Source organism: Petromyzon marinus, chromosome 66 (genome assembly GCF_048934315.1).
Source record: "Petromyzon marinus isolate PM22_M1 ecotype Great Lakes invasive population chromosome 66, UKy_Petmar_22M1.pri1.0, whole genome shotgun sequence".
Classification (NCBI taxonomy): Eukaryota; Metazoa; Chordata; class Hyperoartia; order Petromyzontiformes; family Petromyzontidae; genus Petromyzon; species Petromyzon marinus.
Genome location: NC_133732.1, coordinates 2590320 through 2662408, shown reverse-complemented (window position 1 = coordinate 2662408; position 72089 = coordinate 2590320). Strand labels below are relative to the sequence as shown.

The following is a 72089-nucleotide window of genomic DNA, read 5'->3' as shown; positions in this document are numbered from 1 at the left end:
ATGGGTCTCTGTATTGAGTCTATGGGTCTCTGTGTTGAGTCTGTGGGTCTCTGTGTTGAGTCTGTGGGTCTCTGTGTTGAGTCTATGGGTCTCTGTGGTGAGTCTATGAGTCTCTGTGTTGAGTCTATGGGTCTCTGTGTTGAGTCTGTGGGTCTCTGTGTTGAGTCTATGGGTCTCTGTGTGAGTCTATGGGTCTCTGTGTTGAGTCTATGGGTCTCTGTGTTGAGTCTGTGGGTCTGTGTGTTGAGTCTGTGGGTCTCTGTGTTGAGTCTATGGGTCTCTGTGTGAGTCTATGGGTCTCTGTGTGAGTCTATGGGTCTCTGTATTGAGTCTATGGGTCTCTGTGTTGAGTCTGTGGGTCTCTGTGTTGAGTCTGTGGGTCTCTGTGTTGAGTCTATGGGTCTCTGTGTGAGTCTATGGGTCTCTGTGGTGAGTCTATGGGTCTCTGTGTTGAGTCTGTGGGTCTGTGTGTTGAGTCTGTGGGTCTCTGTGTTGAGTCTATGGGTCTCTGTGTGAGTCTATGGGTCTCTGTGTGAGTCTATGGGTCTCTGTATTGAGTCTATGGGTCTCTGTGTTGAGTCTGTGGGTCTCTGTGTTGAGTCTGTGGGTCTCTGTGTTGAGTCTATGGGTCTCTGTGTGAGTCTATGGGTCTCTGTGTGAGTCTATGGGTCTGTGTGTGAGTCTATCGGTCTCTGTGTGAGTCTATGGGTCTCTGTGTGCGTCTATGAGTCTCTGTGTTGAGTCTATGGGTCTCTGTGTTGAGTCTATGGGTCTCTGTGTTGAGTCTATGGGTCTCTGTGTGAGTCTATGGGTCTCTGTGTTGAGTCTATGGGTCTCTGTGTTGAGTCTATGGGTCTCTGTGGTGAGTCTATGGGTCTCTGTGGTGAGTCTATGGGTCTCTGTGTTGAGTCTGTGGGTCTCTGTGTTCAGTCTGTGGGTCTCTGTGTTGAGTCTATGGGTCTCTGTGTGAGTTTATGGGTCTCTGTGTGAGTCTATGGGTCTCTGTATTGAGTCTATGGGTCTTTGTGTTGAGTCTGTGGGTCTCTGTGTTGAGTCTATGGATCTCTGTGTTGAGTCTATGGGTCTCTGTGTGAGTCTATGGGTCTCTGTGTGAGTCTATGGGTCTCTGTGTTGAGTCTATGGGTCTCTGTGGTGAGTCTATGGGTCTCTGTGGTGAGTCTATGGATCTCTGTGTTGAGTCTGTGGGTCTCTGTGTTGAGTCTGTGGGTCTCTGTGTTGAGTCTGTGGGTCTCTGTGTGAGTCTATGGGTCTCTGTATTGAGTCTATGGGTCTCTGTGTTGAGTCTGTGGGTCTCTGTGTTGAGTCTGTGGGTCTCTGTGTTGAGTCTGTGGGTCTCTGTGTGTGTCTATGGGTCTCTGTGTTGAGTCTATGGGTCTCTGTGGTGAGTCTATGGGTATCTGTGGTGAGTCTGTGGGTCTCTGTGTTGAGTCTGTGGGTCTCTGTGTTGAGTCTATGGGTCTCTGTGTGAGTCTATGGGTCTCTGTGTGAGTCTATGGGTCTGTGTGTGAGTCTATCGGTCTCTGTGTGAGTCTATGGGTCTCTGTGTGCGTCTATGGGTCTCTGTGTTGAGTCTATGGATCTCTGTGTTGAGTCTATGGGTCTCTGTGTTGAGTCTATGGGTCTCTGTGTGAGTCTATGGGTCTCTGTGTTGAGTCTATGGGTCTCTGTGTTGAGTCTATGGGTCTCTGTGGTGAGTCTATGGGTCTCTGTGGTGAGTCTATGGGTCTCTGTGTTTAGTCTGTGGGTCTCTGTGTTGAGTCTTTGGGTCTCTGTGTTGAGTCTATGGGTCTCTGTGTGAGTTTATGGGTCTCTGTGTGAGTCTATGGGTCTCTGTATTGAGTCTATGGGTCTCTGTGTTGAGTCTGTGGGTCTCTGTGTTGAGTCTATGGATCTCTGTGCTGAGTCTATGGGTCTCTGTGTTGAGTCTATGGGTCTCTGTGTGAGTCTATGGGTCTCTGTGGTGAGTCTGTGGGTCTCTGTGTTGAGTCTGTGGGTCTCTGTTTTGAGTCTATGAGTCTCTGTGTGAGTCTATGGGTCTCTGTGTGAGTCTATGGGTCTGTGTGTGAGTCTATCGGTCTCTGTGTGAGTCTATGGGTCTCTGTGTGCGTCTATGGGTCTCTGTGTTGAGTCTATGGGTCTCTGTGTTGAGTCTATGGGTCTCTGTGTTGAGTCTATGGGTCTCTGTGTGAGTCTATGGGTCTCTGTGTTGAGTCTATGGGTCTCTGTGTTGAGTCTATGGGTCTCTGTGGTGAGTCTATGGGTCTCTGTGGTGAGTCTATGGGTCTCTGTGTTGAGTCTGTGGGTCTCTGTGTTGAGTCTGTGGGTCTCTGTGTTGAGTCTATGGGTCTCTGTGTGAGTTTATGGGTCTCTGTGTGAGTCTATGGGTCTCTGTATTGAGTCTATGGGTCTCTGTGTTGAGTCTGTGGGTCTCTGTGTTGAGTCTATGGATCTCTGTGTTGAGTCTATGGGTCTCTGTGTGAGTCTATGGGTCTCTGTGTGAGTCTATGGGTCTCTGTTTTGAGTCTATGGGTCTCTGTGGTGAGTCTATGGGTCTCTGTGGTGAGTCTATGGATCTCTGTGTTGAGTCTGTGGGTCTCTGTGTTGAGTCTGTGGGTCTCTGTGTTGAGTCTGTGGGTCTCTGTGTGAGTCTATGGGTCTCTGTATTGAGTCTATGGGTCTCTGTGTTGAGTCTGTGGGTCTCTGTGTTGAGTCTGTGGGTCTCTGTGTTGAGTCTGTGGGTCTCTGTGCGTGTCTATGGGTCTCTGTGTTGAGTCTATGGGTCTCTGTGGTGAGTCTATGGGTCTCTGTGGTGAGTTTATGGGTCTCTGTGTTGAGTCTGTGGGTCTCTGTGTTGAGTCTGTGGGTCTCTGTGTTGAGTCTATGGGTCTCTGTGTGAGTTTATGGGTCTCTGTGTGAGTCTATGGGTCTCTGTATTGAGTCTATGGGTCTCTGTGTTGAGTCTGTGGGTCTCTGTGTTGAGTCTATGGATCTCTGTGTTGAGTCTATGGGTCTCTGTGTGAGTCTATGGGTCTCTGTGTGAGTCTATGGGTCTCTGTGTTGAGTCTATGGGTCTCTGTGGTGAGTCTATGGGTCTCTGTGGTGAGTCTATGGGTCTCTGTGTTGAGTCTGTGGGTCTCTGTGTTGAGTCTGTGGGTCTATGTGTTGAGTCTGTGGGTCTCTGTGTGAGTCTATGGGTCTCTGTATTGAGTCTATGGGTCTCTGTGTTGAGTCTGTGGGTCTCTGTGTTGAGTCTGTGGGTCTCTGTGTTGAGTCTGTGGGTCTCTGTGTGTGTCTATGGGTCTCTGTGTGTGTATATGGGTCTCTTCGTGAGTGTGAATCTATCGGTCTGTGTGCGAGTTGTTTTATATATGCCATTTTCGAAAACTTAATGTTAAGTTGGATATCGCCTCTTTTTTACGTGTTAGGATTTTTTTTGGAAATATATGTGGATTCAGCACGTTCTGAGCGTAAAAAAATCAGAAGCCAAACTGATAAGCATTGGAATGAGAAGTCAACCAACAGGCTTGATGGCTGGGGCTGATAACCAGTGACACAGGCCTGTGAACCTCCGAACTTGAGACAACAAAGGCCACAGGAGGTCAAAAGCGCGCACCCCTGCTGCTTCAACTATGCCCTCACACAAGAGCCACTTAGCATCTGGGCAGTTAATTATTCACAAGTCTTGGGCTCGGAAAGGTGAAGAGTAAAAATTTACAACCACCTCATAATATATCCTTAAGCATTACGGTGTTAAACGTTAACTTGGTATACGTAATCATTAACGCATACTGGATGATCATAAAAGTAACAATAGTCAAATCTCACGATCACGTTTTTTAAATAAAAACAATAGACTAATGTCTCATGGCAAAGTGACAATACACTAAATTTCGATTTAAAGCTTTCGTGACTGCAATGATTCATTTTCTTTGGTTCTTTCGGTAAAGTCACGTAGAATGAGAATAAAATAATAAATTGATAAAATAAGATAACACAATAATATTCTCACGACGTTTCGGCCACAACACAAGCGGCCTTCATCAGGTGAAGGGGGCGAGACTGTCTGGTAGGACAGCGCTGGAGTGAGAGAGCCACGTTCAGATCACGGCTTTTAAGCTGTGTGAGAGGAACAAAGAGCCTTGACAAAGGAATTAGCATAAAATTTAGCATTGAAATGGCTGAATGATTAGCTTGTGACTGGTCACAGAAATAGCTATGTTAAAAGTTAAAGCATACACATCCGCAGAGGCACCCATTGTTAAAAGGAATTAGCATAGAATTTAGCATTGAAATAGCTAAGTTAAGGCATACACATCCGCAGAGGCACCCCTTGACAATGGGATTAGCATAGAATTTAGCATTGAAATGGCTGAGTGATTCGCTTGTAACTGCTACAGAAATAGCTACGTTGAAGTCAGAGCATACACATTCACCGAGGCACTTAGTACAAATCAAACAGGAGAATTTAGCATTGAAATAACTAGGCGAATTTAGCATTGAAATAACTGGGTGATTTGCTAGTGACTGGTCACAGAAATGACTACACATCTGAGCTATTCACAGTACTATATAGTGAACCAATAAAAACTAAAATATAAATTACCTTCATGTTATCAATAAACTCTATATTCTCCAATCAGCTAAGCTACCAACCATAAGTCGTTATATATCACAATGCTATATGGCGAAAAAATGGGTGGATTCTTACCCTCAAATTTCCGTACCACGGATAGCTACGGGCCCCGTTCAGACGGACAAGTTCGTCCATGGTCGGAACAGAGGAGGGGGAGAGAGACAGCTGCGAAGCCCTAGTATACTCCATGTTGTAAACCATACCATTAACCGTGGTGTGAGAGGTATTAAGAGGCAATGCTGGCGAAAGAGCTGCGGTCTGAAGGTCATCGTAAAATTACAATTAATTAAGAACAGAAATGATTTAACACATCTTTCCAGTGGTTACTAAGCCTGAATCCATCTTCTCGGTTGAAATTGTCTCCTTGCTTGTATATGTGAATGGCCTCATGAACGAATCTCTCATGGTAGCCGGTTGGTTTGCAAAGAACCTCCGTCTTGGAGAAGTCAATGTCATGTGAGCCCACTGAATTGTAACAGTGATCTGCCACGGCAGAGGAGTTCGTCTTACCGTGTTTCAAGTCTGCTTTATGTTCGCGGATGCGGTCCGAGATATGTCTTTTGGTTTCTCCAATGTAGCTACTACCACAGAGGCACTTTAGTTTGTAAACGCCCGGGTACTGTATGTCTGGAAGAGCATCTTTTACAGATAGAACTAAATCACGGATTTTGTGTACTGTGTTGAATCGGACCTGGATCTTGTGTTTATTCAGGATTTTGGAGATATTTTTAGTGACCCCTGCAATGTAGGGTAAGGTGATGGTTTTGAGTGGCTCCACAAGAGGATCCTTCTTCATGACTGGAGTGATGGCTTTGCGGATTGTGTAGTCGGAGTAGCCATTAGCCCTGAGAGCCTGGTGTATGTGCTTGAGTTCACTGGTAATGTGTTCCTGGTCGGAAATGCATTGGGCTCTATGGTATAGAGTCTTGATGAGGCAGTTCTTCTGGGATGGATGGTGGTGGGAATCCGGTTTCAAGTAAGCATCTGTATGGGTAGCTTTCCTGTAGACAGAGTGGCTCATTGAACCATCATGTCTCCTTTTAATTAAGACATCCAGAAAGGGTAGTTTGCCATCTTTTTCGACCTCCATGGTAAATCTGATGGCTGGGTGTATGGAATTGATGTGGTCGCGGAATTGGTCTAGAGCAGGCTGGCCATGTGGCCAGATGACAAAGGTGTCATCAACGTACCTCTTCCATAAGGTCGGGCGTAGAGTGGCAGTCTGGATGGCGTCAGTTTCAAAATTTTCCATGAATACGTTGGCTACAACCGGAGATAGGGGGGAGCCCATTGGGGTGCCCTCAGTTTGTTTGTAGAAAGTTCCATTCCAAAGCATCATGGTGTTTCTGTGACCAGTCACTAGCAAATCACCCAGTTATTTCAATGCTAAATTCGCCTAGTTATTTCAATGCTAAATTCTCCTGTTTGATTTGTACTAAGTGCCTCGGTGAATGTGTATGCTCTGACTTCAACGTAGCTATTTCTGTAGCAGTTACAAGCGAATCACTCAGCCATTTCAATGCTAAATTCTATGCTAATCCCATTGTCAAGGGGTGCCTCTGCGGATGTGTATGCCTTAACTTAGCTATTTCAATGCTAAATTCTATGCTAATTCCTTTTAACAATGGGTGCCTCTGCGGATGTGTATGCTTTAACTTTTAACATAGCTATTTCTGTGACCAGTCACAAGCTAATCATTCAGCCATTTCAATGCTAAATTTTATGCTAATTCCTTTGTCAAGGCTCTTTGTTCCTCTCACACAGCTTAAAAGCCGTGATCTGAACGTGGCTCTCTCACTCCAGCGCTGTCCTACCAGACAGTCTCGCCCCCTTCACCTGATGAAGGCCGCTTGTGTTGTGGCCGAAACGTCGTGAGAATATTATTGTGTTATTTTATTTTATCAATTTATTATTTTATTCTCATTCTACGTGACTTTTCCGAAAGAACCAAAGAAGATGACAATACACTATCCGTATGTTATGGTGCGTGATGCATGCAAGCTGATATTCTTCTTGGCCCACAACCTGTAGAAGCACAGTTAACAATGATGAGTGAGTGTAAAGTTAACGTTTCATCTTATATTTTCGTTCTTCCCCAACAATACGTCAAGTCCCACATCGATGTGTAGAACGGCAGGCTTGGTCCACAGCTGCAGTGCACTTCTGGCCACATTGATCGCTGCTCGTTCATGGCATTAGTCTAAAGCATCATGGTGTTAAACGTTAACACGCTATAGGATGTACTGTTATGTTGCAATGCAGTTCAGGGTCAAAAGGTTTCAATAGGACTATTTTGCATGACCTCCATTGACAATTACTGCTATGACGTGTGGCCTGGGTTAAGCACGTGAAACACAATGATAATAAAATTATGGAAGCTCAGGTTAAAGCGTTTAAATTAAGGATGATTCGGGACAATGCTTAGATATCTTTAGAGATATATTATTATTGTCTATTCATTGTGACCAATATAATGTAAGGGGTACAACTGTACAACCCCCTGAGAAGCCAATCAAAACCATCACGTTAACATACATAGCAGGTGTTACCAAAAATATTTCCAAAATCTTAAACAAACACAAGATCCAGGTCTGACTCAATACTTTACACAAAATCCGTGATCTAATCCCATCTGTGAAGGATGTCATTCCTGACATGCAATATCCTGGAGTCTACAAACCGAGTTGTATCTGCGGAAGCAGTTACATTGGGGAAACGAGACGACATGTCTCGGACCATGTTCGCGAACACAAGGCAGATCTGTAACACGGCAGAACCAATACCTCTGCCGTGGCTGATCATTGCTATAATGCTGCGGGCTCGCATGATATTGTTTTTTCCGAGATCAAGATACTCTGCAAACCTTAGGGCTACTATCAAAGGTTTGTTCATGAAGCCATCCAGATATATAAACATAGATATAACTTCAACCGAAAAGATGGATAAAAATTGAGTAATCATTGGAAGGATGTTATTAACCAGGTAAAACCTGAACTGTTTATTGTTGTTCCATCATATCTGCCAGGTACTAGTAAATTTTTCCAAGTTAATTCCCCCCCGCATCCCCAGCGTTTGGCATTGTTGCTGCATTGGCACTCATGCACCGCCCGTGCTTCGAGTCTTGTGGATACACTTGGGCTACGCCCATCCCGAAACCCTTATAAACAGTTTGCCTTTAGAGGCTGACTCCTTTGCCTGATGACGACCGCTTGTGTTGTGATCGAAACATTGTGATTTGTTTTATTATATATTATTTCTAACTACGTGACTTTACCGAAAGAACCAAATAGTATGTACAACTGTAATGAGAGAGCACCATCTAATGGGTGGAAAGGGGTCACCGCATGGCCACCACCGGGTAGCGGGTATCCAATCCCAAGCGGGGATATATCTGGGCCAAACGTAAAGGGCGGAGTCAAAGGGGAAGGTCCGGGAACCATCGGGAAGGTTCCACGAGGGGGCATGGCTCGGGGCGGAGCTTAGCTCCGCCAAGAGGGATATAAGCAGGAGCAGCGGAGGACTCAGGGGTCGGTGTGTGAAGCCTCAAGTCCGGACAGCGTCGCTGCACAAGCCTCTCCTCGTCATCGACCACGTGCCGGAACCCAGCGAGGCTCGTCTCTCCTCCCGCATGCTGCCAGCCAGCGGCGGGATCGGGGAGTGGGAGAGAGGCGAACAGAGAGAACGGCTCGTCCCGGGCCATAGAGAGAGAAGGGAAACATTTGGGGAGAGTGGGAGTGAGCTGTGCAATAATTCTATCAATAAAAGACGCCAGTCAAGATCGTCGTGGAGGTCGTTTATTACACAAACAAAGCTGTGCTTGACTGCTGTTGTCTTCGTAGTGGCTATCCTTACATGCCAGACCAGGCATTCATATTAAGGCTGAGTCGACCTAAAAACGGGGGGGGGGGGGGGTAACCAAAGCTGTTTCACACTTAAGCACATGGGCTGCACACACACCCACCACACCAAGGGGCCATTAAGTGGGTCTGTCTCCATACCCGCTAGATGACCTCCGACGGAAGGGAGGATGGCTTTATGACATCTGGTGCCAGGATGTCTGCGGAACCAGAAGTAAAATGGGACCTAATACTGATCAGATGCATGCTCGAGGGGCGTGAAAGTAGGAGGAGCTTTTGACGTACCTTAGGGAATTTATTAAATAATCTAAACTCCTATGCAACATCATTAGACCTCCTTTGCCAGTACCAAAATATAATAATAGGGTTTTCCCCTTTTTTTCTGGCAACAAAACTGAAACCTTTTTACAAGGAATCATGTGTGCATTAACCACAATACTTGTGGTCGAAATACAAACAAAAAACACACTTTGATAATATATACATTGTCCTTGAAACTGATTGGTCCACACCAAAGACGGCTTTCTTTTGAGCCTCGTCTCAATTGGTGCTAGACCAGAGGTCACCAAAAGGCGTACAGCTCAAAGGCAATGCATTGTCAAAGTAATGAGGGCTCAGGGTAATCATCTACATCATTAGACCTCCTTTGTCAGAACCAAAATATAATAAATAGGGTTTTTCCTCTTTTTTCTGACCTTATGGCGTCCTCTGGTCTAACACTGTTTGAGACTAGGCTCTAAAATAGATGTCTCTGGTGTGGACCAATCAGTATAAAAAACAATGCATATACTGTCAGAGCATGTTTTGTGTTGGTATTTTCACCACAAGTATCTGTGGTTAATGCAGACATGATTCCTTGCAAAAGGTTTCAGTTTGGTGTTTTAACATCTTAACACAACTGTTTAGTTGCCGGAAAAAATGGGAAATCCTATTCTTATACATCCCGCCTGTTTAAAGCTGGGACTGGTCGACGCCGTCCATGGATGCGCCACTACACTCAGCAAAGCTCCCACTACACTCACCAAAAACTGGGTTACCACGAACACCTTCAACCCTTCACTCACCTTCATCATCACTGCCGAGGTCGGGGAAGTTACTTGCCGTGATGAACCGACCTCAAGACGGTTTAACACGTAGGCTTTCGCGATCAATATTATTCATAATAAAGGTTTTTTGGGTTAGGTCGTGTTATTTATTAATGTGTCGTAACCCTCCACCACCCGACACGGCCAATCAGCAAAAAAAGTGTCACGTTGACAAAAGATATTAGTTCACTACTTTAGTCCACCGGTGTGTTGAAGAGTGAATCCACAACATTTACAGTTTGAATACGACGTTTCGCTGGTAATTACGAGTTTTATAAATTGTATTCAGTTTCACAGCGAAGAAAACAAAACGAAACAAAGATCGAGGAGCCACCCCCTCCCTCGCATCGCGAAGGCCCCACCCGGCCACCAACCCATCCGCGAGACCGGAATCACCCCCCGACACAGCACCGGGCCACATCTGTGCATGGAGGGGCTATCTCCCCTCCAGCCACGCACGACCTCGCCCCCGGGCGCCAGTAAAGCCCCCCCCCCCCATCCCAGGCCGCCCTAACCCACCCTGGGCAGTGGCCACTTCCACTTTTCCCGTGCGGCTTCGTATCCCAGCCTCACCCGATCCACCTCCACCACCCTCTCCAACAACCTCCTTGCCACGTAGCACGTTTCCAAAGGGGACATCTGGGACCCCCCAAGTTCCTTCTTGCGCGCCTTCCATAAGGCCTCCTTTGTTGCGCCTATTATGGCCCATGCCCAGTCCCTGTCCTCCCCTCCCACTCCCCGCAATTCCCCCCACATAATGTCCCATGTTGTCACCTTCGACAGGGTGAACCGGGCCGACAACGGTTCGCTCCGCCTCCACACCTCCTGGGCAAAGGGGCATGCCACCATCACATGTACTGCGCTCTCGTCCCCATTGCAGCCCCTCGGGCATTTGGGGGTGCGTGCCATTTGGCAGGCGTACATGAAGCCCCTCGTCTCCAGTTTGTCCCGGACTGCCAGCCAGGATAGGTCCCTCTGTTCTTTTGTGAGTGCCGCTGAATACAGGTTTACCAAAAGATATTCCGAAACTTGCTGACTATTGTTTAAATAACACTTACTTCTTATGGAGAGGGGATTTCTTTAAACAAAATGAAGGAGCAGCAATGGGATCTCCTTTATCTCCTGCTATAGCAAATCTGTACATGGAAAACTTTGAAATAAGAGCACTTGCCTCGAGCACATTAAACCATCTTTTTGGTTTAGATATGTGGATGACACTTTGGTTGTCTGGCCACATGGTAAAGATACACTTAATGATTTTCTAAATCATCTCAATACACAAAACCCGGCCATCCAGTTCAACATAGAAATGGAGGTGAATAACACACTCCCGTTCCTAGATATTTTGCATAAACGGTAAAATAACACACAGCCATTACAGAAAGCAAACACACACTGATGCATATCTGAATGCAGAATCGCATCATCATCCAGCTCAGAAATCCTCTCTTATCAAGACGCCCATACATCGGGCTAAAACAGTCTCAGATGGTGAAAGTCTAGTGAGAGAGATCAAACACGTTAAAGAAGCATTACAATAGAATGGCTAAAATAATACTCAAATTAACAGAGCACTGAATGCCAAATCACGATCGCAAAGCAATACTGCTGAAAGCGATTAGATTCTTAAAACAATTAAAATTCCATATATCTCAGGAGTAACTGACAAATTAGCCCGTGTTTTGCAAAAGCAAAACATTACAGTAACATTTGATACAGTACACAAAATTCAAAAACAAGTATCTTGCACTAAAGACAAATTATCTAAATGATCAACAGAAGGTGTATATCGGATTATGTGGCAGATGCTATATTGGACAGACGGGATGTAACATCAGCATAAGACTAAAAGAATACCAAAGAAATATTAAATGATCTCAAACACAACTGTCGGCAGTGGCAGAACATGCTTGTCAACAAGGACACTCAATTGATTTTGATAACGTTGAATTATTGTGTAAAACTAATTATTACTGGCAAAGACTAATTAGATAATCCATTGAAATTGAGAGAAACAGAAATAACTTTAATCGTTCTGATAGCTATAGGCTTAGTGCGGCTTGGAAGCGTATTATTAAATAATACATATTACAGTCCCTTATAGGGGAAACAGATATTAATTAACGGATTACTAATGTAGCATATAATCACAATAACACACATTACAACTAATTACTAACCTACAACTCATTACTAATCATAACCATTGACTGATTACCAATCGATTTTATAATTACAATACCCCCCCCCTCCGACTCAAATCACTGCATCTGATATGAGTTAAATGATGACGTCACCCTGCTGCTGCTCTATTTAAGACCGAGAGAAAATGAGGGCTTTACCATTCTGGAGAATTGCCCGATGATGCTGGATGCAATTACCAGCGAAACGTCGTATTCAAACTGTAAATGTTATGGATTCACTATTCAACACACCGGTGGGCTAAAGTCGTGAACTATTTTTGTCTTTTGTCAACGTGACACTTTTTTTTTGCTGATTGGCCGTGTCGGGTGGTGGAGGGTTACGACACATTTATAAATAACGCGATCTCACCCAACAAAAACCTTTATTATGAACTCAAGACGGTTGCCTTCCTTTTCCCAGGACAGCCCATGACCAAGGAGGTGCAGCAGCATCCGACCAAGCCGCAGCTACACGGCCCTGATACCTGGACACGGACCTACGTGATGCTCCCACAGTGATAAGACAACCACCGCATACAAGATCATAGGACCATGGATAAAAATGCCATTCTTTCATGCCGGAGGTTCTTCGCCAGTTGCTCGCATGTTACGGGGTGGAGGGTACGATTAACTCCTTGGATGTATTGTCTAACGGTTATTCGTTTTTTGCTGGCTTTAATTATGTTCTGTATAAACATGCATTCCACAGCTACACACAAAGTGACAGTACTCCTGTTGAGTTCGAAATTGCTTGTTTATTTACAAACAAAAGTGTTTTTCTTTCTACCGTCAAGGTTACCCCGGATCCCTAGGATTCGACTTACGTGATCTAAGGGTATTAATACTCACATGATCCAAGGGTAGAGTGTCATTGAACCTAGGATCTCAGAGCTCTGATTTACACAGAGGGTGCCATGGTGGCCTGGAGATGTTATCTACCACTCCTGGTTTACAGGAGGTTGTGGGTTCGATCCCGACCCTGATGCCACGGTTGCTCGGAGATGTTAACTACCTCGTTTGGTATACAAAAGGGCGTGAATTCGATCCCGACCCTAACGATGCCTACTGTATATTTGGATTCTGATGATAAGCCACTTCGTTGAGCTATCATTTGCGATGGCCAGGTTGCTTCTGAAAAAAGCACTAAATAGAAGCTCAATATGCCTTTACCTGATGACAAAAAATATAGTTATAGTAAACTCAGAGTGGAAAGAGGGGATGAGGGTTATGTAAAATGTAGGGAGGGTTGATGTGTGTGGTGTGTGAATGTGTAGTGCTGATAGTTACATGATCCGAGGGTAGAAATACTCGCTTGGTTCAAGGTTACAGTGTCAGAATGACGTCACGAGGAAAGGGAGATGACGTCAACGGGAAAGGGAGGGCGATCGAATTGCTTTGGAGACGGAATGGGAGTCGGGTGGATGCGTGCGGCGTGAACTCCCAAGAAATAAAGAAAAGTGTGGACTCTTCATATTCGTCTGATGGACTCTACATATGTATTGTAGGGAGCGGTGGTGCATCTGTTAGCACTACGCTGCGCTACAAACCCGGTCGAGACCGAAGTTCAATTCCCGCTCATGGCCACCAATGCCAGTTGATGATTATCTAAACTGGTGCCCGGCCTCCTCCGGTAGGTCGACTCAGCCTCAAATGAGTAGCTGGTGTGGTGTGTAAACATTTCCACGAGGGAGACAAAGGCGGCCGGGGCGTGGTGCTGGCCACTCACCCCCTCACGTGCCGTGCCGGCCTTCATAGGTGCTCGCTAACAGCACTTGTCCCCAACAATCTGTTAAGGCGCTGATTCATAGCGCTGGATGGCACCACGCTTGGCGTGCAGTGCCAGCCCCTACAGGATAGGGTGTGGGAGTGCCGTCCGTAGGAATGAGGTTACTAAATGCCATGGTACTCTGGTTGAACCGAGAGGACACGTGATCAGTTAAGTCTACAAAGGGGCCTCAAGTGGGGGCTAGGGGTGGTCAAGTGGTCGGGGTCCAGATCCTGCTCGAGGATTCTGGAATGTGGTCGTGGCCAAGGGCGGAGCCAGCCACGCCGCAGAGGATCTAAGCCGGGTCCCCCAGAGGGGCCGCGTTGTTGTTCATCCTGAAGAAACCTTCGTCTATGTTCTACGTCCTACAGATTCTCCAACACGTGGACCTGGACCCGAGCTGTGGTCTCGGTCCATAGTAGCTAGTTACGTTGTAATTAGTGTAGTTACTTGTGTAGTGTAGTAACTACCATAGTGTAGAAAATAGTCTAGTAATTAGTGTACTTAGCCTGGTGGTCACCACTGCAGGTTGTTATCCTGTTAAGGGGCAGTTACCCCGTGTGTTGGTGTTAAATAAATGTGTTGCCTCCAAGTGTACATCTGCGACTCAGTTGAACCCACTACACATACATAGATACTTATACTTACACAGATACCCATAGACTCACAAAGAGACACATAGACTCACAAAGAGAACCATAGACTTAGAGAGACCCACAGACTCACACAAAGACCCATAGACTCACAGAGAGACCCATATAGTCACACCAAGACCCACAAAACTGAAACAGACCCATACCTCGTTGACTATGTACGAAATAAGTTTAACACACATATAATACATACAATCTGTGTGAGTGGATAGTCGGGACGCAGTGGACTGTGCACTTTGCCACAAAACCGGTGACCCGAATTCGATTCCCGCTCATGGCCACTGAGACCAGTGGCGATTATTCAAACCGGTCTTGGGATGCCGCCGATGTTGACTCGGCCTCCGAATGAGTACTTGGTGCAGTGGTGTGCAGGAAACATCGCTCCTGAGGAAACAAAGGCGAGCGGGCGTGGTGCTGGCCACCCACTCCCTCGAGTACCCTGCTGGCTTTAAAATGTGCTCGACAACAGCACTTGCCCAACAGTCTGTTGAAGGTTATATTGAGATCCTTACCTTTGTGTGTCACTATCGGTGATACTCGCTAACAGCACGTGCCCCAAAAGTTTGTTGAGCCTATATGGGGTGTCTTTGTTTTTTTTGTTTGTTAGGATTGAGTCGTTGAGATTATGCAAAAAATTGTGAAGTATTATATTTAACCAAATAACGCCCCACTGATCTATACAGCTTTTAATTAGATGGGACCAGGCTATCACAAACGATAGCTCAACCAAGTGGCGGCTTATCAACATCACGTGGACATTTATAGAAGCTGCCAAATAACTATAAACGCGTGGCGTTTATTATGAATGTGGAGAAGAACTGAAGGACCCGGAGAAAAATCCACGCAATCACGGTGAGAGAGACGCAGAACCAAATATAGAGCAGCTGTCATCAGGGTCGGGATCGAACCAGCGACTTCCTGTATACCAGGCAAGGTAGTTAAGATCTCCTAGCAACCGTGGCGCTCCCAAACAATAAAATAATATAATATATTTTATATATATTTTATATATATTTTATATATATTTTATATATATTTTATTATTTTATTGTTTCCCTTCTACGTGACTTTACCGAAAGAGCTAAGAATAAGATGGGGATAGTTTAGTTTGTATGTGTTTAGGTGATTTGTTTTTCCTGTTGTACTTTGCACTACTATCGCGTTTGTGTGTATTGTGTTTTTTGTTGTAACGTTCTTACCCCGTGCCCCCCTACTGGACTTCTTTTAAAAAGAGCTTTATATTCCTCCTCCAGTGTAAATAAATATTCTGATTATGATTCTAAAACGCAGCAAGTTGGCACAGTATGGGGGGCACAGGTGGTGCATATGTCGGTCATCTCAGTCGGTCAACCTATGCCACCTTACTGGGTTTGGTCCCTGTGACCTCCTGCCCAGCAGCAAGCGTCCGACACTTTATGTGGCACTTGAAAGTGCCCCTGGCCTGGCACCGGCACCGTGGTGACGTCACCGTCACTTCGTGGCGATTGGCAGCTGTTGTTGTTGTTGTTGTCTTTGTATGGCTTTGGGGAGCAGTGGTGTAGCAGTTAGCGTGCCGTGCTATGAACCCGGTGAGCCGAGTTCGATTCCTGCTAACGGCCATATTGTGACAATTATCTTAACCGGGTCTGGGCCTCCACTGGGTCAGCTCGGCCTCAAACAAGTACCTGCTGCGGCGTGTTAACATCGCCACTGGGGAGACAAATGCGAGCAGGCGTGGTGCTGTCCACACAACCCCTCGTGTGCCGCATTGCCGGACTTCATAGGTGCTGTACTCGCTAACAGCACTTGCCCCAACAGTCTGTTGACGCTATATGGGGGACCTTGGTTTTTTGAGTGATGGAGTGGATGAGTGTAATGAGTGAGTATTTTGTTTTGACCTGCAGTATGCTGAGTGGGTGAAAGAGTGAGTGGGTGGGTGAGTGTGTAATCGGATGAATGAGTGGGTAAATGAGTATATAAGTGAGAATGTGGCTGAGTGGGTGACTCAGAAATCGGTGTCGTGAGTTACACGTGCAGCGGGTCAGAAGGTGGGCGAGCCGGTGGGTGAGTTCGCGGGTGAATGTATGAGTGAGTGGGTGAATTAATGTGTGAGTGGGTCGGTGAGTTGGTGAGTGAGTGGGTTGACGAGTGTGTGAGCGGATGAATGAGTGAGTGATTGAGTGTATAAGTGAGTGTGTGGCTGAATGGGTGATTACGTTTAGTGAAACGCGGTCGAACAACTTTGAAATTAATCTTTATTCCTACGAGCAGTACAGAAAAAAAATCACAAACCAAAACGGCGACAATCACTGAATGAAGGTTTTCTAAAAGGGGTACTCCGGTATACTCTCACACGCATGCAACAACAACAAAACTAATAAAGTTAGTCTGAAAACATCTCCATATATATCAAGGCCGTAGCCATGGAGTCAACATAGGGGAGACCAAATCTTTCCAGGGGGTCTGGGGGTCCCAACCCAGAAAAATATCTACATTTGAAAACGAATTTCCTGCCATTTCCTGCCTTAAAAAAATAATCACTAACACATGGGATGGACTTTTTTTTTACCAATAATGTCTTAGTGTATTGTATTACATTCCTCTGTTTTTACTTTTTACCATTTTTTGTTTCATTGTATGCAATGTTTGAGATTAGGGATTAATAAAGTACAACCATAACCACAATCATATGAACAGAAATCCATGTATTGATTTATATGAAGACAAGTCCAGATATTGTGACAAAGGTTTAGCAAATTGTTGTTTTTAATTTACATAGCATAGCAATTATTACTTCTTTTTTTATATGTTTATAGCAATATATTGGGGGGGGACATTTTGAGCATATTTTAATTTTGGGAGGGGATGTGTCCCCCCCAATATATATTATAATTACGGCCTTGACATATATATGACTGCAGAAGCTTGGGCAATTGTTGATAGTCGCTGGCTGCCTCCATCCCATTGGTTTGCAGCTACTCGGCCTGTATTAGACGCAGTTCACCATGGGCAGGTGTCCGGTAATCTGTGCTACGCCGGAGGCATACGCGGTTCTTTAAAGGCACTGGCTTCTGTGATGTTTTGTATCGATGAGCGCCCCCATCTCGTATTCACCAACGTTGCATTTGCGGCCTCTTGAAATATAGAGAACGTTTTTGGTTGTTACCTAATTCGAAAAAATGGGCTTTTCGTGTTAATTTTGGTTGCCGAACCCCTGGTTATGGACGATGCAAATTACATGGAGCTCTGTTTGATAGCCTTCCACCAGTACCTCCGATTAGCACGGCCGTCTCCGTAGGGTGCGAACGATGCAAATTATTTACGGTACCAATTAGTTAACTCATTCAGCACTAACCAGTCGTTGCATTGGAGCATTAACCTACTCTTATCGTAAAATTTTGATTTAAAGCTTTCGTGACTGCAGGGATTCATATTCTTGGTTCTTTCGGTAAAGTCACGTAGAAGGGAAACAATAAAATAATAAAAATATGAAACAATACAATTCTCACGACGTTTCGACTGCAACACAAGCAATCGTCGTGATTTGATTTATTTTATTTCAGATAATCGCTTAATCATAATGATTTTAAATTGCTTATTTTTTGCACATTTGTGCATGACGTTATGTTTTTAGGTGTTGTGTATACGTTGTTTTTAGCGTTTAGAATTTGTCTTATGTGTAAATGGCATAAAATGAACATACAAATGGAGAAAAATATATATCCTACTCTAAAAAGTGGCTGTATTTACTGTACCATACCTAACAATAGGGTTTTTACCCTTTTTTCTGGCAACAAAACTGAAACCTTTTTTTTTACAAGGAATCATTAACCACAATACTTGTGGTCAAAATGCAATAAAAAAAACTCTGATAACATAAGCATTGTCCTTGAAACTGATTGGTCCACACCAGAGACGGATTTCTTTAGAGCCTCGTCGCAATTGGTGCCGGACCAGAGGACGCCAATGTGGACCAATCAGATTCAAGGACAATGCAAATATTATCAGTGTGTTTTTTGTTTGCATTTTCACCACAAGCATTGTGGTTAATGCACACATTATTCCTTGTAAAAAGGTTTCAGTTTTGTTGCCAGAACAAAGGGGAAAAACCCTATTTCCATATTTTGGTACTGACAAAGGAGGTCTAATGATGTACCATACTTACCACTCTAATCTCGAAGGCTCTCCATGAGGTGGTGTACGTAGTACTACTACGCTCTGGTTTTAACAACACGATTGCGTTTGATGATCGCTGGACAAATGCGAACGCCGAATTACACAACTCACTTCTCGCCGGATCGCAGTGTAAATTTACAGTTTTTGTTCCTGTAGTTATCCGTCATGAAAAATGTATATACGTGCAGTATTTTGATTCTTTAGGTTGTTTTATGTAGTGTATAACATGCTGTATATAATGTGAGATTTTACCTTTTCTAGCAATAAACCAGGTCGTGTTAAAATGTTAAAACGGCAAATAGATACGAGACCAGTCCATTAAGAAAGCTGTCCCGCGTGTAGGCCAATCCGTTTCAAAGACAATGCATCATGCATAATTATCAGACCATGTTTGTTTGTGTGTGTGGTTAGGTGCCATAAATGACGTCACGCATCCTTGGGGGGGTCAGACATTTATGACGATGTGTGACAAGGGGGGTTTGGGGTTTGAGAAATGTGACGTCACATCAAAATGCGCAGCTTTAAATACATATAGACAACACGTTCTACTTAATTAAATATACTTTTTAATAGATGTTTTCTCCTACAACAGCAGAGTGCAGCGCCACATTAAGTACGCACTACAATGACAATAGTTTAAAGCGATTTGAAGCATGTTTTTCTTTTTTGGGGGGTGGAGGGGCAGCGCCTTGTGACGTCATATTTGAGGGGGGGTCTGACTTTTGTGACGCCGTGTGACTATTGGGGGCGGGGGTCAAAAATCGTCCAAAATCGCGTGACGTCATTTATGGACGGCCTCTTAATGCAGACTTGATTCCTTGCAAAAGGTTTGGTGTTTGAACATTACCAGAAAGGTTAAAACCTATTCTTAGTTTTCATACTTTGATACTGGAAAAAAAGGTCCCATGATACTAAATGTAATATTTGACACGAAAATAAAGCGTAGCTACTTTGGTCAAGCGAACGTAGCGGTTTTTCTGGATTCGCCCGGGACCGCTGGATAATGTTGGAAGCAGCCGGATAATTGCGTGCCAGATAATCGATGATCTACTGTTTTTCATAGCGCTGTACATAAAAATAAAATATGGATAAAAATAATCTAAGAGAAATATAAAGGCTGGTAATAATACTCTCGACATTCCAATCAAATGAAGAACTATGATAAAAAGCAAATAATAATAATTGCAGAGTAATCCAATCAGACAAAAAAAACACTGCGTTTTTAAAATCTTAAGTTACCGGCAAAGCTTGCAGTACAAATAGGTAATATATACCCGTGCGCGTGTGTGTGTGTGTTTGTGTTCAAAGCATCACACACATACACACTCTAGAGCATCATCACGACAAAATGTATTTGCCGTTAGAGGCGGTATCCCGTGAAGCAGCAATCGGTGAACTCGTCCACGTGGAGGCCGTTGCTCGACGGCATTGCACTCAGCCACACTTGGTCTCCCTTCCTGAGCATGAGCACGGTCGATCCGCTCAGCGGGGTGGACAGTGACGACGACGCTGATGACGCCGACAAAGACGACGACGACGACACCACCAACATCGGGCTTTCGTTCTTCACCAGTTTGACGCGCAGGGGTGGCATGGAGAGGCGGGGCAGCACGTGGAACGAGAAGAAGTGGGCGCCCTCCTCCACGCACGTGAAGTGGCCCTCCTCGGGGTCGTAGCTGTGCCTCGTGTTCGTGAGCACTGAGTCGAAGGTCAGCGACTGAGGAGGGTTGTCTGCGAGGTTGCTGTAGAGCGCAGCCACCTCGTGCGACATCTTTGCCGAGAAGGCGTCGGTGAGCTGAGATTCATTGGGGGGGCCCTGGATCCCAGGGGGCCCAGGCTCCCCCCTCTCCCCATCCTCTCCCTTCTCTCCCTTTTTAGCGTGAGCGCCATCAGCGCCCCTCCCTCCCCTGGGGCCCGTCTCTCCCTTCTCTCCCCTCGGACCCCTGGGGCCCGTCTCTCCCTTCTCTCCCCTCGGACCCCTGGGGCCGTCCATCCCTGGGACTCCCATCGCTCCACTCTCCCCTGCGGGCCCCGTTTCTCCCTGTTCTCCCCACGCCCCGGTCTCCCCCTTTTTTCCGCTCGGTCCAATGTCCCCCTTCGCCCCTCTCTCTCCCCTCAACCCCGTCTCTCCCCTCGCCCCAGGCTCTCCCTTCTCGCCACTCTCTCCCTTCTCCGCGCGCGCAGTCTCCTCGGAATTCTCTTCCCTCACCAACGCCTCCCCCTTTTCTCCCTTATCCCCCTTCTCTCCTCTCGTCCCCCTCGCTCCCATTATCCCCATCTCTCCCACCTCTCCCTTCTCTCCCCTCTCTCCCTTCGCCATGTAGGCATCGTCGTCAACACTGGTCCCTTCCCACTCTCCCGTCTCCCAACTTTTTGGTGGATCCCCCCAATTCAACGCCATCTCTTCCCCCTCTGCCGTCTCCCACACGAGGCTGATGCTGTGAGACGTTGGTCCGATTCCACCAATCGCTGGGTCGCCCACTGAGCCAGGGTGATGGCAGTTGCCTGCGGCAGAGGCATAACTGCTCATTAAAGGGCCAGGAACCGCTTGGGGCAAATTTGGGACAACCGTACGACACAGCAAATCATCACCAGCGACGGTTGCCACCACGTTTCATCATTGTAACAACAATCTCATTTTTCTTGGTTCTTTCGGTAAAATTTTCCTGTTGTGGTTTTCACACCTGATGATGATTGCTTGTGTTGCAGTCGAAACGTCGTGAGAGCCACTTTTTTCAAATTTTCTTGTTGTGGTTTTCACACCTGATGATGATTGTTCGTGTTGCAGTCGAAACATCGTGAGAATTGTATTGTTTTATATTTTTATTATTTTATTTTTCCCCTTCTACGTGACTTTACCGAAAGAACCAAGAATATCTTTCGGTAAAATCACGTAGAAGGGAAACAATAAAGCAATATAAATATAAAACAATAATTGTTTTATATTTGTATTATTTTTGTATTATTTTATTAATAATAACAATAATTGTTTAATTGTTTTATATTTGGATTATTGTATTGTTTCACTTCTACGTGACTTTACCGAAAGAACCAAGAATATGAATCCCTGCAGTCACGAAAGCTTTAAATCAAAACAATCTCATTGTCGCAAAGCCTGAACAGTCATTATTTTTATTTATCAGGTATGGCCCAACTGAGCTATGTAGCTCTTTTTCAGAAGTGACCAGGTTGTCACAAATGATAACTCAACGACAGTGGCTTATCCTCACCACTCGTGGAAATGCACAAGTTTTCTAAATGCCTGGCGTTGATTCTCAATGTAGAGGGAAAAAAACTGGAGGATCCGGAGATAAATCCACTCGACCATGTGGAAAAAGGCACACAAACTCCGAATATACGGCAGGCATCAGGGTCAGAATCGAACCCACGACCTCCTGTATACCAGGCGATGTAGTTAACGTGACGCCAGAAAAATAATCAGGACAAGTCATAATTCGTTATAGTTACGTGCAATAACATAAACGTGTATTTCAATATGTGGAGGACCAGAGAGCCCATATTAAGGAGGCATCGTCTGCGTATTCATTATGGGACTGGCAGAGAAGGGCAAAGTCATGAAGAATGAACGCTATGAGATTCTACAGATGCGCTGGTGATGCTGATGTGTATGGCAGTGATCCACAAGCACAAATAACCAAAACAAAAACCCAAACATAGTCATCAACAACACTTTTTGGCCTTAAACAGGATTTAGATGTATAGGGGACTCCTCTACTTACGAACATTCGACTTAGGATCTTAAATAAAATACGAACAAACCTGTCCGTATGTCCAATTTTACATCTGCTGAACATGAAGAACCAGTGGCATCTACATCTGCAGAACATGAAGAACCAGTGGCATCTACAGGAGATTATACTAATTTTAACGCCATTCCCCGTGTTTAGTGTACATGCCGTACAACATGTTTGGAATCAACAGGAGAAAAGTTGGACTTACGAACAATTTACTTACGAACAGAAACCTAACTCGCTCGTAAGTAGAGGAGTGCCTGTATATAATGTGACGTTTAAAGCCAACCTTAACATCTTTTACGTGCGACGAGGAAGGGACATTGTTGTCAGAATGATGAGTGTGGTGAGTGTGGTGGGTGTGATAAGTAAAGGATTCGTCTCTCACAGTCTGGAGTCTCTGGTTGACTTGTCGGTCTTGTCTTAAATTCTTCTCTTCGTGAAAATCCTGAGAAGATTAAACGTGGGTCACTCACAATCATCTACTATCATACACCCACCCACTCACTCATTAACTCACGGCTACTGATTCACCCACTTACTAACTCGTACTCACCCACTCACTCGTACTCACCCACTCACTCACTCACCCATTCACCCAACAACTCTAGATTGAAAATAATTTATTTAAAACTGCTTTTGTGTTTAGTGTGTTTGTCCTTCCTCCTGCACCTCTGATTAGCGCGGTTGGCTAGGTACGGTGCGAAAGAACTTCAACACACATACACATACATAAGTATTGATTTGAAGCTTTCGTGACTGCAGGAATCCACACTCTTTATTTGGTTCATTCGGTAAAGTCACGTGGTAGGTAGAAAATCAAATAAATCACGACGTTTCGGGCGCAACACAAGCGTCCATCATCAGGTGGGAAAGCTTGTGTTGAAACCCGAAACGTCGTGATTTTTTTTATTTTATACCTACGTGATTTTACCGAAAGAACCAAAGAGTACACACATAAGTACTTTGAGGCGTCAAAGGCTCGCTGGCAGGAGGTCACGGGCGTCACTTGCAAAGGATGCTGCGGTGACGTGATGTTAACTACCTCGCCTGATATGCAGGAGGTCGTGGTTTAGATCCTGACCCTGATGCCTGCTGTATATTTGAAGTTTTCATTTATTTTTATCTTTTCTTTTTTTTTTACAATCAGAGGAAACAAGAAGATGCTCGGTGTAGTCGGCACTTCGTTTCGTTCATCATTTGTTTTTTTTTTAGTTTATGTTTTCAATGCTTTGCTTTATGTGCCCCCCCCGCCCCTCCTTATAAATGAAAGATTTCACGAAAGATTTTACGCTCTGCTCTCCTCCTTCTTACCCCTTCCCTCTCTCTGTACCCCCTCTCTCGACCCCCCTCTCTCTCTCTCTAGCCTCTCCCTACTCTATGTCTATGTTCCCCCTGTTCTCTATGTAATATTTGTTTAAAAAAATACTACGACAAGTGCTGCATCTGCACCCAGCCCTTCTCGCAGTCCTACGGCCTCCGACGGGTAGCTCAGATCTGCATGCAGAGCTCTCTACCGTCTTCTGCCACCGAGCACACGGCCTCCTCCAGCGTCCACTGCTCCTCTCTCTCTCTCCTGCTCTCTCCCCGTGGACGTCACGTGGATTTTTCTCCGGGTCCTTCAGGTTTTCCCTCCACATTTAGAATCAACGTCACGCGTTCAGAGTACTTGGCTGATGCTGCTGCTGTAAATGTCCACGTGATGATCATAAGCCGCTACTTCTTTGAGCCATCATTTCTGATAGCCAGGTCCGCTTCTCAAAAATAAGTTCTATAGTGCTCAGTGGGGGCCTTACCTGGTACAGTAATAATTATTTAAACTATTCTTTGGGTCTTTCGGTAAAGTCACGTAGATAGGTTCAAATTAATAAAAAAAAATATAAAATAAACAAAAACACTACGACAGGAGGAAAAAAGAGGGGAGGGAAGCTCCTGAACGCAGCCAGAAACAGTCTGTGGTGATCGAAACGTCGTCGTTTTTTGTTTATTGCATATTTATGAATTTGAACCTATCTACTTGACTTTACCGAAAGGCCCAAAGAATATGAATTCCTGCAGTCACGAAAGCTTTAAGTCAATTATTTAAAAGTGTTTTATTCATTTAGTTTAAGGTGCACCTCCATTGCCTTGCTGCGATTCGTCCCGTTGTTTAGAGCGTTTCTCTGCTGCCTTCTGCTGTTGATCCCTGCGCCTACCTCCACCATTCCTTACAGCGCCTTTAACGAGGCTCCTCATCCTCCTCAACAGAGGCCGGTGAGTGCGCACTCAGCTCTTCATCCTACTCATGCTACTCCCCGTTGTTGCTGGAGGGCGTCTACCTCCAACTGCCCAGTAGCGTCCTTCACGAGCCTCATCCTCAGCAGATGCCAATCATGACACCGCTGGTACCAGTCATAGGTAAGCGATTGGACTCCAAACCCCAACGTACACAGTAGAGGATGGGGCACGCCCCCACATTTAGCTTCAGGGGCTGACCTCCGGGCTAATAAATTGAGCTGCGGTGTTTGTGACGTAGTGGGAGGGGTGGTGTGTTTCTGATCCGCTATTGCATATAACACCACTGCCCTTGTGAGGAACACTTTAAAATAAAGTTTCGCCATTTGACAAACCACCCTACCCCTACCCTAGTGTCTCAGCTGTTGTGGAGTCTCCACCAAACTTAAAGGGCTCTATTATCCAATAGCACGGTGCCCATGCCCTACGAAAAACTAAAGGGCCTACGTAAAAAAATACCATGTTTTCTGTTTGCGTGATAATTTTTTTACCAATATTATTTATTCTTGAATACATATTTATATAGCAAGGATAGGCGCAGTGTTTCAAATTATATCTGCTTATCTGCGGCACACAGTGCGCTCCCGTTGAATTAGGGGACAGACTAAATAATGAATGAACGAGTAACGACATCTGTCCAGCGGCTGGACGAAGTACCACGTGAAACAAGCGAGTAACAGCGGCACAAGTAGTGGCATGGGCAGCAGTTGCAACTGTTGGAAAGTTATCACTGAAGGCCTACGAAACAGAAATGCCTACGGCCTACAAGAACCTTCATCCAGCCCTGCCCACTTCTCCGGAGGACAGAACCACAATGCAGAGTACATTAACTGATCGTCGTCTCAGAACTTTATTATTGTTGTCTATTTAGCCGACCTGTCCCCCTTCTCTCGCAAGGATTCACCGCGGGAGGAGAGGGGACAAGGCAGACCGGCTACACTTATAATGACCAAGCCCTCGTGTAGCTTCACAAGCCGGAAGCACCTCACTGGTTGGGGCCATGTCCAGATCTTTCAAGTGTAGAGATTGTATCACTACCAACGACACTCCACCTGACGTGGTGGACACCGCGTGACACAGATAATCAGGAAGTAAAAACAAGTCCCTCTGATTGGTAACTTAACGGCGCCTGAAAGGGAATTGGTTAGAGGCAGGGAAATCTAAGAGGATTGGAGGATACATACAAAATGGAAAGGGTGGAAAACAGAGGACGATTTACAGTGCGGACAGTTGGGATCCGTTAGAGAAAGTTGAAAGGTGATTAGCTGGAGGGAAAATGGAAGGTAACTCTTCGAGAAAGGGGTTTGATGGATATATAAGTGGGGGGAAAAGGCAAGACCTTGAGATGCTTGGAATGAAGGGAATCGTTGAAGATCGTGGCTCATTCTTGAAGAAATAAAAACTCACATTATTGAAGACTACTCTGTTGGGTGTCACTGCACAGGGATTCTGTGAGCTCCTCACACAATCGAGCCTGGTTAAAATTAAAGCCAAAGTGGGATTCGTAGACAAGCCATCCCGAATGTTTTGAAACCGGGCATTGTGGATGATCTGGCAAAGCGGTCCACGTTTCGTAAGCAGAGATGAAGGGAGGGCATTGCTATGGTTTGAGAAGACCTGAAGCTCCTTATAGTAATAGTAATAATAATTCCATCTATATATCACTCTTAATCAATAATCTCAAAGTGCTGTGACAGCCTTGTAGGTCAATAGCAGCATCCAATGCAAGGGGTGTGATGTGCTCACGAGATGGTGTTTCGTGTAAAGCGTTCTAGCAGCAGCAGCAGCAGCATTCTGAACGAACGGAAGTCTACCGAGCACCTCGTTCGGAATCCCAATCAGTAATGCGTTGCAATAGTCAAGTCGGGAGAACACAAAGGCGTGTAATTAATCAGGCAACGTGAATGGACGCAGCTAGGCAGCCAAGACAAGAAATGATAAAGGTGGTGGTGGTGGAGGTGGTGGGCAGCAGTGCAGCGGTTAGCGCTGCCCTGCCCTACGAACCTCGGGCAGCGACCCGAGTTTGATTCCCGCTCATGGCCACCAACACTACTGGTGACGATTATCTGAACCTGTCCTGGGCCTCCCCTAGGTCGACTCAGCCTCGAATGAGTCAGCTGGGTGCGGTGTGTAGTAAACATCGTGTAGGGCGTGGTGCTGGCCACCCACCCCCTCGTGTGCCACAATGCCCGGCCTTCACAGGCGCTGCTGCAACTCGCTTTTGAAATCCACTTGCCCCCAGCAGTCTGTTCAGACTATGTGGGGGGGGGGGAATCTTTGTCTTTGATTGGTTGGCTGAGTGAGCTGAGATGAAGATCGATGGAGGGTTGGCAGGCAGGTGTCACATGACGACGCTGCTCCAGGTGGTAGACTCAAGCGTCGCCCCCGCTGGGTGACTGCAACGTCTCAGTGGATCGCCACCGCAGGTGCCCCTGGCCGAAAGCGTTCGGGAAGTCCACCTGGCCAGCTGCTTCCCGAGTGAACCTCCGAGGCGAGGGAGTTTTGGGGTTCATTCCAGGGCTGGACGAAGGTTCTTGTAGGCCCTAGGCATTTCTGTTTCGTAGGCGTTCAGTGGTAACTTTCCAAGCACAGAGACAATTTCAACCGAGAAGATGGATTCTGGCTTAACAATCATTGGAAGGATTTGATAAAACATTTCAGGTCTTAATTGATTGTTCACGCTTACAGTTGCTTTCAGACAGCATACATTAATTTTTCGTCTCCCCCCTCCTCTTTTCAGAACATAGATGGACTCGTCCTTCTAAACAAACTGCCAAATCGCTGCCCATGGTGCTAACGGTTTTTATAAATAAATAAATACAAACCGCCACTTCTTTCAAATGTTTCTTGCCATTGGTTTTTCACACCTGATGATGACCGTTTGCATTATGGTCGAAACGTCGTGAGAATTTTTATTGTTTTATATATATTTTATTATTTTATTCTTTCCCTTCAACGTGACTTTACTGAAAGAGCTAAGAATATGAATTACTGCAGTCACCAAAGCTTTAAATCAAAATTTAACTTTCCAACCGTTGGTACTGCTGCCCATGCCACTACCACCGCCGCTGTCACTCTGCTCATTTCACGTGTTAGTAATTCGTTCCATTCTTTTGGACAAGATTTCGTTACTGATGATATGGTTCATTATTTAGTATGTACCCTCATTCTATGGGGAGCGCGCTGTGTGCCGCAGACCACTGCGAATGAATTGAAATGAGCAGCCAACAAAATTAAGCGGCAAAAATAATGAATGAGATTGTGCGAAAAACGCCATTTTAAGATGTTCTTGATAATTCTTCAATGAAAAAAATCTCGAAAAGTTAATCACCGGTGTTATTTTCTCTCTCACCTTATGACAAAAACGACTGACAATTACATGACTCTGCCTCTTTGCATATACACTGTGCCTATCCCTGCTATATACATATATATTCAAGAAGATATCTTGGTTAAAAAAGCATTTTCAGACAAAAAAGTAGTCAAATTGCTTTTTCGTAGTCCGTGGGCATAGTGGCTACTGCGGCCTATTGGATAATTCGGCCCTGGTGAGTGGGTGACTGGGTGGGTGAATTAGTGAGTGAGTGAATGGGTGGGTGAATGAGTGGGTGAGTGAGTAGTCCCCAGGCACAGTGCGTATTACTGTTGCCTATTGGATAAAGGCCCTAGCTCGTTCTCTTCCTGGACTCTGCCAAAAATGTTGGCTTTCACCAGGAGATATCTTAGGTTCCTCCCTTCTTGGAGCCTCGAGCATATGAGCGAATTGGATATATATTGTATTTTCTTTTCTCATCTTAAAGGGATATATTATATAGCGCCTTAATTCAACAATAATTAACAAGGGTACATATTTTGATTTAAAGCTTTCGTGACTGCAGGGATTCATATTCTTGGTTCTTTCGGTAAAGTCACGTAGAAGGGAAACAATAAAATAATAAAAATATTAAACAATAAAATTCTCACGACGTTCCGAGTGGAACACGAGCAATCATCATCAGATGTGAAAACCATAGCAAGGAAATTTGAAAAAAGTGGCGGTTTTTTAACGTTAGCACCACGGAGAGCGATTTGGCAGTTATTCAGATGGACGAGTACATCTATGTTCGGAAAAGAGAAGGGGGGAGACGAAAGTAATGGATGCGGTCTGAAAGCCACCGTAAGCGTGAACAATCAATTAAGACCCGAAATAGTTTATCAAATCCTTCCAATGATTGCTAAGCCAGAATCCATCTTTTGTATTATTTTATTGTTTCCCTTCTACGTGACTTTACCCAAAGAACCAAGAATATAAGGGTACATATGTAGTGACACGGAATGGGTCACTATGGGTTGTAGCGCTGGTTTCTGCCAGAGAAGGGGATCTGCTGTTGCAGCAGCCCTGTCTCCCAGCGGGTCATGTGATAAGCCGGAGAAAGGGATGTGGAGCAAAGGTGAAGCCCGGGAAACTTCTAGTAGGTTCTAGAAGGGGGGGGCGTGGTCGAGGGCGGATCGGGGCCACGCTGGGTGCGATGAAAGGGGACCACGAGCAAGGTTCGGGGCTATTGTTTGGAGTGGAACCCGCCGTGCTGCTGAAGTCTTCGTCACCGTCTTCACCTCCTCGGCATTACATTTTGATTTAAAGCTTTCGTGACTGCAGTGATTCATATTCTTGGTTCTTTCGGTAAAGTCATGTTTGACTTTACCGAAAGAACCACGAATACTCCTCGGCATTGTTAGTCAGGCAGCCTGTTAGCTGTCCTGACCATAGTGTAGTTACTCCTCGTACGTGTGAAGGCGATAATGAATAGAGTGCCTCCTACTATTAGTGTCTCTGAGTGACTCAGACATGTGAATGAAACAGTGGGGATTAGGTGAATGAAATAGATGACAGTAAACTATGATGAATGGAACGAATGAATGGCAGTTAATGAGTAATAGCCATATATTGAAAATAATGACTATCATTACTCTGACAGTAAACGATGAATGGATTGAATGAATGGTGTTAATGAGATTATGAAGAGGGATAAGTAACGGTGGTGGCTATGAGGAGAAGATTGAGGGGTGAGCTAGGGGTAACAATAAGAGAGTTGTGAGTGAGGAGCAGAAACCTAGTGAGTGAAGCTTACTGTCTAATGTGGATAGGGGGAACGTTTGTTCCAGTGAAAGGGGGGTGGGCGAGGATAGGATAGGAAGCGAAAGTGTGGGCTGAGCACAAGGAAGAGAAGGAGGAACAGAGAGAGAGAGAAAGACAGCAGAGATTGATAACCTAGAGGGCAAGAAGGCGACACGTAGACAGTGGCAAGATAGATACATACAAAAAACGCGACAAATGTAATTAGGGAACGCGTTTTTTTTTCCATAACGCGGATTCCGGAAATTCGACATATACACATAACGTGGTCGAGCTGAATGGAACTACGTCGCAGCGAGTCAGAATGAGCGGTGGTTGTGTAGTGACACAAATGGTGTCACTACTGTGCAGCGACAGTACCGAGTGAATGGGGGGCTGTTTTGGTTCAACCATATAGTGATTCCGTTCAAGTGGTTAGCGACGGTGGCCACCACACCATTGGAACTTCCTTTGCCGGTAGCAAAATATGATAATTGTTTTTTTTAACCCTTTTAATCTGGTAACAAAACTGACACTTTTTTTTCACAAGGAGTCATGTTTGCATTGACCACAATACCTGCGGTCGGAATGCAAACAAAAAAAAACATAACTCTGATAATGTATTGGCACTGTCCTTGAAATGAATTGGTCCACACCCGAGACAGCTTTTCTTAAGAGCCTCGTCTCACGTGGTGTTGGACCAGATGACGCCAAAACGCGCACCACTTTTCGTAGTTAACCCTTAATGTACGTAGTTATCCGGAATGTACAGAGTTAACCTTGGAACGTTGAGCAGTGTTGGTTGTGTTAATGGATAAACGTGTTGCCTCCAAGTCTTCGTGTGCAGCTGATTAGAACCCACTACAGTTATAACGGCTGCTGCCTCAGCGTAGCAGCATCATCATCGCACAAAACATGAGGGTGCCGCTGGATGCTTCTTGGATGCTGCCCACAAAGCACCTCGGTCTTTAAATTTCGATTTAAAGCTTTCGTGACTGCAATGATTCATCATCTTTGGTTCTTTCGGTAAAGTCACGTAGAATGAGAATAAAATAATAAATTGATAAAATAAAATAACACGATAATATTAAGGCCGCATTGTGTTGTGGCCGAAACGTCGTGAGAATATTATTGTGTTATTTTATTTTATCAATTTATCATTTTATTCTCATTCTACGTGGTGACTTTACCGAAAGAACCAAAGAAGATGGACCTCGGTCTTTGTTCAGGCCCTGCGTTACGCAGCTCGCGCATTACCACGGACCGTGCTTTACACCGTGCATTGTATATTGTTCATTATAACGCGATTCCCCCCCATAACGCGGTGTTCTTCAGGAACGAAACTATCGCGTTATTAGGAGAACAGACTGTGCTTTAATCTTTAACGTGTGGCGTTTTGGTAACTTTTTTTGAAGGCGGAGGGTTTTTTTCCTGGCCCATCGCACCTGTCCAGAAACTCCATTGGTCACCAACTCACCCCTCTCACCCACCTACTAACCCACTCAACCGAGAACCCACCTGCTCACTCACCCATAACTCACTAACCCAAAGACAAGGACCAAGATCCACATGTAGCCTTAACAGACTGTTGGAGCAAGTGCTATTCGCAAGCACCTATGAAGGTTGGCACGGCACATGGTGGGGGTGGTTGTCCAACACTACCCGCGTCCGACCACCTTTGTCTCCCCAGTGGCGATATTTACACCACGCACCAGGTACTAATTTGAGGTTTAATCGACCTAGGGGAGGCCCAGATCGGTTCAGAAAATAGTCACTGGTGGAATCGAACTCGGGTCGCCGGGTTTGTAGCGCAGCGCGCTAAACATTTCGCTACCCAGTAAATCACCCACCCACTCTCTCACTAGTTCACCCATCCACTCACCTACTAGCACACCCATTCGCTCACTCACCCTATCATTCACCCAGTCACTTACCTACCTACTTACCAACCAATCAATAACCTACCAACTCACCCAAAAACTCACTCAGTCACTCACCTACCAACTTTTCCACTCATTTGTTCACCCATCCACTCATTCACCTATTCACCCATTAGCTCACTCACCTACACACCCACCCAGTCATCTACTTATCACATACTCACCCACTCACCAAATAACCTGCAAACTCACCCAATCACTCACTCAACCAGTCACTCAACTACCCACGCTCCCACTCACCAACTCAATTCCTCATACGCTCACCCACTGACCTAATAACTCACTCGTTCAGTCACTCATTCACCCAATAACCCACCAACTAACTCACTCACCCGATAACTCACTCAACCCAGTCACTCACCAACTCACTCTCCCACTCATTCACTCATCCATTCACCCAACTGCTCACTCATGAATTCACTCAACCAACAACACTAACCGCCATTTGCTACTAAGTAGCGGTGACATCACGGCAATTGTGTCAGGCTATTTGCACTTTAATGCCACGTGAAGTGTCGAACACTGGCTGACAGAAGGTCACGGGAAAGAACCAGGTTTAATGGTTTGACTAACTAAGATGAATGGCTGATTGACCACTTGTGCCCCCTTCTGTGCCAACTTGTGTTTTAGCCGCCGGGAGCTCTGCTCATTGTTGTCAGCGTCGCTCCTCTGCCCTCCATTGTTGCTGGAGGGCGACTCCCTCCAACTGCCCAGTAGCAGCGTCATTCACGAGCCTCCTCCACAGAGGCCGATCTTGACGTGGCTGGCACCAGTTATTGGCACGTCCACTCAGCTCCATATCCTTTCATGCCAGATCATTCCATCTCATCTCTAACCTGTGCCGCGCCCGTTCGCCTCCTTTATCCAGCCGAATAAAACTATTTGGGCATACGGTGGCTGGACATGCGGGCTGCAAGACCCAGCTAACACAGCCTTGTCTGTCGGAGGAGCTCACCAATGGCATGGTATCCAGATCTTTCAAGGATTGTGAGATCCTAACACAATCCAGCCTGGTTAACCCCAGGATGGATCGTAGGCAGGCTAGCCTGAATGTTTGTAACCAGCAAAAATGTTCCAATAATGGGGTCCACATTTCGAAAGCGTAGAGAAGGGAGGGCAAGACCATGGCCCAGAAGACTCAAAGCTTCGTGTGGAGTGATAGACCATATAATTTCCACACAGCATTACGCAGTCCATGAAAAGACAATTCTGCTCGACTGATTGAGAGTGAGAGCTCTGCTGTCAAACTATAGCTGGACATAAGCACATTGCCCAGGTATGGAAACCTATCCACTTTCTCCACAACGACAAACCAATGGGGGGTTAAGGGGGTGAAGTGTTTCATAATACAACATACCCAGGCAGGTGCTTAGTTATAAGGGGCTGATGGTAAGGCTACATCTCTTAGTGGCACGCTCCAGGTTCAGCAGCAGCGCGTTCAATTCCTCCTCTGAGTGAGCACAATGACCAGATAATCGGCATACATAGCATGGTTTACCAATAGAGAGCCATCTCTAGACCGCACCTGAGCAGCGATCAGCCTTCCATTGTATCTGTACCAGAAGAAATTCCTCCGGTACATCCATGGAAAGATTTTCGAACGACGTGGCCAGAAAATATGTTAAATAATGTCGGTGCCAGAGGACATCCCTGTCGCATTCCAAAGTGAAAAGGGAATGGCTTTGGCTCACAGCCACGTAGCTTTACCCAGGCCCGCCCACCATCATGTAGGTCCTAAATTTTTGTGAGCAGAGAGTCAGCGACTCTGAAAGCATGAAGAACAACCCCAAGCCCAGGCCTACTAATGGTATCATAGGCATTGCACAGGTAAATAAAACAGAAATGTAGGTCCTGTTGGAATTCCCTACATCTCTGTTGTATTTTGTTGTAGCAGAAGGACTGAAAATATGGCATATGTGTAAGGACCTCCCTGGCCTGCAACCAAATTGAGGCTCCACGAACCTCTGGCACACTGAGGAGGGAGATACCCCTGTAGATGTTACAGTATGTGTGGTCCTCTTTCTTAAAGAGCACCCTTCCTATCTTGCGAAACCCGTCCAGAGGTCCAGACTGTCATTATGATGTTGTATAAGGTAGTATGTATCAAAACACCACCATCCCTCAGAAGTTTGCTTGGGAGATCATTTCTGCCTGGTGCTTTTCCTGGTCCCTCCGGATTATCTTCCGTACTTCCTCAACAGATGGCACTTCAGCCAACCACTCACAGGGGGTGATTACTTCTTCAAATATTTGAGGCACCGCAGCCTCAACATGATGTTATCTGTGCTGAGGGATTTTTCCCTCCCCCACGACCTCACAAAAATGCTCTACAAATCTGCAAAGTTTTTCTTGGGGATTGGAGGTCGGATCACCTGACTTTTCTCTAAGCATGATGATAGGTGTGGTGCTAAAAGTAACTTTTTCATGTAATTAAAGAGTGATTTGTGATCGCGAGCTACTGAGGCAGACTCCGTCTCGCAGCAACCTGCGACCACCACCCATCCTTGCAGGGCCACACGGCTCTTCAAACCTCCGAACAAAGGCTGCAGTAAGCCTCCTCATTCTCCAACGTGGGATGCTGTAGATGGTGAGAGTGGGCCTGCCGTTTTTTCTCAGCAAAACTGGAACACCTATGTCAGCCAGGGTCTCTGCGGAGATTTTAACTATGTACACAAAGTAGACAATGCATCTGCATTAGCCACAGTCCTAAACCTTCCCCATTTCCCATCGGCATCAGAAAGATGGAGGGACGATGCCAACCCCAGCTGCAGGCAATGATAACATTCACACTTGAAACTTTCATCAGCTACCTGAAACCAGGGCACTGTGGGTTTGAATGGGGTCCTGGATGTACACCCACCACCGGAGTGGAAGGATGGCAGGAACATCTTACACATGACAAGCCGATCGTCAGTGGGCAGATCAGATCCACGGCAGGTCCTGTTGTCCATGACATGGGCCCGCATCCGCTGTTCCGTCACTATATAGTCCAGCAGATGTTCTTGCTTGGACCTGGCGTGCATCCATAATGTTGTGTCGATGCACCAATGCCGGTACAGCGTGTTGGTAATTAGAGGCCCATGGGCTGCACAGAAGTCTAGCAGCCACCTTCCATTGTTATTAATATGATCTGGACAAATGCCTACCAATCACTCCAGCCCAGGTATCAGCTACATTAAAGTCACCCAACAGGATTACTCTATTCCGAGGACCCACTTTAGCTAGCACCTGTGACAGGAGGTCAAAGAAGGCATCTGACTCATTGGCTTTGCCTGCATCCCTCCACTGATGTTCATCTTTGGTGGGGGTGTAAGTAACCACCACCATTCCTCACCTCCCCTTAATGGGGAGGTGAGCCCAGAGAGGTGAGCCCAGAGTTACCTGGAGCTTACAGCTTCTCACACCTCACTGTCACTCTCCCATGCCCCCTTAATTATTTTGTTAAAAAGAATAGCCACTCCACCCAGGGGTGGAGCCAGGATTTCAGGTCGGGGTGACATTCAACAAATTTTTATTTCAAGAATGATTAGAGAGTCAGGCTGTTGAACTAGACGCCATCGGTTGGCGACATACTCTGACACTGCAGTTGCACGGAGTCGCCAGACCGAGTGTGGTACACTTATACGCAGAATGTCACCACCCCTGTCACCCCCCCTGGCTCCGCCCCTGACTCCACCCCTCATAGTAACTGGAGCCAGAGCCGGTCTACCGGACCTCCAGAATGCCACAGAGATTCAGGCGGTACCGTTTCTGCTCCAGACAGAGGAGTGGCAGCCTTTCCTTCACAGTTAAGGTTTCAACATTCCACTTGGCCACTCGCAGTGGTTTTTTTTCTGTTCTGACCCCGCCAAATGGGGTTTGGCCAGGATCCGTCATAGATGCCTGTGCCCCCGGGGCCTCCAGCACAAGCTTAGTTAGATTTTTTCCATGTACTTTAGTGGTACTTGGGTTAAAGGTGGTGGGGTTACCAGCCCCTCAGACCCATCCAGAGATCCCATTGGCCGCTGTGGTGGCTACAAACACCATGAGGGGAATAGCCGATTGAAATTGGCTTCCCCCCATGGCATTGCTCATCACAGCATTACCATTTGGCACCACAGTCAAGGTAGGGGGTTATTTTGCCGAACACTCTCTAAACCACTTTCCCACCTACTCTCCCACTCAAACGCGCATTTATTCATTCACTCATCCACTTACTCTCCTACTCACCCATTCACTCACTCCCTTCCATCTCCTGAGGTATTCTCCTTACCATCCTTCACCGCCAGAACGCCAGCACCAGGATCCTGGCCGCCTTCCGTCACCAGGGCTTTAGAACGGTGTTGTTGCTTGGTTGGGGTTGAGCCGTTGGTACTAGAATGGATGTCTTCATTTGTTCCAGTGGTGTTAGAACTGCCATGTGCAGCTGAGTCATTGGCGTTAGAACTGGTCTGTGCAGCTGAGTCAGTGGCGTTAGAACTCCTTTGTGGAGCAGATTCACTGGCGTTAGAACTTTTCTGTGTAGCTGAGTCAGGAGCGTTGTAACTGCTCTGCGTAGCTGATTGAGGGGTGTTAGAACTCCTCTGTGGAGCGGAGTCATTGGTGTTAGAACTGCTCTGTAGAGCTGAGTCAGTGGCATTAGATCTCGGATTGACGTTTGAGTCAGTCTGATTGCTCCCACCCTCCCAGACATGGCGAGCGTTAGAACCTATTTTTGTAGCCGAGCCAATAACGATTAAATGGATGCGTTCCCTTATGTCATCAGTGGTAGAATTGCCACGTGAAGTTTCATCACTGGTGTTAGAACTGCGATGTGGCGTTGCATTATGGGTGTTGGAACTGTTCTGTTTAGATGGGTCACTTGCGTTAGAACGGATGTCTTTCACTTCCAAGCGAGTGTTATAACCAGCGAATGTAGTTAAACTGCTGGCGTTAGAATTCCACCATTTATTCAAGTTAATTTCGTTAGAATAAGGGTGTTCTAACACCCTTATTTTATGGGTGTTAGAACTGCCCTGTGTTACGTTGTGATCGTCATAATGGATGCCACTGGAGTTAGAATTCCCACGTGCAGTTACACTGATGGCATTCATATGCAAGCCTTTTATCCCCAGGGCGTTAGAACTACCCTGCGCAACAGTGTAATTGGTGTTGGAACTCTGCTGTTCAGTGGAGTCTGTTGCGTTAGAGCCCAGATCACTGGTGAGATTGCTTTTGGCCACCCAACTCCCCTGTGTAGTCAACGCACTGGTGTTAGAACTTCCCTGTGTAGCCCATCCACCAGCGTTAGAACTTCCCTTTGTATCCAATCCACCAGTGTTATAACTCCCCTGTGTAGGCAATCCACCAGCGTTAGAACTTCCCTTTGTAGCCACTTCACCAGCGTTAGAACTTCCCTTTGTAACCACTTCACCAGTGTTAGAACTCCCCTTTGTAGCCACTTCACCAGCGTTAGAATTCCCCTTTGTAGCCACTTCACCAGCGTTAGAACTTCCCTTTGTAGCCACTTCACCAGTGTTAGAACTTCTCTTTGTAGCCACTTCACCAGTGTTAGAACTTCTCTTTGTAGCCACTTCACCAGCGTTAGAACTTCCCTTTGTAGCCACTTCACCAGTGTTAGAACTCCCCTTTGTAGCCACTTCACCAGTGTTAGAACTTCTCTTTGTAGCCACTTCACCAGCGTTAGAACTTCCCTTTGTAGCCACTTCACCAGCGTTAGAACTTCCCTTTGTAGCCACTTCACCAGTGTTAGAACTCCCCTTTGTAGCCACTTCACCAGTGTTAGAACTTCCCTTTGTAGCCACTTCACCAGCGTTAGAACTTCCCTTTGTAGCCACTTCACCAGTGTTAGAACTTCCCTTTGTAGCCACTTCACTAGCGTTAGAACTCCCCTGTGTAGCCAATCCACCAGCGTTAGAACTCCCCTTTGTAGCCACTTCACCAGTGTTAGAACTCCCCTTTGTACCCACTTCACCAGTGTTAGAACTCCCCTTTGTAGCCACTTCACCAGTGTTAGAACTTCCCTTTGTAGCCACTTCACTAGCGTTAGAACTCCCCTGTGTAGCCAATCCACCAGGGTTAGAACTTCCCTTTGTAGCCACTTCACCAGCGTTAGAATTTCCCTTTGTAGCCACTTCACCAGTGTTAGCACTTCCCTTTGTAGCCAATCCACCAGTGTTAGAACTTCCCTTTATTGGCAATCCTTTGGCGTTAGAACTCTCCTTTGGAGGCAATCCTTTGGAGCTCTGAATGCCCCTGCTTCTGCGGCTCTGTGCCCTGACCGCTCCTAGTGTTGGAACGAGGAGCAGCAGCAGCAGGAGGTGGAGGAGGAGGAGGTGGTGGAGGTGAGACATTCTCTCTAGAGACAGAGGGTGGAGAGAGAGGGGAGAGAGAGATGGTGGAAAAAGGGGGGGGAGGTGGAGAGAGAGAGGGAGAAAGGGGGGAGATGGAGAGTGGAGAGAGATGATGGAGATATATGGTGGAGAGGGGGGTGGAGAGAGATAGGGGGGGAACGAGGGGGTGCATAGAGAGAGGGAGATGGGGAGGGGAAATAAGGGGAGAGAGAGCGAAGAGAGAGAGATTGTGGAGAGAGGATGGAGGGAGAGTGGGAGAGAGGAGAGGGTGGAGAGACGGGGGGAATAGAGAGATGTAAGAGATAAAATAATTATGCTTTATTAGTTTCTGAGCACAGGCCCAAAGACAAACACCCCCATTCCTCCTGCAACAAACAGCACTGTTGAAGGTGTAACGGATAGCAGTTGACACGTTTCTTAATTTGAACGGAGTTATTATGATGATTATTTTTTTATTATTTTAAGAAACTTTGGGGAAGATAGAGGCTGTGGGAGGGATTTTCCAAGTGGAGAGAGAAGTGGACGGGAGCCAGAAAAGAGTTAACGTCACTGAGAATGAGCATCATCGATCGGTCGGTCGGGAACTGGTTCGTTCTAAATCGAAAGAGCAATGAATCGAAATCGTCAGCTGCACTTCGTTTTTTGCGATTTATCCAACGGTTTTTTATTTCGTGAGCTTTAATTTACGAAACTCAATTTTCTTAACCTAAATAAAATTGATACCATAATTACTTTTGGAAATGTTCATTATACGTCGCACACGCGTGTGCATAAAGCGAACAAATATATTGCTCCGGTCTATACGAAATCTACACAATCTCCTCTACAATACAGTTGTTGCCTTATCGTTACACTATTGGGGTGGAGTTTGATTGGCTGTGGCTCTGCTATTATCCATTTAGTGGGCCGAGTCATCGCTGAGCACGAGCATCATCGATCGTTAAGTAATTCGCTCTAAATCAAAAGAGTAACAATCGATATCGTCACCTGTGCTTCGCTGCGAGCGATCCATCCAATCATTTGTTTCGTGAGTTATAATTTACGAAACTGTGCTATGGCAGAGAAACGTCAGCGTGTTGCTTTAACTTAACATCAGAAACTGGATATTGTATACGTACATTGTAAGACGGCAGTTCCATAAAACATCTTTGCTGCAAGTCATGGCATTTATGTAACAACTGTGCTCAACATAACAGGTAACAAGGACCATATCATAAACGTCACCAGCAGCTCAGATTCTTCAAGTTCATTTAACTGAAACATCATTTACACCGAGATTAGTGGGGTTTTGACGTAGAGATCCGCTGGAAAATTGTTACACGTTTTAATTATCCATGATGTTTGAATAATTCGCGGGCATCCTCCCTGTCACTCGCATGGATAATTGAGACTTCTAACCGAAGTTACGCGTTGATTTTATGTAACCAGGTGACAACTACATTATGAGACCTCCTTTGCCAGTAACAAGATATAGGAATAGGTTTTACCCTTTTAACTGGCACAAAAACCGATACCTTTATTCAAGGCATCATGTATGCAATAACCACAACACAAGCAGTCAAAATGCAAACAAAAAAGACAACTCTGATAATAATATGCACTGTCTTTGAATTTGATTGGTCCACACCCGAGACGGCTTTTCTTAGAGCCTAGTCTCCATTGGTGTTGGACCAGAAGACGCCAAAAGGCGTACAACTCAAAAACAGCGCCTATCACAAATGATGAGCTCGAGGAAGTGGGCTCACTATCACGTGGAAATGTCGAGCAGTAGCCAAATAACTCTCAACGCATACATGAGGAGGGGAAAACGGGAGGACTCGGAGAGTAATCCACGGGGAGAAAGAGACACAGACTCCAAATATACAGCACGCATTGTCAGGGTCGGGATAGAACCCACGACCTCCTGTACACCTGGCGAAGTTGTTCACATCTCCTAGCCACCGCTGCGCCACTTTAATTGACATGGGTTACCAAAACGATTAGGGGGAAAAATACAATTAAAGCACAGCAGTGTAGGGAATTGAAATCAGAGCAAAAATCATGGAGAAATTATAACAAAGCCGCATAGAAAACAGAGCAAAACGTAACAAAATTGGAAATCGGCGGAAACAACCGTGTGTGTATGTGTGTATCTCAGAGTATCCCTGTGTGTCTGTGTGTATCTCAGAGTATCCCCGTGTGTGTGTCTGTGTGTATCTGAGTGTATCCCTGTGTGTCTGTGTGTATCTCAGAGTATCTGCGTGTGTGCGTGTGTGTGTGTCTGTGTGTATCTCAGGGTATCCCTGTGTCTCTGTGTGTATCTCAAAGTATCTCCGTGTGTGTGTGTCTGTGTGTATCTCAGGGTATCCCCGTGTGTGTGTCTGTGTGTATCTCAGGGTATCCCTGTGTGTGTGTGTCTCTGTGTGTATCTCAGTGTATTCCTGTGTGTCTGTGTGTATCTCAGAGTATCTCCGTGTGTGTGTGTGTCTGTGTGTATATCAGTGTATCCCTGTTTCTCTGTGTGTATCTCAGGGTATCCCCGTGTGTGTATGTCTCTGTGTGTATCTCAGAGTATCCCCGTGTGTGTATGTCTCTGTGTGTATCTCAGAGTATCCCCGTGTGTGTGTGTCCCTGTGTGTATCTCAGGGTATCCCCGTGTGTGTATGTCTCTGTGTGTATCTCAGAGTATCCCCGTGTGTGAGTGTCTCTGTGTGTATCTCAGGGTATCCCCGTGTGTGTATGTCTCTGTGTGTATCTCAGAGTATCCCCGTGTGTGTGTCCCTCTGTGTGTATCTCAGGGTATCCCCGTGTGTGTATGTCTCTGTGTGTATCTCAGAGTATCCCCGTGTGTGTGTGTCTCTGTGTGTATCTCAGGGTATCCCCGTGTGTGTATGTCTCTGTGTGTATCTCAGAGTATCCCCGTGTGTGAGTGTCTCTGTGTGTATCTCAGGGTATCCCCGTGTGTGTATGTCTCTGTGTGTATCTCAGAGTATCCCCGTGTGTGTGTCTCTCTGTGTGTATCTCAGGGTATCCCCGTGTGTGTATGTCTCTGTGTGTATCTCAGAGTATCCCTGTGTGTGTGTGTCTCTGTGTGTATCTCAGAGTATCCCTGTGTGTGTCTGTGTGTATCTCAGTGTATCCTCCTGTCTCTCTCTTTGTATCTCATATTATCTCTGTGTGTACCTCAGTGTTTCCCCGTGTCTCTGTGTGTACCTCAGAGTATCCCCGTGTGTGTGTCTCTGTGTGTATCTGAGTGTATCCCCGTGTATCTCATGTCATCTCTGTGTGTATCTCAGTGTATCTCTGTGTCTCTTTGTGTACCACAGAGTATCCCCGTGTGTGTGTGTATCTGTGTGTATCTCAGTGTATCTCTGCGTGTCTCTACGTGTATATCAAAGTATACCTCTGTGTGTCTAGTGCCACCCGAGTTCGATTCCCATTCATGGTTACCAACACCGGTGACGATTCTCTAAACCGGTCTTGGTCCTCCCCTAGGTTGACTCAGCCTCAAATGAGTACCTGGTGCGGTGTGTAGTAAACATCGCCACTGGGGAGACAAAGGCGGCCGGGCGTGATATAGACCACCCACCCCCTCGTGTGCCACAGTGCCGGCCTTCATAGGTGATCGCTAACAACACTTGCCCCAACAGTCTGTTAAGGCTATACGGGGGATTTTTGTCACAATGTATATCTGTGTTTACCTGTGTCTGTGTGTGCATCTCTGTGTGTGTGTCTCTGTGTGTGTGCCTCTGTATGAACTCACAGTTGCTCTGTCTCTCTCGGTCTCTCTCTTCTCCAGCTGAAGGTGGTAACCACTGCGGTGAGGATAAGTGCCCGTTTATATAAGCACCCCTGTGTGTGTGTGTACGTATGCACGTCTGTGTATATGTGTTTGGCAAGGCTGCGTTGGCTGGGTCATGCAGCCCGCATGTCCACCCACCGCATGCCCAAACAGCCTTTGTTCGGCCGGATAGAGAGGGCTAAACGGGCGTGGCATGCGCTAGAGGAGAGATGGAGTGATGTGGTACAAGAAGATGCGGAGCTGAGTGGATTTGCCAATATCTGGTGCCAGCGGTGTCAAGATCGGGCTCTGTGGAGGAGGCTCGTGAAGGACGCTCCTGGGCAGTTGGAGGCAGTCGTCCTCCAACAACAAACGGAGGGCAGAGGAGCGACGCTCACAACAACGAGCGGAGAGCCGGGCGGTTAAAGCACAGCAAGTTGACACAGTAGGGGGAACAGGTGGAGCATCAGCCAGTCATCTCAGTCAGTCGACCCGTGGCACCTGCTGGGTCTGTCCCGTGACCTCCTTCCAGTGGGCGTTCGACACTTCACGTGGCCTTAACATGCACATAGCCTGGCACAAGCGTCGTGGTGACGTCACCTCCACTTAGTAGCGAATGGCGGTTTTGTTGCTCGTTGAGTGAATTATTGGCTGAGTACTTGGGCGAGTGGATGACTGAATGAGCGAGTGAATGGGAGAGTGAATTGTTGAGTGACTGGATTGGGTGAGTAAGTGAGTGAGTGGATGAGTAACTGAGTGAGTTGTTGTTGTTGTTGTTTGGGTGACAAAACAACCCTGGTGGTGGTGTGCTGTTGAGCAATGGCACTGCGTCAAAACGAACGCCTCGAGAGACGCCCGCAGCCACCACAACGGCTATCGGGGGCTCTGGATGGGTTTGCGAGGGAAGGGGGGGAACTGAGGGGTCGGGGGTTGGTAACCTGCCTAAACCTTTCAATGACCGCAAGTTCCGTATCCATCGGGTGCTCGCAGCGAAGCTGCCATTGGCTTCTGGTTGCCAAACGAATGCATTGACGGGAAGTCCTTAACTTACTGACGCAATTCGTCCCCGGGGCCTGTTCGTAAGTCGAGCTGTTCATAAGTCGAGCTGTTCGTAAGTCGAGCTGTTCGTAAGTCGGAACGCGGCAACGCACCGTGTATTACGGTTCAACAAGAAAAAATGGAAGCGTTGTTGAACTCATTAATTAGACGAAATATTGGACATTTGCAACATAATGCTGTTAAAAAAAGATACTGTCTGATAAATAAAAAAATGAAGTAACAATGAATATAAACAAAATAATGTATGTATTTATTAACTTACCTGGAGTTCTGACTCTGGCTTGCTTGTCAGAGCCACTGTAATTGTACACACACACGGGGACACGCACACACAGAGAAACACAGAGAAACACAAACACAATTACAACGATCCCCCATATAGCCTTAACAGACTGTTGGGGCAAGTGCGGTTAGCGAGTAGCACCTATGAAGGCCGGCATGGCACACGATGGGGAGATTGGCCAGCACCACGCCCAGCTGCCTTTGTCTCCCCAGTGGCGATGTTTACAACACACTGCACCAGATACTCATTTGAGGCTGAGTCGACCTAGGGGAGGAAAAGGACCCATTCAGGTAATTGTCCCCAGTGCAGAATGCTAACCGCTGCACTACCGCTCCCCCCACGCACACATAGACACGTGCACGCGTATACACGTACACACACACAACCACTCACTTCCAGTGCGAGGTTGACTCATGACAACTAGTGGAGGATCGCTCCGCTGAACAAAATAGTTCCGTGGTTCAGTTTGCAGGTGAGAGTTTGCGTTTTAAGTTAATGTCAAAAACATTAACATTGCATGGAAGCTGGTTCGTAAGTGCGAGTGTTCGTAAGTGCGAGTGTTCGTAAGTGCGAGTGTTCGTAAGTGCGAGTGTTCGTAAGGGCGAGTGTTCGTAAGGGCGAGTGTTCGTAAGTGCGAGTGGTCGTAAGGGCGAGTGTTCGTAAGTGCGAGTGTTCGTAAGTGCGAGTGTTCGTAAGTGCGAGTGTCCGTAAGTGCGAGTGTTCGTAAGTGCGAGTGTCCGTAAGTGCGAGTGTTCGTAAGTGCGAGTGTTCGTAAGTGCGAGTGTTCGTAAGTGCGAGTGTTCGTAAGGGCGAGTGTCCGTAAGTGCGAGTGTTCGTAAGGGCGAGTGTTCGTAAGGGCGAGTGTTCGTAAGGGCGAGTGTTCGTAAGTTCGAGTGTCCGTAAGTGCGAGTGTTCGTAAGGGCGAGTGTTCGTAAGGGCGAGTGTTCGTAAGGGCGAGTGTTCGTAAGGGCGAGTGTTCGTAAGTTCGAGTGTTCGTAAGGGCGAGTGTTCGTAAGGGCGAGTGTCCGTAAGTGCGAGTGTTCGTAAGGGCGAGTGTTCGTAAGGGCGAGTGTTCGTAAGGGCGAGTGTCCGTAAGGGCGAGTGTTCGTAAGGGCGAGTGTTCGTAAGGGCGAGTGTTCGTAAGGGCGAGTGTTCGTAAGTTCGAGTGTCCGTAAGTGCGAGTGTTCGTAAGGGCGAGTGTTCGTAAGTGCGAGTGTTCGTAAGTGCGAGTGTTCGTAAGTTCGAGTGTTCGTAAGTGCGAGTGTTCGTAAGGGCGAGTGTTCGTAAGGGCGAGTGTTCGTAAGGGCGAGTGTTCGTAAGGGCGAGTGTTCGTAAGGGCGAGTGTTCGTAAGGGCGAGTGTTCGTAAGGGCGAGTGTTCGTAAGGGCGAGTGTTCGTAAGTTCGAGTGTTCGTAAGTGCGAGTGTTCGTAAGTGCGAGTGTTCGTAAGGGCGAGTGTCCGTAAGTGCGAGTGTTCGTAAGGGAGAGTGTTCGTAAGGGCGAGTGTTTGTAAGGGCACGTGTTCGTAAGTTCGAGTGTTCGTAAGGGCGAGTGTTCGTAAGGGCACGTGTTCGTAAGTTGAGGATTATAAGGTCGCCACTCATTACACACAAAGTGCTTGCCTCAAATGAACTACATTACCTTGCCGATACCGTCAAGGAACATAGCCAATCATCACACGAACTCAGGTCATCCTCGCAGGGGCGGCTTTTGGCTGGCCATTGAACAAAGATGGTAACAGCATTGCGTGCGTCTGCGGCCGTCTGGAATGCTCTTCCTTCTGTTATTAATAATTCACTGGAAGTGTGCACTTATAAAATCCTCTAAATTTAAAAATATGTATTAAGAATTGCGTTTTGTGTTTAGTTTGGATGTAGACTCATCACACAGATACCCGTAGACTCGCACAAAGACCCGTAGACTCATCACACAGAGACCCATAGATTAATCACACAGAGACCCATAGACTCACACAGAGACCCGTAGACTGATCACCTCCGATTAGCAGAGTTGGCTGTGTAGTTTGCGAAATAAATTCAGCACACATACATACATAGACTCACAAAGAGAACCAAAGACTCATCACACAGAGACCCGTAGACTCATAACACAGAGACCCGTAGACTCATCACACAGAGACCCGTAGACTCATCACGCAGAGACCCGTAGACTCATCACACAAAGACCCGTAGACTCACACACAGACCCATAGACTCATCACACAGAGACCCATATCCTCACACAGAAACCGGTAGACTCATCACACAGACATTCGTAGACTCACACAGAGACCCGTACACTCAGACAAAGACCCGTAGACTCATCACACAGAGACCCATATATTAATCACACAGAGACCCGTAGATTCATCACACAGAGACCCGTAGACTCACACAAAAACCCGTAGACTCATCACACAGAGATCCATAGAGTCACACAGAGCCCCATAGACTCATCACACAGAGACTCGTAGACTCACACAGAGACCCGTACACTCAGACAAAGACCCGTAGACTCACACACAGACCCATAGACTCAGCACACAGAGACCCGTAGACTCATCACACAGAGACCCATAGACTCATCACACAGAGACCCGTAGACTCATCACACAGAGACCCGTAGACTCATCACACAGAGACCCGTAGACTCACACACAGACCCGTAAACTCACACAGAGACCCGTAGACTCATCACACAGAGACCCATAGACTCATCACACAGAGACCCATAGACTCACACAGAGACCCGTAGACTCATCACACACAGACCCATAGACTCATCACACAGAGACCCATAGACTCATCACACAGAGACCCATAGACTCACCACACAGAGACCCGTAGACTCATCACACAGAGACCCGTAGACTCATCACACAGAGACCCGTAGACTCACACACAGACCCGTAAACTCACACAGAGACCCGTAGACTCATCACACAGAGACCCATAGACTCATCACACAGAGACCCATAGACTCATCACACAGAGACCCATAGATTCACACAGAGACCCATAGACTCATCACACAGAGACCTGTAGACTCACACAAAGACCCGTAGACTCACACAGAGACCCGTAGACTCATCACACAGAGACTTTTAGTTTTTTTGTCCTTCCCCCGCACCTCCGCTTAACACGGCTGACTACGTACGGTGCGAAAGAAGTTCAACGTGCATACACACCTGTCACAGGATCGAGGAAGGTGGCGGCGGCTGCTTAGGGAGGCCTACATCCAGCAGTGGATAGTACCTGGCTGATGGTGATGATGATGGCAGTAGTGGCGTGGGTGAGATATCACACACATGCGTGCGCGTGCGTGTTTTGGTTACAAATCGAGAAACACAATTAGTGGACAGGGTCACACTAACTCCATCGTGTGTTCTCTGTGTGTGTGTGGGGGCATGGGGATCGGTCGTGTAGCGGTTAGTGCTACGCTGCGCTCCGAACCCGGGCCACCCGAGTTCGATTCCCGCTCATGGCCAACACCGGTGACGATTATTCAAATCGCTCCTGAGCCTCCCTTAGGTCGACTCAGCCTTAAATGAGTACCCGGTGTCGATGTTTGGACATATCGCAGCTGGGGAGACAAAAGCGGCCGGGCGTGGTGCTGGCCACCCACCCCCTCGTGTGCCGTGCCGGCCTTCACAGGCGCTGCCCCAACAGTCTGTTCAGGTGATGCGGGGATGTCTTTGTCTTTGTGTGCACATCACAAACGTAAACATCTCATTACCGGGGGCCAACTGTGGCTCGGTCATTGTCATGTTGAACAAAAACAAAAGTCCGTAGACAAAACTGACTTCAAGAATCACAAGAAGGGAAGAAACCGGTATTAACCGGTTTACCGGTGTTTCGAGACGTCCAGCTGAGCGTGTTGGCCAAACACCCTCGCCACATGCGCTTGTACAACTTTGATTACGATGGTGGTGATGGAGGTGATGCTGGTGGTAGTTAACATCTCGCCAAGATGGCTAGGAGATGTTAACTCCCTCTCCTTGTATACAATAGATCGTGGGTTTGACCTTGCTGCCTGCTGTATATTTGGAATGTGCGTGTCTCTATCTCTTTTGCATCACCACGGTGAAGCTGGATGTAATTATCAGCGAAACGTCGTACTCAAATTTTAAATTATGTTGATTCACTCTTCAACACACCGGTGGGCTAAAGTAGTGAACTATTTGTCCTTTGTAAACGTGACACATTTTTTTACTGTTTGGCCGTGTCGGGTGGTGGAGGGTTACGACACATTTATAAATAACGCGATCTAACCCAAAAACCTTTTTTCGATTTAAAGCTTTCGTGACTGCAATGATTCATCTTCTTTGGTTCTTTCGGTAAAGTCACGTAGAATGATAATAAAATAATAAATTGATAGAATAAAATAACACAATAATATTATCACGACGTTTCGGCCACAACACAATGCGGCCTTAATATTATTTTGTTATTTTATTTTATCAATTTATTATTTTATTATCATTCTACGTGACTTTACCGAAAGAACCAAAAACCTTTATTATGAATAATATTGGTCGCGAAAGCCTACGTGTTAATCTGAGTATATGGTGGTCTGTGTAAGTCGATGTAATTATGTATGTGTAGTGGCGCAACACGCGCGTGTTTATAACGGCTGCATGCACGCGCAGGAAGACCGTCCATGTAATTTAAAGTAGGACATGGACTGGAATTGAAGAGACCGGTACCTGTCAATCACAGGAGGAATCTTCCGGACAGAATTATTCTGGAAGGGTTGCGAGGGCTATGTAAGACGAGCAAATGAGCTCGGAGGGGCAGTGGGCTGAAGACAGAAGACAAGACAAGTTGAAGCCGGACCCGCACAGGCGAGCTAGAGTTATCCCTGGGTGAGAGTAGTCCTGTGTGGGCTCCTATAGGATAGGGGTAGAGACTCTAGGGGCGTGAGCCCAGTCCGTACGTCGGCTCTCTAAAAAAAACCCCTGGGGCTACCGTGGCATCAACCCTCTGAGACAGCGAGACACGGGACCCGTATAGGCTAGGGGTAGGAGGCGCTAGGGGGCGTGAGCGCAGTCCGTACGTCGGCACGCTTAAACGCCGCGGCTGCCGTGGTATCGATCCGCTGAGACAGCGAGACACGGCAGCCGAAAGGGTCCAGGAAAGGATCGTAGAGAGGGGAACCGGGAGGCGACGAGCGAGAGAGCGAATCTCGGCATGCCGCAACAAGTGTTGAAAAAGTGACATTGTGAATAAAGTGTCCCGGGAAGAAAAAGACAAGAAGTCGCCCGCCTCCAATCTACAACACTACATATGTATGTGTGTTGAACTTCTTTCCCAACGTACGTGGATAACTGTGCTAATAGGAGGTGTGTGTACCTGCGATAAGTATGTCTGCTCGTTTAACACTGACTCCAAACTCTTTGTCATGAGACTGCTCCCAGGTTTTCGCTGTTTAAGTTTGGTAAATGTGATACTGGCTGCTGCTGTGGTGGTTATGGTGATGTTGCTGCTCATGCTGCTGCTGTTGATGATGCTAATAGCCATTAGCTTTTGCTAATTTCCCTGATGAGCAACAATTAGACGTTCTGTTATTTTAACCCTGGGTCTGTTAGTCTGGGTCAAGACGACCTTGAGATCAGGGATGATGTCACGGGCGCGGGGTACATGGTGAAGTGAGTGGTGGCTAGGAGATGTTAACTACCTTGCCTTGTATGCAGGAGGTCGTTTGGTCGATCCTGACCCTGACTCTTACTGTATATTTTGAGTTTGCGTCTCTCTCTCTCTCTCCCCGTGGTTGCGTGGATGTTTCTCCGGGGTCTCGGGGTTTCCCTCCACGCTGAGAATCAACATCACGCGTTTAGAATATTTGGCTGCTAAAATAAAATGTCCACGCGATTAGTCACTTCATTGAGCTATCATTTGTGGCCAGGACGCTTCTGAAAAATAGCTATATAGCTCAGTTGGTCTTACCTGGTTAAATAAAATATAGTTTACCTGAAAGTTTAGTTTGAGTGTCTCCTCTCATCTCACTCTACTCTCCTCCACGCAATCCCCTACATCTCTCATCTCACTCCACTCCTCTCCACGCACTCTACAATCTCTCTCATCTCACTCCACTCCAAAGAGTATGGATCCCTGCAGTCACGAAAACTTCAAATCTAGATTGCTGCTATACACTTCCACGTGATGACGATGACGTGGCTCGGAAATGTTAACTACCTCGCCTGGTACGCAGGATGTCGCGGGTTCGATCTCAACCCTGACGCCACGGTGACTAGGAGATGTTAACTATCTCGCCTGGTGTACAGGATTTCGCGGGTTCGATCTCAACCCTGAGGCCACGGTGGCTAGGAGATGTTAACTAACTTGCCTGGTGTACAAGAGGTCATGGGATCGATCCCGACCCTCACGCCACGGTGGCTAGGAGATGTTAACTATCTCGCCTGGTGTACAGGAGGTCGTGGGATCGATCTCGACCCTGACGCCACGGTGGCTAGGAGATGTTAACTATCTCGCCTGGTGTACAGGAGGTCGTGGGTTCGATCTCGACCCTGACGCCACGGTGACTAGGAGATGTTAACTATCTCGCCTGGTGTACAGGATTTCGCGGGTTCGATCTCAACCCTCACGCCACGGTGGCTATGAGATGTTAACTATCTCGCCTGGTGTACAGGATTTCGCGGGTTCGATCTCAACCCTCACGCCACGGTGGCTAGGAGATGTTAACTATCTCGCCTGGTGTACAGGAGGTCGTGGGATCGATCTCAACCCTGACGCCACGGTGGCTATGAGATGTTAACTATCTCGCCTGGTGTACAGGAGGTCGTGGGTTCGATCTCGACCCTGACGCCACGGTGACTAGGAGATGTTAACTATCTCGCCTGGTGTACAGGAGGTCGTGGGGTCGATCTCGACCCTGACGCCACAGTGGCTAGGAGATGTTAACGAACTCGCCTGGTACAGGAGGTCGTGGGTTCGATCCCGACCATGACGCCTGCTGCTGTACATTTGCAGTTTGTGTGTCTCTCTCCCCGTGGTCGCGTGGATTTTTCTCCGGGCCCTGCGGTTTTCCCTCCCACCTTTAGAATCATCACCACGCGTTCAGAGCATTTTGGCTGCTGCTATAAATTCCCACGTGATGATGATGATAATGACGATAAGCCACTTCGTTGCGATATCATCTGTGAAAGCCCAGCAGCTTCTGGAAAAGAAGCTACATAGCTTAGTGGGTGTTATCTTATCTTGTCTTAAAATAATGTATATGGCGCCTTATCCAAGAATTAACAACGGTACGACAACACATTAATGCAGTGGTGAAGATGAGGTGAATTACATAGATAATGAGACGAAGTAATTGGGGCAAAATCTGTGATGCGTGAATTCGGTGAAAGCTACATTGATGACAGTAAATGATGATGAATGGAATTAATGGTGGCTAATGAGTGATAGCCATAGAAGCAGAATAATTAGTATTATTATACTGACAGTAAATAATAATTAATGGATTTAATTAATGGGGTTAATGAGTGAAACCCATACAATGAGAATTATTAATATTATTATTATTATTCTGATAGTAAATGATGAATGAATTGAATGAATTGGGGTTAATGAGTAATAGCTATATGTTGAGATTAATTTATATTATTATTCTGACAGTAAATGATGAATGGATTGAATTAATGGGGTTAATGAGTGATAGCCATATGTTGAGATTAATTCATATTATTAATCTGACAGTAAATGATGAATGGATTGAATTAATGGGGGTTAATGAGTCATAGCCATGTAATGAAAATGCGAAGAGTGGAAAAGTAACGGTGGCGTTTATGAGGTGGATATTAATAGGGTGGTCGTGTTGATGAGCTAGGGGTAACAATAATTTAGTTGTGAGTGAGGAGTCGAGACCTCGTGTGCGAAGGTGACTGCTTAATGTTGATAGGGGGGGGGGGGGGATATTTGTTCCAGTGGGCGAGAAGAGAGGGAAAAGAGCGAAAGAAAGCGTGGATTACGGATGGCAAAACGTCTCGGAGCTCAAGGCCACCCATTAGTGGAGCTCTGCCTGGCCACGAGAAGGCTTCATGGAGATAGAGATAGGAGGGATAGTTCGTGTCATGTTGACATTAGTTAGGGGCCGTCCATAAATGACGTCACGCACCTAGAGGGGGCGGGGGGGGGTCAGACATTTGTGACGATGTGTGACGAGGGGGGGGGGCTGGTTCGAGAAATGTGACGTCACATCAAAATGCTCAGCTTTAAATAAATATAGACAACACATATTCTTGGTTCTTTCGGTAAAGTCAGGTAGAAGGGAAACAATAAAATTATAACAATATAAAACACTACAATTCTCACGACGTTTCGACTGCAACACAAGCAATCATCATCAGGTGTGAAAACCACAGCAAGAACATTTTCCTGCTGTGGTTTTCACACCTGATGATGATTGCATCATCATCAATGATTGCATCATCATCAAGAACAAAGAATATAAATCCCTGCAGTCACGAAAGCTTTAAATCAAAATGTAGACAACACGTTCTACTTAATTAAATAGACTTTTTAATAAATGTTTTCTCCTACAACATCAGAGTGCAGCGCCACATTATATACGCACCACAATGACAATAGTTTAAAGCGATTTGAAGCATGTTTTTTTTTTCAAAATGGAATTATGGTTTGGGGGGGGGGGCAGAGCTTTGTGACGTCATATTTGAGGGGGGGTCTGACTTTTTGTGACGCCGTGTGACGAGGGGGGAGTGGTCCAAAAACGTCCAAAATCGCGTGACGTCATTTATGGGTGGCCCATTACTCCACAGACTACAGCGGTTTCTACTCTACGGCCCAGAGTTTTGGTTGGATGGTCACATTCGCACTGCGGCTCATTCATTAGTTCTACATTCATGAAGGGGGGTGGGCGGGTGGGGATATGTATGTGTGTGTGTGGCAGCGTTCGGCGAGGCATAGCAGGGAAAGTGCTCAGTCGGCTCACAAGGGGGAGCCCTGAATCAACGGATTAAACACAAGTAGAAATAATGTTAAGAATGTTTTTTTAATTCATAAAAAAAATACATGCGGCCTACCATGGAGCAAGCCCGGATTAACGCATCTGGCTACCAGCATATCAATAGAGCAGCATACAGTTGCGGTGATCCACCCAACCCCCTTTGAGGAAATCCCCGACCGATCGGGACCCGGCATGAAAGCAAAAGACGCACGATAAGTTAATCGTTGAGTATTGTAACCTTTACATCTGTTTTAATTATTAATAACACCCAAATACACGGTGCAACTAAAGTAATATATATGCGATATAGTTAACCACTACCAAGAAGCACGCGTGGTTAAATGCAGACGTGTTGATGCCTTGCACGAATAGTTGCGTGTTTATTTGCTCTGTGGACGTCTTAAAACCTCTTGTGCTATTGCTAAGTCGATTATCTTTTTACATATTCCAGTTGTTTGCTCTACCTCAGGGGCGTCGACAATCAACATAGCTAGAAGATTCTCGTTTTTTTTCTTCTCTTTTTTGAATTTGGTAGAACGTGAATGCGCACGTAACGTCACGAAGCAGTCTGCAGAGAAGCCGCATGGCGGTTCGGGAGCTGCAGGTTGAAATGATTGTCGATGTGTATAATGTTAGTTTATGGGCACTGGTAGTCTATGAGCAATGTTAGTTTATGGGCAATGTTAGTCTATGGGCAATGTGAGTCTATGGGGCACTGATAGTCTAAGGGCAATGTTAGTCTGCAGGCAATGTTAGTCTATGGGCAATGTTAGTCTATGGGGCATTGATAGTCTATGAGCAATGTTAGTTTATGGGCGCTGATAGTTTACGAGAAATGTTAGTGTATGGGCAATGTTAGTCTATGGACACTGATAGTCTAAGTTAAATGTTAGTCTATGGGCAATGATAGTCTATGGACACTGATAGTCTATGTGCAATGTTAGTCTTTGTGCAATGTTAGTCTGCGGGCAATGTTAGTCTATGGGGCACTTATAGTCTAAGGGCAATGTTAGTCTTTGGATAATGTTAGTCTATGGGGCACTGATAGTCTAACACTCTAAGGGCAATGTTAGTCTGCAGCAATGTTAGTCTATGGGGTACTGATAGTCTATGTGCAATGTTAGTCTGCGGGCAATGTTAGTCTATGGGGCACTGATAGTCTAAGGGCAATGTTAGTCTGCAGGCAATGTTAGTCTATGGGGTACTGATAGTCTATGTGCAATGTTAGTCTGCGGGCAATGTTAGTCTATGGGGCACTGATAGTCTAAGGGCAATGTTAGTCTGCAGGCAATGTTAGTCTATGGGCAATGTTAGTCTATGGGGCACTGATAGTCTAAGGGCAATGTTAGTCTGCGGGCAATGTTAGTCTATGGGGCACTGATAGTCTGTGGGCAATGTTAGTCTATGGGCAATGTTAGTCTATGGACACTGATAGTCTATGTGCAATGTTAGTCTTTGTGCAATGTTAGTCTGCGGGCAATGTTAGTCTATGGGGCACTTATAGTCTAAGGGCAATGTTAGTCTTTGGGTAATGTTAGTCTATGGGGCACTGATAGTCTAAGGGCAATGTTAGTCTGCAGGCAATCTTAGTCTATGGACAATGTTAGTCTATGGGGCACTGATAGTCTAAGGGCAATGTTAGTCTGCAGCAATGTTAGTCTATGGGGTACTGATAGTCTATGTGCAATGTTAGTCTGCGGGCAATGTTAGTCTATGGGGCACTGATAGTCTAAGGGCAATGTTAGTTTATGGGGTACTGATAGTCTATGTGCAATGTTAGTCTGCAGCAATGTTAGTCTATGGGGTACTGATAGTCTATGTGCAATGTTAGTCTGCGGGCAAGGTTAGTCTATGGGGCACTGATAGTCTAAGGGCAATGTTAGTCTATGGGGCACTGATAGTCTAGATTTGAAGCTTTCGTGACTGCAAGAAATTCATACTCTTTGGTTTTATTGGTAAAGTCACGTAGATAAAATAAAACAAATTTCGATTTAAAGCTTTCGTGACTGCAATGATTCATCTTCTTTGGTTCTTTCGGTAAAGTCACGTAGAATGAGAATAAAATAATAAATTGATAAAATAAAATAACACAATAAGATTCTCACAAAGAATTCTCACAAAGAATATTATTGTGTTATTTTATTTTATCAATTTATTATTTTATTCTCATTCTACGTGACTTTACCGAAAGAACCAAAGAAGGGGAAACTAAAACAAAATAAAAGAAAACAATTAAATCACGACGTTTCGGAGGCAACACAAGCTTCCGTCTTCAGGTGGAATAGTCACAGCAGAATATCTGTGTCAGGAGCACAGTTCAGAGACGGCCGCGATTATATACAGGTTAAGGTGGGGGGGGGGGGGGAGTCAGTTAGGGGTGTGGGTGGGTGGGAGGGCTGGGTTAGGCAGCCTTTTGATAAACTGCAGGGGGTTCGAGGGGAGGGGGTGGTGCACTTCAAGAGAGCGGGTACAATCCACTTTGCACTGCACGAGAGCGGGTAAAACCCACCTTTTGTTATGCTGCATGGGGCATAAGAAAAGGTGGGTTTTACCCGCTCTCGTGCAGTGCACCACCCCCTCCCCTCGAACCCCCTGCAGTTTATCAAAAGGCTGCTTAACCCAGCCCTCCCACCCACCCACGCCCCTAACTGACTCCCCCCCCCCCTTAACCTGTATATAATCCCGGCCGTCTCTGAACCGTGCTCCTGACACAGATATTCTGCTGTGACTATTCCACCTGAAGACGGAAGCTTGTGTTGCATCCGAAACGTCGTGATTTAATTGTTTTCTTTTATTTTGTTTTATTTTACTTGCGTGACTTTACCGAATAAAACCAAAGAGCACTGATAGTCTATGTGCAATGTTAGTCTATGGGTAATGGTAATGGTAATGAAGCAGTAACGTAAACAGCCGCAATGCATGTGAATACACAATATGTTACATCACGAAGCAGTAATGCAAAGAGCCGCCTACAACTCCAGAGCCGCAGCTTGGCGACACCTTGCGCTATATCTACATCCACCATACGAAGAAGAAGAAGAAGACGCTCGTGGAACACGATTTTAAAATCGAGGCTTAAAACATCTCACAATCCGCGTTAGTAGAGCAGGAACCCGTTGAATGAGCTGTCAGGGAAGACCTTGACGCTGGGGCTGGTGAAGGAGGCGCCCTGCGCTGTCAGCCACACCTCATCGCCGACCTCCAGCGGCAGCACGAAGACCCCGCTGACCAAAACCCAGCTGGGGCTCCGGGCCAGCGCCCAGTCCGAGTAGCGCAGCACCCTCTCTGAGTTGCGCATAACGTCGACGCGCGATGCTGATGCCTCGAGCGCCACGTGGAAGGAGAAGTGAAAGTGGCCCACGTGGTGGGCCATGAACTTGGCCGTTTTGATGTCGAAGTGGCCCTGCTCATTGACGATCGCGCCATCAAACGGGATCTGTGGGTGGGGGGGGGGGGGGTGAACCAGCCAGATGTGACATCATAGTGGCCCTGCTCATTGACGATCGTATCGTCAATCAGGATCCGTGGGTTGTGATGGGGCGTTTCCGTACGGTTGATTTGTGTTTATCATAATCCCGTTCATTTTCCCTACTTGCTCCCCTTGCACTGGAACAAACTTGCCCTCCACATTAAGTGAGCACCCTCCCTGTCTAGTTTCCGCTCCTCCCTCAAGACCCCCACCTCTATTCACTGGCAAATCCTTCTCTCTATCCCTAGGTGCCCCCATAATTCCCGTACCCACTAACCTCCCTCCCCATACCCCATCCCTATTCACATGTCAATTTTAACCACCATTTATAGCCCTTGTAAAGCGCCTTGGATAAAGGCGCTATATAAATATAAGATAAGATAATTATGTCTACGGGACCTTTTTGCCAGTATCAAAGTATGAAAAATGTAATTTGGCGCAATATATCTAAAGAAGGATGGGAAGTAAAATCCCCCCTACCCCTCCATTACAAAAATTGTGAAAGGAGGCAGTCTTCGAGACAGTCTGGTCCCTTCACCTGATGAAGGCCGCTTGTGTTGTGGCCGAAACGTCGTAATTTTTGTTATTTTATTTTTACCTACGTGACTTTACCGAATAGAACCAACGAGTATGGATCCTTGCAGTCACGAAAGCTTCAAATCTAGAAAGGAGGCAGTGATTAAGCAGCACATGGGCAGAATGGCACTGAGGCTCCGCACACAACACGCTTGTGCCACGCCCCCTCTGACAGCTGATCGGCGCTGGGCGTGGCCAGACAGCAGTGTGCGATATTTGAAGTATTTGTGTGCACATGCTGTTCAATCTAGATTTGAAGTTTTCGTGACTGCAGGGATCCATACTCTTTGGTTCTTTCGGTAAAGTCACGTAGGTAGACAATAAAATGAAATGAATCACGACGTTTCGATCGCAACACAAGCGACCGTCATCAGGTGGAACAGATATATCAGGAGAACTGCTGACACAGGAGAAAGAGCTGCTGCAACAAGAGTTTATATCGTATTTTGGGTTGAGCCCAGCTTCTCTAGCTCCGCCCACTTACCCCTTGGGTTGAGCCCACCAAAATCCGATATAAACTCGTTGCAGCAGCTCTTTCTCCTGTGTCAGCAGTTCTCCTGCTGTATCTGTTCCACCTGATGACGGTCGCTTGTGTTGCGATCGAGACGTCGTGATTTAATTCATATTATTTCACACCTACGTGACTTTACCAAAATATATATATAGCATTGTGATATATAACGACTTATGGTTGGTAGCTTAGCTGATTGGAGAATATAGAGTTTATTGATAACATGAAGGTAATTTATATTTTAGTTTTTATTGGTTCACTATATAGTACTGTGAATAGCTCAGATGTGTAGTCATTTCTGTGACCAGTCACTAGCAAATCACCCAGTTATTTCAATGCTAAATTCGCCTAGTTATTTCAATGCTAAATTCTCCTGTTTGATTTGTACTAAGTGCCTCGGTGAATGTGTATGCTCTGACTTTAACGTAGCTATTTCTGTAGCAGTTACAAGCGAATCACTCAGCCATTTCAATGCTAAATTCTATGCTAATCCCATTGTCAAGGGGTGCCTCTGCGGATGTGTATGCCTTAACTTAGCTATTTCAATGCTAAATTCTATGCTAATTCCTTTTAACAATGGGTGCCTCTGCGGATGTGTATGCTTTAACTTTTAACATAGCTATTTCTGTGACCAGTCACAAGCTAATCATTCAGCCATTTCAATGCTAAATTTTATGCTAATTCCTGTGTCAAGGCTCTTTGTTCCTCTCACACAGCTTAAAAGCCGTGATCTGAACGTGGCTCTCTCACTCCAGCGCTGTCCTACCAGACAGTCTCGCCCCCTTCACCTGATGAAGGCCGCTTGTGTTGTGGCCGAAACGTCGTGAGAATATTATTGTGTTATTTTATTTTATCAATTTATTATTTTATTCTCATTCTACGTGACTTTACCGAAAGAACCAAAGAAGATGAAACGTTAGCTTGATGATAGAATGTGCTGTTATATGACGATGCAGCTCAGGAGCAAAAGGTTTTAATAGTGACTATTTGCCATATTTTTTGTAGTGACATCGCAAATGTCACTGTGTAATGCCGGCCCTAGAGTGGCACGGCGTGCTGGGTATTGTCATCGCGGACACCACTTGGATGTGAGTGCAGTACCGGCCCTAGTGGGGCCCGGTGAGCGCTGACTGACAGCGCTGGATGGCGCCACGCTCGGCGTGCATTGCCGGCCCCTACAGGGTAGGGTGCGAGAGTGCCAGCCACTGGAATGGGGTTACTAAGGGCCGTGGCACTCTGGTTGACTCCGGAGGACACGTGACCAGTTGAGTCTACACAGGGGCCCCAAGTGGGGGCTAGGGGTGGTCACGTGTCAGGGTCGACATCCTGCTCGAAGATTATAGAATGTGGGCGTGACTAAGGGCGGAGCCAGCCACGTCGCAGAGGATATAAGCCGGGTTCCCGAGAGGGACTGGCTGCTGATGTTCATCCTGAAGAATCTACGTTCTACGTCCTACAAGAGTCTCCAACACGTGGACTGGGACCCAAACTGTGGTCCGGTCAGTTGTAGCTAATTACAGTGCAGTTAGTGTAGTTAGCCTGGTGGTCACCACCATAAGTTGTTATCTTGTGAAGGGGCAGTTACCCCGTGTGTTGGGTGTTAATAAATGTGTTGCCTCGAAAGAGTACGTCTGCAACCCAGTTGAACTCACTACATTTGTATTAACAATTAGTATTACGCGCCTTTGTCTCTCCAGTGGCAATCTTAACATGCCAGCCAGGTATTCATATTTAGGCTGAGTCGACCTAAGGAGGGGATCATAACCATAGCAGATAACGGCGACTGTATTTATTAAGAGAGAATCCAACTCGGTAAACAAGCCACTGCAGAGAGGACACAAAGATAAAACCCAGAGAGAGAGAGGGAGGAAAGGAGGTCATTCGCATGCCAAATGGATATTCTAGAGGTCGTTTCACAATAAACACATGGCCAGAGAAACACAACACTCCCGGGGGGTCAGCATCGACGTGTCAAAAATACATTCCACTGGGCAATAAAGAACATCTGCGTCCACACAAGCCTTGGGATGAACTCCGGAGGACGGGAGGAAGTATAGCCGAGGTGACATCCACTGGCATCAGGATGTCCAGTCAACCGGAACAAAGGGGCAACTCCGCCGACCAGATTAATGCAAGGGGCGTGATAATGAGAGGAGCTTTGGACTATTTAGGTGTCTTAGCGATGAAATTTTTATTTAACAATATACTAAAATCACACAAACCAGTCTTGCAATGGCAACCTCCGGTGTATGGTTGTCGTAATCAATATCGGTTGCTGACAACAGTGTTGAGTCTTGCAGAGTCAAAGGCGCTGTTTCTACAAGTGTTGAATTCTAAGCATCCCTGAAAGTTTTATTCTACGTTCCAACTTATATATTGAGTCACTTGCAAAGTCAATGACTTCGGAAAGTTGTCCTGTACAAAGCGAAGAGTTGTGAGAAGCTAAGAGGTGTGGGAATACATTTTCAAATAATACTGTGATCAGCTAAGACGAGTGAGAAGTTAAGTGGAGATTGGAGAAATACACCAACAATAATAATGCAATTTATAACGCGCACAAATTTGCGGACATAACGGCCGCAACTCAGAGGCTCGAAAGCGTGGCTGTCGAGGTGAGTTTTTAAATGTCTTTTGAAAGAGGCGATTAAGGTGATGCTGCGAATGTGCAGTGGGATGGCATTCCAGACTGTTGGGGCTGCCACCAAGAAACGGCGCTTTGACATGACCATCCTGGATCTTGGTATCAAGAGGACGTCGTGAGTCGCGCTGTGCAGGCATCTGCCGTGTGCTGAGCTGCAAGTCGTCAGTAATGATGAAAGGTACGGCGGGCAGGCAGATATGAAGGCAATATCGAGTGTGCATTGAATGCTGTCCAAGCTATAGGCTGGCAAAGTTCTGTTGTTCAAGTGACTGATGTTCTATGATTTATGGAGCGTTTTGGAGAGTGAGCGAGCAGCATCCTGGCCGCCGCACAGCAGGAGGTGGGGGGGGGACACCAAGCGAGCTCGCGCGAAGCAGGCAGCTCTGCTGAAAGGCAACGGGTTGAGCAGCGTGGCCACAGAGCACTCCAACTGCAGATCGAGCCTGGCGTGCAGATGACCTGCGAGCGTGCAGCGCAGCAGCTAAGGGCTGACCACGAGCGTGCTGACTCCGGAGCCCCAGAGCACCCTCCAGCTGTGGATCGAGCATGATGCACAGACATCTCCACGATCGAGCATGGGGCAGAGTGGCCGCGAGCCCACTGCAGCTGTGGACCAAGCCTGCCGATCTACACATCGTTGTGGGACTTGAGGTTTGTTCAGAAAAAAACAAAGACGATAGAAGCACCATTGTTAACGTTACCTTGTACAGGTTGGGTGCCTAGAAGAATCTCAGTTTGCATGCCTCAGACACCATAACAAAGAATCTTGTATTGTCGAGTTGCCATGACACGTTAGATTATTGTTCTGTTTGAATAAGGTGATCGTGAGATTTGGCCATTGATGTTTTGATGATCACCCGGTTACGGGTTATTGAACACGTATACTCGTGTAGTGTAGGACTCTGGAGACACTAACTGTAGAGACACCTTCTTTATTTATATTTCTCGTACTCACACTACACGACTCACTGAGCACATCACGTAACGCTGACCGCCGAGCTCGACGACGCTAACTGACTGCATAGCTGGCTGACTATCCAGCAGTGGCGGCGTCAGGCGATGACAAAGACGACAGCAGCGATGGCGACGACGAGGACGACTTCCACGGTGAGACGACCCTGATTCCCACGGACAGCCCCCAGCTCCCTGTCTCGCCCCCTTTTATTCTTCCAGCGGGATCTGGCCCCGCCCTGGCCACGCCCCCCTTCTCGAACCTTCCAGCTGGTTCTGGGAGCTCAAAGATGGATCCCTTCCATGACCTTTGGCCCAGTTCTTACCCCTTCCATGAACCCTGGCCCAGTTCTTCCCCTTGGGTGGGTACTCCCGAAATTGCTACTTCTAGTCACCAGTCGGCTCTGCTACACTACATTTGCATGGGCAATGCTGTTGGTGTTCTGATGATAATTATTTTTGGATGTTAGGGGAAGTTGACATTAAAGTTGCTTAGATTAAAAACAGGTTTCTGTGTGCTTCTTTCCTAAACTCGTGCATCATTGTCGTAATAACGAACTGTATCCTGTGGTGAGATTTGAATCCCGAGACCTGACACAATTGCACAGGTAATTGTTAAAGCGAGAACCATTAACGTTAAAGCGAGAAGCGTACATGTTAAGGCGAGAATCATTATGAGACCTCCTTTACCAGTAACAAGATAAAGTAATAGGTTTTACCCTTTCAACTTGCACAAAAACTGACACCTTTATTCAAGGCATCATGTTTGCAATAACCACAAGACAAGCAGTCAAAATGCAAACAAAAGAGACATCTCTTATAATAATATGCAATGTCCTTGAATTTGATTGGTCCACACCCGAGACGGCTTTTCTTAGAGCCTAGTCTCCACTGGTGTTGGACCAGAAGACGCCAAAAGACGTACAACTCAAAAACAGCACACTATCAGAGTATTGAGGGCTCTGGGTGAGCATTTACATTATGAGACCTCCTTTACCAGTCACAATATATAGTAATGGTAATGGAGGTCTCATAATGTAAATGCTTCCCCGAGCCCTCAATACTCTGATAGTGCGCTGTTTTTGAGTTGTACGCCTTTTGGCGTCTTCTGATCCAACACCAGTGGAGACTAAGCTCTAAGAAAAGCCGTCTCGGGTGTGGACCAATCAAATTCAAGGACATTGCATATTATTATCAGAGTTGTCTCTTTTGTTTGCATTTTGACTGCTTGTGTTGTGGTTATTGCAAACATGATACCTTGAATAAAGGTGTCAGTTTTTGTGCCAGTTAAAAGGGTAAAACGTATTACTAAGGCGAGAATCATTGATATTATCACGATTGCTGATACATACCCCGAAACAACGAAAGAGCCAATAATTAATAAGTATTATTTTACGTATATTTTATTTAATAATTTTTAAATCACAATATTTACAACAGGGAAAACAGGTGATATGATCTAAGACCCCCAGGAAGAGGTTTGTAGATTTACTGAGCATTTCTGTGAGGTCTAGGGGAGTGGAAAACATCATGGGGGGAAATAGGGATGACCCTGCTGAGGCTGTCGTGCCTCATAAATTGAAAGAAGAAGTCATCCCCGGTTAGTGGCTGGCTAAGGTGCTATCTATTGAGGAAGTACAGAAGGCGATCCAAAATCTGAGAACAGGAAAAGCACCAGGCAGAGATGATCTCCCAAGCGAAATGCTGAGGGAGGGTGGTGTTTGTGGGCAAACTGACCTAATTGACCTGGTCAAGGCCTATGATTCCATTATTTGGCCTGGGTTTTGGGTTGTTCTTCATGCGTTTAGAGTCCGTGACTCTCTGCTTACAAAAATTAAGGACCTTCATGATTGTGGGCAGACACAGGTAAAACTACGACCTCAAGAATCGGAGCCTTTCTCTGTTCACCTTGGAGTGCAACATGGATGTCCTCTAGCTCCCACATTATTAAACATATATTTCTACCATGTAGTTCATGAAGCCAATGATGGCCAATACCAGAGGAATTTCCATCTGGTACAGATACAATGGGAGGCTGATCGATGCCCATGTGCGGTCAAGGGATGGTTCCCTATTGGTCAACCATGTTAAGTATGCCGATGAGCTGGTGATTCTGCTCACTCAGAGGAGTTGGAGCACTGCTGCTGAAACTGCAGCGTGCCAGGAAGAGGTGGGGCCTTTCCATCAGCCCCACCAAAACTAAGCACCTGCCTGGGTATTTTGTGCCTTCAGGCACTACACCCCCACAACTCTCAGTTGGTGATGGGGCAGTTGTGGAGAGAGTGGAGAGTATCCCATACCTGGGCAGTGTGCACATGACCAGTTTCGGTTTGAAATCAGATGTCTCACTCTGAATCAGTCGAGCAGCATTATTTTTTCATCGGCTGTGCAATGTTGTGTGGAAGCTACCTGGTCTGCTGCTCCACACGAAGCTTCAGGTCTTCTCGGCCACGGTCATGCCCTCCCTTCTTTACGCTTGCGAAACGTGGAACTCCCTAATGTAACATCTTCCCCATTGAGAAACATTTAGGCTGACCTGCCTACGATCCATCCAGGGTTTAACCAGGCTGGATTGTGTGAGGAGCTCACGAACCCTTTAAAGATCTGGACAAAGTCGCATGCCTAAAACAGCTTTTGTTCGGCTGGATAGAGGGGGCTAAACAGGCTCTGCACGGGTAGAGAAGAGATGGAGTGATGTGGCACAGGAGGATGCAGAGCTGAGCGGACTTGCTGATGGCTGGACTTCTATGGAAGAGGCTTGCGAAGAACGATATTGGGCAGTTTGAGGCAGCCGCTCTCCAGCAACAACGGAGGGCAGAGTAGCGACTCTTACAATAACACGCGGAGCGCCGGGTAGATAAAACACAAGACGTTTGCACAGTAGAGGGCACAGGTGGTGCATGGGCCATTCATCATCTCAGTCAGTCGACCCATGGCACCTGCTGGGTCTGCCCCGTGACTTCCTGCCAGCGGGCGTTCGAAACTTCACGTGGCCTCAACGTGCACTTAGCCTGGCACAAGCGCCATGGTGATGTCACCACCACTACGTGGCGAATGGCGGTTGTTGTTGTGCACGCGAAGCACACGTGTGTGTGTGTGTGAAAGTGTCCTTCCCACGCACCTTCGATTCGCACGGTTGACTACGCATAGTGCGAAAGAAGTTGAAAGTGCATTCACACGTATCACAGCATGGATAGAGGTGGCGGCGGGTGATTATAGAGGCCTTCATCCAGCAGTGGATAGTCCCCGGCTGATGGTGATGATGATGATAGCAGTAGTCGCGTGGGGGAGATATCACACACACACGCGCGTGCTTGCGTGTTTTGGATTCCAAATCGAGAAACGCAATACGCGGAAAGGATCACACCAACTCCTTCTCTCGTGTGTCTGTGTGTGTCTGTCAACGTGAGTGTGTGGGGGAGCGGTAGTGTAGCGGTTAGCGCTAAGCTGCGCTGCGAACCCGGCGACCCGAGTTCGAATCCCACTCACGGCCAACACCGGTGATATCGATTATGTAAATTGGCCCTCAGCCTCGGCTAGATCGACTCAGTCTCAAATTGAGTACCTGGAGAGGGACATAAAATAATCGCCGCTGGGGAGATGAAGGCGGGTGGGCGTGGCAGTGCTAGCCACCCACCCCCTCGTGTGCCACAGTGCCGCCCTTCATAGGCGCTGCTACTTATCGCTCTAACAGCCACTTGACCCCGGCAGTCTGTTACAGGCTACACGGGGGATCTTTGTCTTTCTTGTTTGTGTGCGCGCGTGTTGACTGTGACGTCATAAGTTGGAGGTATGGACAAAGTGGGAAATGGAAGACCACGTGACCAGAGTAATGTTTAAAAGGGGAGATGGGGGAGAGGATTCCAGTGACTTGGTGACCAACGCAGAGCAACGACGCGCAACTGTCCCACAGCCTCCAATTAGCAGGACGCTCAGCTGCTACGTACGCTGGTGCGAAAGAAAATTCAACATACCGTACGTACAAAGACTCACACAGAGATCCATAGACTCACACAGGGACCCGTAGACTCACACAGACCCATTGACTCACACAAATATTCAAAGCCTCACACAGAGACCCGTAGGCTCATATAAAGATGAATAGACTCAGGCATATACCCGCAGACTCACTCAAATGCCATAAAGCCCTCACATTTAGACCCACAAACTCACACAGAGACCTGTAGACTTAACATAGACCCATTGACTCAAACATAGATCCATAGACTCAGACAGAGACCCATACACTCACTCAGCCCATAAACTCCTCACACAGAGACCCATAGACTCACACAGAGAACCGTAAACATACACACAGAAACAAGTAGACTCACACGTAGACCCACAGACTCACACAGAGACGAGTAAACTTACACAGATATCCATAGGCTCCGACAGAGACCCATAGACTCACACAGAAACCTATAAACTCATCAGACAGAGACCCATAGACTCATCACACAGAGAGCCATAGACTAATCACACGGCGACCCATAGACTCGCACACACACCTATAGACTCATCAGACATCGACCCATATACTCATCACACAGAGACCCATAGACAGACAAATAAATCCATAGACTCACACGGAGTCGCGTAGATTCACAAAGAGACCTGTAGACTCACACAGAGACCCACAGACGTACAGAGATCCATAGACTTACACAGAGACCCATAGATCCCACTGAAACCCATAGACTCACGCAGACTCATTAACACACCCATAAACACATAGACCCACACATGAGTCTCCATGCGTCTCTCTCCATCTCCATGTGTCTCTATGTTTGGCTGCTGCTATAAATGTCCACGTGCTGTTCACGACGACGATGATAGGCCACTTTGTCGAACTGCCATTATTTGTGATGGAGAGGTCTCTTCTAATAGCTGAGTTGGGGTTTTACCTGGAAAGATAACAACTAGTTTAGATGTTTTTGGTTATATTATTTTACGCTATTTATTTACCTTTCCTACACTTTGCCCTCCTATCCTGTTTGTGCATCGTGTGGTTTGTTGTTGAAACGTTCTGACCTCGTGCCCTCCTTACCGGAGCATCTGTGACGAGCAAAGAGCTTCATAGCTCATCAGATGTATCCTGCAGTGGCAATACACCATTCTGACTCTGGCTGCTGTCTCCCCGCTTGTCTCTGATTCTTCCTCGTCAGGTTCAATCCCTGGACCCCTGACGATGCCTGCTGCTCCTTATTTGGAGTTTGCGTCAATCTCTCTCTGTCTCTCCCCGTGGAGATGTTAACCACCTCGCCTGGTTACAGGAAGTTGTGGGTTCGATCGAGACCCCGATTATGCCTGCTGCCGTATATTTGGAATTTGTGTTTCTCTCTCTCCCCGTGATGATGTTAACTAACTTCCCTTATTTAAATGAAGTCGTGAGTTCGATCCCGACCCTGATGTCTGCTGTATATTTTGTGTCTCTCTGTGGTCGTGTGGATTTTTCTCCGGGTCTTTCGGTTTTTCTAATTCACAATTAGAATCAACATCACCACGTGTTTAGAGTTATGCTATGAATTTCCACATGATGATGATAGGCCTACATGACTGAACTATCATTTGTGATGGGCAGGGCGCTTGTGAAGAAAAAGCGACTATGTAGCAGCTTATTCGTAAATTACTTGGTAAAATAAAATAATAGTTCGTAGTTTAAATCCCTCCTGTATACCAGGCGAGCTAGTTAACATCTCGCCACTGCTGTCCCCAGATGTCCATCTCGGCCCTGCCGCTGTTGCTGCTGCTGCTGGTGGTGGTGGGAGCCCAGCAGGAGAGGACCATCTGTGCGGGCATCAACGGGATCCCCGGGCAGCACGGGACCCCTGGGGCCCCTGGGAGGGACGGCAGAGACGGTGAGGGGTCGGGTCCCAGAGACCCCCCCACGGTGCGCTCGTGGTGCGACACGATCACTCGCTCGCTCACTCGTTCACTCATTCGCTCACTCGTTCACTCGCTCATTCACTCACTCGTTCACTCACTAATTCAATCACTCAATCGTTCACTCAAACATTCACTCACTCATTCGTTCACTTGCCATGTCATAGGAGAGTGCCTCGTGTGGATTAGAGTGAGATGAGAGGGGAGAGACAGGAGAGTGCGTGGAGGGCAGTAGTGTGAGATGGGAAGGGAGAGGCAGTAGAGTGCGTGGAGGCGAGTGGTGTGAATTGAGAGTGGCTTGAGGAGTGGACGAGCCATGCTTTGTTCTTCTCGCAGGCGCTACCGGAGCACCCGGAGCCAAGGGAGACGTCGGGGCTCGAGGCTTGACTGGGGGCCCAGGTGGGACTGTGACACTGATTCGTGTGCTCCCAGCAGCTGATTCTACTTATGTATTTTATTACCAAGTAATCCTCATTGAGCTATATGTAGTGGCGTAACGTGCGCAGAGTTTGCAAACAGCATTTGAATTCATGTACGGGATTGCAAACAGTGAGGTCACGTCAGGACGAGCAGGTGCAGGCGCGTGGCCTTGGTGACAGCAGACAGAGAGACGCAAGCAATTAGGGAACGAGGCAGCGATTGGCTGGCTGCAAATTCAAACGCAGGGTAGGCGCCACGGAGGCGAGAGATAGTGGAGATAAGGGGGAGAACACTTTCAAGAGACGCCAGAAGGACGCCGGCTTAATGAGGGCCATCTGAGGGCACTTAATGAGGAGGGGGATAAAAGGGGAACGTGTGAAGCAATGGGGTTGAGTTGGTTGGAGATGAAGCAGTGAAGACTATTCAAGAGAAGTCCGGGACCTTGCCCTCCACACCTCGTCCTCCCCAGCGGTGATGGCTGATCCCCATCAGGGGGCACTGGCAAGACACGCATTATTTTGTTCGAGCACACGACCTCCTGTAAACCAAGCGAGGTAGTTAATGTTTAGCCACCGACAGGCTGCATATGCCACGAAGCGATTCATCACTTCTCTTATTCTTTTTACGTGATGTTAAAATACACCAGAAGGGGCCGAGCAACTCAATATAATCGAGGAAGGAAATAACCGAGCTCACTGCTCTATTTATATCACTGCGGTTGCTAGGAGATGTTAACTCCCTCGTCTGGTCCACAGGAGGTCGTGGGTTAGAAACCAATTCTGACAATGCCTGATGTATATTCGGCGTTTACATGTTCTCCCCGTGGTCGCGTGGATTTTTCTAAGGGGCCTCTGGTTTTCCCCTCCACGTTTAAACTTTAGAGTATTTGGCTGCTACAAATTGCCACGTGATGATATCAGCCACTTCATTGTCGACAGGCAGGTCGCTTCTAAAAAACATGGCAACACAGCAGCTCAGTGGACCTTACACCTGGGAATTTAACAAATAGTTTATTTCTAGTTTAGTCTATGGGTCTCTATGTATCTCCATGTTTTAGAAAATAGAGCTCACTGGGTATACCGTGTATAGCTGTAACATCACCCCATGTTCTGGATAATATACCTCATTAGATACACCGTGTATAGCCAGAACATGACCCCCATATTCTGGAAAACAGAACTCACTGAGTACATCGTGTAGAGCGGAAACACATGTTCCATACAGACACGTCGGGCAAGGCTTTCCTGTTACGAAACAAAGACGTTTGTCACAGGACACAACTCAATTGTGCAGATTTGGCTCACCGTCATCAGCATAGATGCAGAATTGCCCCATCTCTCCTTTTGAGAGTGGGGATAAATACACAAAAAAACAAAGATCCCCCATATAGCCTTAACAAACGGTTGTGGCAAGTGCTGTTAGTGAGCACTATGAAGGCCGTCACGCCTTTGTCTCCCAAGTGGTGTTGCTTACACATCACTCCAGGTAATAATTTGAGGCTGAGTCGACCTAGGGTAGGAGGCCCAATATCGTTTCAGATAATCATCACTTGTGTTGACCATGAGCGGGAATCGAACTCGGGTATCTACCGAGTTCATCGCGATAACCGCTACACAACCGTAGGGTGCCACACACACATGCACACGCCATGCATTTTGACCGTGTTGTCCACTTAGGTCTGCAGGGAAAGCTGGGCCCTCTTGGCCAACCGGGGCTCGCGGGGACTCTGGGAGTCCCAGGTGAGCAGGGCGAAAGAGGCGAGAAAGGCGAGCGGGGAGAGAGCGGCGTGGGGCCCAGGTCGGCCTTCTCCGCGAAGGTGGGCGCTTACACGCCGGCGGCCGGCTCCCCCGTGACGTTCAATGTCATCATCACCAACCCGCAGGGCCACTACAACCCCGGCACGGGGAAGTTCACCTGCGCCCACCCAGGCGTCTACTATTTCACGCTGTGCGCACACCCCGGTGAAAAGGACCTCGTGCTTATGATCATGAAAAACGGGGAGGTCATCTCTAAGATATGTGGTGTAAAATACAACGGAATAAGCGGCAGCGTCGTGCTGAGTCTCAAGGCCGGCGACGAGGTGTGGCTGGAGTTGGAGGCTCCGTACATTAGTTTTCTCTTCGACGTGCATAGAGACGCCGTGTTCAGTGGCTATATCCTGTACCCCGAGTGAATCAAAATTGTTTTCATCGGCGTGTCTGGGAAGACAGATCAGGAACACATTCACACGCATGCGCATGCACCCCCCACCCCCCCCCCCCTACATGTTAAACAAAGCTTTTGGGCAAGATCTCAGAAAAATGTTTAGCAAAAATCTGTAAATATGCTCGGCTTGCCCAAAGCTGTGGTAATGACTGCAAATTTTCGGATGTGAGATTTTCTCATCAGAGGAAAAATAGGCCCGGCACTTTTTCTCAACCAGGTTGTCTTGGCGATTAGGCAATGCAGAGAGGCATAGCAGCTTGCTCCAGCTGAAAAAGTCCTGAAACCTCAGCAATTTTCCCATCGGGCATCGGCAGTGAAGGTGGAAGTATTCCAATTCCAGCTGAATGCTATGGGAGTTGCTCATTTCTAACATGGGAGAGAGGAGTTCGGATCCATTTTCTTTACCGTGCAATTCCCACAATATTTTTTTATCGGACACCAATACGGAATTTTAAAAGCGCTTTGACGGCAACAGAAAGGACAATAATTCGATTTGGAATACTGAGAATTTTAACAAGATTTGGAATGTAGTGACTATGCCTTGGTTCGTTATGCACAAGGACGTGAACCAACTGTGGTGGATAATTATTTCTTGACAACCAACTACAACCAACTCTTCAAACTCTCAGCGACAGTAATAGCACGTGAGTACATAACCCTGCAGATCACCGACTTAACACAGCCACCCCACGTGTTGACAATGACAGAACACCGCGGCGACTATAAACAGATTGAGACCACCGCGAGGACTGTTCGCACAAACCCTGACGCACGCCTCCAACCCTGGGTGACGAGGCAACGCACCAGAAGCCCAGGATATGCAAATTCAACCTCGAGGTCGACTACAGCGTCAGGGAGCCCCCCCCCTCCCCCCCCCAGGATTCAACGAAATAGCCGCACTCCCAAAATTCAATGCAGAATCAACCTCGGTCTTGCATTGCACTCACAGCAGCGCTCTTAAGGGATCTATGCAGCGGCAGTCTCGGGGTTTGTTTTTGCGCTTCCAGCAGCGCTCTGAGTGACCCCATGCAGCGACAGTCTAGGGGCCTGGCTGGAAATTCCAACAGTGGTCAAACAACTCAACGCAACCACAGTCTCGGTGACTGAGCCACCTGCCCTGCAGTAACAGCTGGTCTTCTCCAGGAGTCCCTTTGTCGTGGTGAGCAGTCATTAGGCGGTCATAGATACGCGTTTTTGTCGTTAATGTGGGGGGTATTACGATAAGAAAGGTGATAAAAGCGGGGGGTCGCAAGTGGAGCCGTCGCAGGTCGGGGGTCACCTATACACACATTTGGATCACTCACACAGAGACCCAAAGACGCACACAGAGATACTTAGACTCACACAGAGACCCATAGACTCACACAGAGGCACGTAGACTCACGCAGAGACCTGTAGACTCACAAAAAAAACCTTTGACTCACACAGAGACCCATGGACTCACACAGAGACCCATAGACTCAAACAAAGACCTGTAGACTCACACAGAGAACCATAGACTCACATAGAGACCCAAAAAATCACACAGAGATCTAGACTCACACAGAGACCCATAGACTCACACAAAGACTTGTAGACTCACACAGAGGACCATAGACTCACATAGAGACCCATAAAATCACACTGAAACCCATAGACTCACATAAAGACCCATAGACTCACACAAAGACCTGTAGACTCACACAGAGAACCATAGACTCACATAGAGACCCATAAAATCACGCAGAGACCCATAGACTCTCATATAGACCCATAAAATCACACAGAGACCCATAGACTCACACGAAGACCTGTAGATACGCAGAGATCCTTAGACTCACACAGAGGCCCGTAGACTCACACAGAAACACGTAGACTCACACAGATAACTGTAGACTTACACAGAAACCCATAGACTCCCACAGAGACCCATAGTTTGTGGTCCTTCGCCTCTCTCCTCTGATTAGCACGGTTGGTTATGTATGGTGCGAAAGAAGTTCAACGTGCATACATACACATGCACACACAGGGCACACTTGTTGGGAATTATTTGTGACTTAGCCCCGAAGTTAGAAATGGGATTGTAGTCCATAGTTTTCACTGCACCATCTATCAAGTAGGTTCACGTGACTCCTACTGCAATAGAACACCTTGAAAGTGATTCAATTTTTTGGAACTGGTAAATGTTCTGATTAAGCCTGCCTACATATTATTTGCTCAAAGTTACACGTGTGGTGAGTCCTCGCTTAACGCGCCCTTCCGCTACATAACGCGCTTCTTCCATTTCAAAACACTTTTCAATCAATGCGGAATGCAGACCATTATATTATACCACAGAACAATCGCCGTTACAATGTGTAACACGCTGACTGTTATGACGTGGAATGCACGCAACCATTATAACGTGGAATGCGCACACCATTATAATGCAAAATGCAAACCGTTATAATTCAGAACGCACGCACCGTAATGAGGAATACGCACGCCGTTATGATGCTGAAGGCATGCAACGTTACAACGCGTAACGTGCACGACGTTATAACACAGAACGCTTACCATTATAACACAGAACGCTTACCATTATAACACGGAACGTGTGTGCCATTATAACATGGAACATGTGTGCCGTTATAACTCAGAACGTGTGTGCCGTTATAACTCTAAACGTGCGCCACCGTTGCTGTAACGCGGTTTCTGAGAGGTCGACGGGCGAAGTACTTTCTCAAGACTGCATGGCTGAGCGGTTATGGTGAAGCGGTAACGCGGAGTGATACGGTGACACGGCGACGTTACGCCCGTCGGTTGACGCGGAACTACTTTTTAAGAGCGCACCTCCCACGTTGATTCCCTAGGGCCCCAGCGTGTGACGTTGATTCGGACTTCTTGTCGCGTGCTTCTGTGTGCTGTTGAAAGGAAGGAGGCTTTTTTTCTTAATTTCCACGGGGTTTTTCGTCTGCCATAAATAAAGGATCTGTAATCGTGTGGATATTTATTCGTGTCAATTTGTACGTTTATTTATGCCAACTTCAAACAAGTAAACACATGTAAAACACAAAAAAGCATAGACACAACTTCTAAAAACATAAGGTTATGCAAAAATGTAAAAAAATAGCTATTTCATCTAATTATTATTTAGTGATTATGTGACGTTTTGGAAAATCCGGCGCCCAGGCTACTGTGGGCTCGCCCCCACCGAAGATGAACATCAGTGAAGGGATGAAGGTAAGGCCAATGAGTCAGATGACTTCTATGACCTCCTGTCACAGGTGCTAGCTAAAGTGGCCCCTCGGGATAGAGTCATCTTGTTGGGTGGCTTTGAGGCCTGAGTTGGTCATGATGCTGGCACCTGGTCTGGAGTGACTGGAAGGCATCAGACAGATCAGCTCAAAAACAACGGTTGGAGGTTGCTATGCTTTTGTGCAGCCATGGGCTTGTAATTACTAACACGCTGTTCCGGCATCCGTGCATCCACACAACATCATGAAAGCATGCTGGGTCCAAGGAAGAACATCTGATGGACTACATAGTGATGGAAAAGCGGATGCGGGCCCAGGTCCTTGACACCAGGACCTACGGTAGAGCTGATGTGCCCACTGACCATCCACTTATCTCTAAGATGCGCTTGCC

At 46.8% G+C, this 72089-nt stretch overlaps 2 protein-coding genes across 3 annotated transcripts; one reads left to right on the top strand and one right to left on the bottom strand.

Annotated features, from left to right (window-relative positions):
- Positions 1-16417: 16417 nt before the first annotated feature.
- Positions 16418-41590, bottom strand: LOC116956580 (uncharacterized). Of its 2 annotated transcripts, XM_076054400.1 has the most exons (4): positions 41485-41590; positions 35663-37747; positions 22493-22552; positions 16418-20857 (listed from the first exon to the last, which is right to left on the bottom strand). In XM_076054400.1, the coding sequence occupies exons 2-4, from the start codon at positions 37740-37742 to the stop codon at positions 19713-19715; spliced, it is 3285 nt and encodes a 1094-aa protein (XP_075910515.1). In that variant the 5' UTR covers positions 37743-37747; positions 41485-41590; the 3' UTR covers positions 16418-19712. The 2 variants fall into 2 exon arrangements, with proteins under 2 accessions (XP_075910515.1, XP_075910516.1); XM_076054401.1 differs by lacking the exon at positions 35663-37747 and having other exon boundaries at positions 41485-41526.
- Positions 41591-63700: 22110 nt separating this feature from the next.
- On the top strand, positions 63701-71446 carry LOC116956579 (complement C1q tumor necrosis factor-related protein 5-like). Its single transcript, XM_076054399.1, has 4 exons — positions 63701-63947; positions 65692-65833; positions 66195-66257; positions 67955-71446. The coding sequence occupies exons 2-4, from the start codon at positions 65692-65694 to the stop codon at positions 68449-68451; spliced, it is 702 nt and encodes a 233-aa protein (XP_075910514.1). The 5' UTR covers positions 63701-63947; the 3' UTR covers positions 68452-71446.
- The last annotated feature ends 643 nt before the right edge of the window (positions 71447-72089 follow it).

Bases quoted from the DNA above. Each gene is read 5' to 3' on its own strand.
- LOC116956580 (XM_076054400.1), bottom strand. From the start codon at position 37,742: ATGTCTCACCTCCACCACCTCCTCCTCCTCCACCTCCTGCTGCTGCTG. The intron at 22,553-35,662 runs GTAAGGAGAATA...TAATCTTCTCAG, and splicing joins CGTTCTGGCGGTGAAGGATG to GATTTTCACGAAGAGAAGAA. The intron at 20,858-22,492 runs GTGAGAGACGAA...CCTCTGCCGCAG, and splicing joins TCAACCAGAGACTCCAGACT to GCAACTGCCATCACCCTGGC.
- LOC116956579 (XM_076054399.1), top strand. From the start codon at position 65,692: ATGTCCATCTCGGCCCTGCCGCTGTTGCTGCTGCTGCTGGTGGTGGTG. The intron at 65,834-66,194 runs GTGAGGGGTCGG...TTCTTCTCGCAG, and splicing joins TGGGAGGGACGGCAGAGACG to GCGCTACCGGAGCACCCGGA. The intron at 66,258-67,954 runs GTGGGACTGTGA...TTGTCCACTTAG, and splicing joins AGGCTTGACTGGGGGCCCAG to GTCTGCAGGGAAAGCTGGGC.